The 53398-nt window shown below is 44.8% G+C and overlaps 1 protein-coding gene across 2 annotated transcripts; it reads left to right on the top strand.

The window, feature by feature from the left end:
• Positions 1-337: 337 nt before the first annotated feature.
• TMEM50B (transmembrane protein 50B) lies at positions 338-53113 on the top strand. 2 transcript variants are annotated; one of them, XR_012241794.1, is made up of 7 exons: positions 338-722; positions 20240-20373; positions 22767-22879; positions 32336-32403; positions 34915-35039; positions 36003-36095; positions 36646-36665. XR_012241794.1 is itself a non-coding variant. In XM_073617157.1 (7 exons), exons 2-7 carry the CDS (start codon positions 20275-20277, stop codon positions 38381-38383), a joined length of 477 nt encoding a protein of 158 aa, XP_073473258.1. In that variant the 5' UTR covers positions 346-722; positions 20240-20274; the 3' UTR covers positions 38384-53113. The 2 variants fall into 2 exon arrangements, 1 of the variants encoding a protein (XP_073473258.1); XM_073617157.1 differs by lacking the exon at positions 34915-35039 and adding an exon at positions 38338-53113 and having other exon boundaries at positions 346-722; positions 36646-36703.
• The last annotated feature ends 285 nt before the right edge of the window (positions 53114-53398 follow it).

The raw sequence follows: 53398 nt of genomic DNA, 5'->3' as shown, positions 1-53398 counted from the left end.
TGTAAACATTTTTTAAACAAAGAGATTTTTAAGGGTAAAAGTTTGTCGCCATTCCACGAGGGGGCGCAATTTTGAAGCGTGAAGTGTTGGGTATCAATTTAATCAGTGTAACACCATCTTTCACAATATAGAAAAAAATTGTGCTAACTTTACTTTTGTCTTATTTTTTTTAATTCAAAAAATGTATTTTTTTCCAAAGTGCACTTGTAAGACCGCTGCGCAAGTACGGTGTGACAGAAAGTATTTCAACGACCGCCATTTTATTCTCTAGGGTGTTAGAAAAAATATATATATATATATATAATGATTGGGGGTTCTTAGTAATTTAAGTAATTTAGGTAAAAAACCTGTAAACACCAAATCTCAAAACGAGGCTCTGTCCTTAAGTTGTTAAAGTTCATTTAAAAAAAAAAAAAAAAAAAGGTGGAGTGGAAGGTCACTTATTTCCTGCCAAAGGTGGAACGCCAGTCTTCACTTCCTCGAATTGTGTCTAATGTCTATTGAATGTTTGTTACATTAAAGTTCATTAAAAAAAAAAAAAAAGGTAGGGTGGAGGCCACATGTTTCCTGTCAAAAGTGGAGCTCCAAGTCTGCAGCCAAACCCCTTCTTGATACTGATTGGGCGGCGTGGAGCAGGCGATTGGAGGGAGAGGAACACGCCCCCGGACGCCGTGACGTATCGGATTGTATTGGAGAAATTTTGCCAGAGAGAACTGCAGAGGGTAAGTGAGGGACTCGTTCAGTGCTGGGCGTGGCTTGAGTGTTGCTGGGCACACGGATACCCCATGTCCTGTGTATTCCCTGCCAGGCCAGAGGGTCATGTGACCTGCAGGGGGACTAGAAGTGTCAGCATGCCTGGCTGGGTGCAGTGCAGAGTATGGGGTGGGAGGGCTCATAATGTGATTAATGTATTCCTCACTTCCTTCCATTCCAAACCATAACATTATATCTGTTCAGGGGAAGTAGCTGGGAATGGCACTGACTGTATGGCAGCTCTGTGTGTTATAATCAGGGGACTTCTCTACAATAAAATGCTGGTTTATCCTTTATAATTTCACTGCTGATCTCCTCCAGCTTCTTTCAGCCACTTTCTGCCCACATCATTGCTGTGGCTTGGCTTCCCGGTGTTCTGACATATAGTGTCCTCCTACCAGATAGTGTCCGCCCCGTACAGTACGGAGCAGCAGGAGATGCCGAAAATGTCCGAAGTTGATCAGCTGACCATCAGCTGTACACGGCGCTCGGGCACCTGTTAGCGATGGCTGTATAAGAGGGCCCCTCGCCACGCTTCGGGCACGGCCTTGCTGCGCTCGGCAACTATTTATTCTAACTCTATGTCCACTTGGATAGTAGGGAATGATCTTGGACATAGGGTAAGAATAAATGCGCAGGCGCCGTGTACAGCTGACGATCAGCTGTTGAACTTCGGAGACTTTCGGCGTCTCGTTTGTCCTTCGTACTGCGCCTGCGCAGTACAGGGCGGACACTTCTGGATAGGGGACTGTATTCGACAAGACACCGGCAGTGCCAACAATGGTCCCGAGTGCCGTGCAACATGTCAGTGCTTGTAGTCTCCGCCTGGAGGGTGTGGGGCAGTGTGACCACTCAGAAGTACAGTTGGGAGATGGTTGTCACCTCAGAACAGGAAGTGCCTGAAAAATAACTTTTATGGCAGGATCACTGATTTATTTATTTATTTTTTAACCACTTGCTGACTAGGCTTTTTTTTCTGGCACTTTTCGTCTACGAGTTTAAATCAGTATTTATTGCTCGAAAATGACTTCTAGCTCCCCCCAAACCCTATACTTTTTTTTTTTTTTTTTTTTTTTTTTTTTTTTTAGCAGAGACCCTAGGGAACAAAATGGCAATCGTTGCAATATTTTTAATCTCATGCAGTTTATGCGCAGTGGTTTTGCAAACACAATTTTTGGGGAAAAAAAATGCACTTTAATGAATTAAAAAAACAAAACAAAATATAATATTCACACCAGTTTTTTTGTATAATGTGAAAGATGATGTTACGCCGAGTAAATAGATAGCCAACATGTCACGCTTTAAAATTGCGCACGCTCGTGCAAAGGCGACAAACTGCGGTACTTAAAAATCCCCATAGACAACGCTTTAAATGCCTTAACAGGTTACCAGTTTAGAGTTATGGAGGAGGTCTAGTGCTGGAATTGCGGCTCTCGCTCTAACGTTTGAGGCGATACCTCACATGTGTGGTGCGAATACCGTTTACATATGCACATGCAGCGTGAAGACATACATAGAATGGCCGACAATAAATTCATATTCATTTAAATTATTTTCGGAATCGCGAAAATTCGGAACTTCGGATATTTACGAATTAACAAATTTGTCGAAGTTCGTTAAAAAATGAATTTGGAACTAAACGGATTGCACAGGTCTACTGATCACTGTAATAATGTCACAAGGTCCCAAAAAAGTGTCAAAAGTGTCCGGTCTGTTCGCCGCAATGTCGCAGTCCCACTAAAAATTCGAAGATCGCCATCACTAGTAAAAAAAAAAAAAAAAAAAAAAATATTTTAAAAATGCCATAAATCTATCTCCTAATTTGTAGACGCTATAACTTTTGCGCAAACCAATCAATATACATTTATTACGATTTTTTTATTTTATTTTATTTTTTTACCAAAAATCTGTACAATAGAAGAATACATATTGGCCTAAACTGGCCTAAGCCAATGAGGAGGGAGTTGCAGTAGTCGAGGAGGGAGATGACCAGGGAGTGGATTAGAAGCTTTGTGGTGTCATTGGTTAGGAAGGGGCGTATCTTGGAGATGTTGCTGATGTTGTTGATGTTTGGCCAAGACCAAAGAGCTGTCCAAGGATGTCAGGGACAAGATTGTAGACCTACACAAGGCTGGAATGGGCTACAAGACCATGAGAGGGTGACAACAGTTGGTGCGATTATTGGCAAATGGAAGAAACATAAAATAACTGTCAATCTCCCTCGGTCTGGGGCTCCATGCAAGATCTCACCTCGTGGAGTTTCAATGATCATGCGGACGGTGAGGAATCAGCCCAGAACTACACAGAAGAATCTTGTCAATGATCTCAAGGCAGCTGGGACCATAGTCACCAGGAAAACAATTGGTAACGCACTACACCATGAAGGACTGAAATCCTGCAGTGCCCGCAAGGTCCCCCTGCTCAAGAAAGCACATGTACAGGCCCGTCTGAAGTTTGCTAATGAACATCTGAATGATTCAGAGGAGAACTGGGTGAAAGTGTTGTGGTCAGATGAGACCGAATTCAAGCTCTTTGGCATCAACTCAACTTGCCGTGTTTGGAGGAGGAGGAATGCTGCCTATAACCCCAAGAACACCATCCCCACCATCAAACATGGAGGTGGAAACATTATGCTTTGGAGGTGTTTTTCTGCTAAGGGGACAGGAGAACTTCACCGCATCAAAGGGACGATGGATGGGGCCATCTACCGTCAAATCTTGGGTGAGAACCTCCTTCCCTCAGCCAGGGCATTGAAAATGGGTCGTGGATGGGTATTTCAGCATGACAATTACCCAAAACACACGGCCAAGGCAACAAAGGAGTGGCTCAAGAAGAAGCACATTAAGGTCCTGGAGTGTCCTAGCCAGTCCCCAGACCTTAATTACCGTATTTATCGGCGTATAACACGCACCGGCGTATAACACGCACCCCAATTTAGGAGGGAATTTTAAGGAAAAAAAAACTTTTAGGAGGGAAGTTGAAGGGAAAAAAACTTACATTTAAATGCCCATCATTGCAGCCTTCTCAGTGCAGCCTTGCCCCAGTGCAGCCATGTCAGTGCAGCCTTGTCAGTGCAGCCTTCCCCAGTGCAGCCTTCCCCAGTGCAGCCTTGTCAGTGCAGCCTTGTCAGTGCAGCCTTCCCCAGTGCAGCCTTCCCCAGTGCAGCCTTCCCCAGTGCAGCCTTGCCCCAGTGCAGCCTTCGATGAACGGTCCCTGCTCCCTGTGCTTCAAAATCGCCGACCGCGATTTGAAAATGGCGCCGCCGGCGCCGAAATACACAGAGCCGGTCCTCGGCTCTTTCCGGCGGCTCTCGTTTACTTTCGGCTCCACTCGTAGTCCCGAGCGGAGCTATCCGAGTAGGTTCGGATAGCTCCGCTCGGGACTACGAGTGGAGCCGAAAGTAAACGAGAGCCGCCGGAAAGAGCCGAGGACCGGCTCTGTGTATTTCGGCGCCGGCGGCGCCATTTTCAAATCGCGGTCGGCGATTTTGAAATTTTGACAGCTCAGGATCGCAGGGTATCGGCGTATAACACGCACCTGCGACTTTCCCCTGATTTTAAGGGGAAAAAAGTGCGTGTTATACGCCGATAAATACGGTATATAGAAAATATGTGGAGGGAGCTGAAGGTTCAAGTTACCAAACGTCAACCTCGAAACCTTAATGACTTGGAGAGGATCTGCAAAGAGGAGTGGGACAAAATCCCTCCTGAGATTTGTGCAAACCTGGTGGCCAACTACAAGAAACGTCTGACTTCTGTGATTGCCAACAAGGGTTTTGCCACCAAGTACTAAGTCATGTTTTGCGAAAGGGTCAAATACTTATTTCACTCATTAAAATGCAAATCAATTTTTAACTTTTTTTGAAATGCGTTTTTCTGGATATTTTTGTTCTGTCCCTCACTGTTAACATAAACCTACCATTAAAATTATAGACTGATCATTTCTTTGTCAGTGGGCAAACGTACAAAATCAGCAGGGGATCAAATACTTTTTTCCCCTCACTGTATATGTATATTATTAGGCGCTCTGAGCTCCTCCGGTGATGGCAGGTTTCCATGCGTTGTGGCCGGTCAGTCCCCTGTTGATGTCGACATCTTCTCTGCTGCTGCCCCTAGGCTTGGTGTTGTTCCTCTTGGGCCATTGGGTGACCACTGATGATGCAATTCCCATGCATGTGCTGAGATGTATACTGCACAGCGCATTGTGCACAGGCAACATACATGTAATAAAAACATGCTAGAGGAGAGAGGGAGAAAATGTTTTATTTTTTTTTTGTCAGGGGAGACTTTGCATGTCTCTTCTGCCAATCTACTCTACCTCCTAGCAATTTTATTTTTTCAGACTTTAGTTCTTCTTTATATGAAATTTTAGGAAATGGGGTAACAAATAGAGGAAATGCAGACAATCGTTATTTTCATATCCAGGTTGAGATTGTAACAATAGACTTTGTTTTACATATTCACCACTTAACGTTTGTCAAACATATAAAAACATCCTGGATTGAATTGGTTTAAACGAGCTTGGTTTTTTTTTTTTTTTTTTTTTTTTTTTTTTAAAGCTGGCAAAGTCCCCAATGTGGTGATTTTTTTTTTTTGGTGACAGGTTCTCTTTGACCACTTGAGTACCAGCCTGTATTACCCCTTCATTTCCAGGCCTATTGTCAGTTTTCAGTGTTGTGATTGCAGCACTGAACCCAAATGAGTTTTATATCATTTTTTTTTTAGACAGATAGAGCTTTCTTTTGGTGGTATTTAAAGAGGGAGTAAACGTCCTTTACTGACTGCTACCTATAGGTAAGCCTGTAATGAGGCTTACCTATAAGTCGTGTAAATATCTCCTAAACTTGCACGGTTTAGGACAGGGGTCTCAAACTCAAATTACCTGAGGGCCACATGACAGATTTTCATATCCCATGGGGGCCTCATGCAAACTTTCAAACGTCAAAAACAATAAACTATACACAGTTGTAATTGCTGCTTGCTACCAGTCACTGCTTACTGCCAGATGCTTGGCAGTGTTTGCTTTGTGTTAGATGAGCCAAGTTTGCTCTAAGTGACGGGTGGGCTGAGAGTGACGGGTGGGCTGAGAGTGACGGGTGGGCTGAGAGTGACGAGTGGGCTGAGAGAGAGAGGTAGGAGGGAGGGCTGAGAGAGGGGGGGTTAAGAGAGTGGGGTCTGAGAGATGGGTGGGCTGAGAGAGATGGGTGGGCTGAGAGAGATGGGTGGGCTGATAGAGACAGGTGGGCTGATAGAGACAGGTGGGCTGAGAGAATAGGGAGGGCTGAGAGAGAAGAGAGGGGGCTTAGAGAAAGGGGGGCTGAGAGAATAGGGTGGGCTGAGAGAGGGGGGCTGAGAGAAAAGGGAGGGCTAGGAGAGAAGGGGGGGGGGCTGAGAGAAGGGGAATGGCTGAGAGAGACGGGTGGGCGAGAAAGGAGGGGGGCTTAGAGAGAGGGGGATGGCTGAGAGAGAGAGGGGGGCTGAGAGTATAGGGATGGCTAAGAGAGAAGGGAGAGGGGCTAATCGAGGGGGGAGGACTGAGAGGGGGTGAGAGGGGAGGGGCCGAGAGAGAGGGGAGGGGGCTTAAAGAGAGGGGGCTGAGAAAGAAGGGAGGGGGCTTAGAGAGAGGGGGCTGAGAGAGGGGGAAGGGCTGAGAGAGAAGGGAGGGGGCTTGGAGAGAGGGGGCTGAGGGAGAAGTGAGGTGGGCTTGGAGAGAGGGGGCTGAGAGAGGGGGAGCTGAGAAAGAAGGGAGGGGGGCTGAGAGAGAAGGGAGGAGGGCTTAGAGAGAGGGGGGCTGAGAGAGAAGGGAGGGGGGCTAAGAGAGGGGGGAGGGGGGCTTAGAAAGAGGGAGGGGGGAGTTGGGGGGAGATGAGAGACCCCTAGCCCTGTTCCTGCAGTCCCACTTCTGTCCCAGTCTCTGTCTGCAGGTGTGTATGATGATGACAGACAGTACCTTCCATACTATGATGTCAGTCTCCTGCTTCGATCCGTCCAATTCCAGCGGCTCCGCAGCAGCCTGCGCCTCCTGTCCTCTGTGACAGCTCTGTGCCCCCAGTGAGGAGCGAGCCTGTCCTCCAGCTTCGGGCCTCACATCAGAGCGCGCAGAGGAACTTGAAGCATGGGGTACGCTGCGCCCGCTTGCCTCCTTGGGAAGGCGGGGTCAGGGAGCGAGGTCAAGAAGGAGGCGGTGCCACGGTGGAGCTCTTCTCCCGAGTCCCGGGCTCTCGGGCTTATCTGCCCTTGGCCGGCCCCTCGTTGTTCACTGCAATGTAGCGATGGATGCCCGGCCGCCCACACCTCCCCAACTTCACACATCAGAGAGCGCCCTGCTCGGCGTGCCACTTATAACCAGTCCGCGGGCCGGTACTTTGAGACCACTGGTTTAGGAGATATTTACATTATAAGCAGCCAGTGACATCACTGGAGCATGCGCTCTGAAGGAACAGCCATCCGCGCCATTCCTTCACAGTCCTGTGCCGTGAACAGCGGCTCCTGCGTGCATGCGCATGAGTGACGTCATCACATCGTTTCCGGCCAGTCACAGAGCCGGAGCCCGCGAACCCGGAAGCAAGGCGGGTGAAGATGGGAGCGCCTGCAGCCTTGACATCGTGGGGCTGGAACAGCTGCGATTTAAGCCAAGTTTCATATAATGTGCAGTATGCAATGCAATTTTTTTTTTCAATTTTTTTTATTCAGTTTTTCAGAATTACAGTAAAACATTATAATGTAATACAAAATAGTGCAAAATGGCTCTGACAATATAAACAGTGAACAATAAGTCAACAATGACGACATGTTGTAAGGGTAAGGAATTAGGGCATTAATCCATGATGATCTACCAATGGGTATTAGGAACTGTGACAGAGTGGTCAACTATAAAAAAAACTGGTATTGAGAAACATATACATTTTATAGTCCTCAAATAGGCCAAACAGCCCATGGGCCTTACATCAGGCCAACTTTGTACATTTGGCAGAGGGGTTAAACATAATTTGCAGTGCAGTAAATGGCTGGGATACCTAGATGAAGAGGAGATGGAGAAACATCCATTCTCTGATCTCCACTGTGACTAATACATCCGGAAACAACAAGGATTTTGGCACTTCCAGTTTCAGAGCTAACATTCCCTGGCTTCTATAACCAGGGAAGGGGCTAATCAATTTTAATTTGTGCTTAGGAGCATTGAAGGAGACATTTGGAGTCTAATAAAGAGGACCTGTCACCTGCCCAATACTATCATTTAGGGGGCTTGTTTAAGTGATCATATTAAAAAATAAATAAATAACACATGTTATACTAACCTGCTCTGTGTAACAATTTTGCACAGAGCAGCCCCAATCCTCCCCTCCCTGTGCTGAGTGCCCCCATAGCAAGCCGTTTGCTATGGGGCACGCATGCAGGCTCTCTCGCGGGCCGCTGTCTGTGTGTTCAATGGCTCTCTCTGCTCACTGGCTGAAAACTGAGATATCACTGTGAATGTCATAGCGAGAGCAATAATTAGGGCCATAATAAATGGTTATCTCTACAATAATAACCTTTTGTACATATTTTCATATTTTTATTGTCTTAAATTATTATTATTATCATTTTTATTATTGTTATTATTATTCAGGATTAATATAGCGCCAACAGTTTGCGCAGCACTTTACAACATGAGGGCAGACAATACAGTTACAATATACAGTAGAACCTCAGATTACAAGCATACTCTGTTCCAGGAGTATGCTCGTAATCCAAAGTACTCGTATATGAAAGCGAGTTTTCCCATTGAAGTCAATGGAAACTAAAATAATTTGTTCCACATTGACTTCAATGGGATGCAATACCGCATGCGGCCAGAGGCAGGGGGCGCCGGAGAGCCTCGGAAACGGCCGAAAAGGCCCGAGCACACTTCGGCTGACCTCGAAAAGACTCCGTTCACGAGCCTTTCCGAGGTTTGCCGAGGTCAGCCGAACTGTCCTCGGGCCTTTCTGTGCATTTCCGATCGGCGCTGTTCGGCTCCGGCTCCCCCTCACCTCAGGCCAAAAGCGGTACTGCACACCGCTCTTGGCCTGAATCGCGCTTGTTTTGCGAGACAACACTCGCAAACCGAGTTAGGATTTTTAGAAATACAGCGCTCGCAAACCGAGGTTCCACTGTAATTCAATACAGGAGGAATCAGAGGGCCCTGCTCATTAGAGCTTACAATCTAAAAGAAATATAAAGATTATTATAAAAAAAGTCGCACTGGAAATCGTGCGACTTTGGAGTCGCACAAGTAGCATTGGAGCCTTAGTTTGCTAAAACTATATGTATCACAAATAATTACCTTTTTTAATAAAATAAACCTTTTTTTTTTTTTTTTGCAACAATCCTTTGTTGCATCTCATTGCTGCTGATCTCCTGCAGCTTCCTAGCTGCCACTTCCTGGCTACATGCATTCTGGCGATGGCGTTTCTCAGGGCAACTTTCCTGATGCCATGTGACAGGGTGACAACGCAGGAGCACAACTAGGAGTCGGAGACAGAGCAATGTCTCAATAAGATAGCAAGTGCTGAACAGGGACTCTCGTGGCGTTAGTTAAATGAAAGTGGAAGTATTGAAAATGACATTTGAAATTACTTCAGCATGTTGTAGATTTTATGAGATTTTAGTGATTTTATTTTCATATGCTTTAAAGTTACACTTCAGTCAAACTTGAAAATGAGACGGTCTTAAAATGTCAGGAAGGATCCCCCCAGTACTGATCACACAGGTACAGTAACTAAATCCTTGTCACCCAATCACAGTGGAATGTGTCAGATGTTGATTGTCCAAGAACACAATGGAAAGGGGAAAGTCTGTGAACCCACTGTTCTAGTTGCATGATCCAGTCAGATTTTTTTGTTGACTTGATATTTCTGTCATTTGAGATGTCACTAGTCGTGCAGCCAGAATCCAGAGACCAGCTCACATGTGGGTAGGCAGGACTGTGGCTGTGTACCTCACTATGCCCTGTGGCTCCAACTGATACATCACAACAGGAACGGAGGGGAGGGAAGAGAAACAGGCCACTGGAGAAGTCAGTATGATAATTCAAGGAACTGGCTTTACAAGGAACCGGCTTTACAAGGAACCGGCTTTAGCATTTTTAATCATTCCACATACACCAAACGTAAAAAACATCCAGGATTGAAGTGGTTAAAACACTTCATTTTTTTTTTACAGCTGGCGATCTGCTTTTACGTAAAGTAGTCTGTGGGGCTCTACAGCCACCTGATTGCTTTTATGGTAGTATGAAGGGTTGCCCCCTTCCCCTAGGCCTAGGGGGAGCCGGGGACTGCAGTAAATGACTGGGATACCTAGATGAAGAGGAGATGGAGAAACATCCATTCTCTGATCTCCACTGTGACTAATACATCTGGAAACAACAATGATTTCTTTCTCGAACATCACGGGACACAGAGCCACAGTAATTACTGATGGGTTATATAGGTATAACTGGTGATTGGACACTGGCACACCCTATCAGGAAGTTCAACCCCCTATATAATCCCTCCCCCTTGCAGGGATACCTCAGTTTTTACGCCAGTGTCTTAGGTGATGGACGTGTAAAGATGTCCTGTGCTGAGCTCCAAAGGGAATATCCTAAGATCCTATACTGGGGCAAGCCAGGCAAACCGGATCCATTCAAAGTGTCTTTTCATGGCCGAATTGAATGGTAACCGGGCCTCGTGTCCGAAGAAACGAGGTTTTACCCGTAATGCTTCTCTTTTTAGAGAGCTGGACCCCGCAGATCAGAAAATGGCTTTAAACTTCCTAATTTCTGGCGAGGTGCTTTACGGTCCCAGAACTGTTGGATCCCCCTACTGATGGGGGCCCCAGTCTCTGACGGTTTTTTCAAACGGAGCCCACCGTGAGAGGTGAAGATTGGGTCTGTGTAAACAGCACCCTGCGGCTGGATAAGGTAAGAGGAGATTCCACAGAATTTTTGAGTTCTAGTGGCTTTTCTCCTTTAAGGTAAATGCATGCTATGCCTATTGTGACCACCGGGGGCTGCCAAGAGCACAAACCTACACATGCTGACTGTCTGTCTCAGGTGTTTTCATTGTTGATTATGTCCCAGCGTCTCAAGCAGGCTGCAAACAGGTAAGATGGAAAGGGGGATTTCTCATGTTTGAATGTTCCCCCCCAGGCTAGAGAGGGGCCACAGGGGTCTAGAAAGTGGTTATACCACCGGGGCTCTGCGGCCTAATGGCCACCATCTCTGAAGATAGCCGTTCAGGCAGATCTTGTTACCAGCCTCCCTCCCCCCCCCCCCCCCCCGATCCCCGAGTCGGCAGCGCGGGAAGCGCTCGTTTTTTCAAAACTCGAGGGGGGGGGGGGGGGCGGTAGAGGAGGGGGCGGGACGTCAGCACAGGTGCTTAGACTCCCACTCAGGCCAGCTGCAGGCTATTAAAGGCACTCTGTACAGGTGCACACAGCCTTCTGAGAGACACAGAGCTGACGGTCGCATGTAAGGTGGGACACAGGCATTCTCCTAGGCAGCATTTACTGAAGTAACACCAGACTGAGCATGGGGTAGCAAGGCTTTTAGCCAGACTACATCGCTCAGCGGGCTGTGTTCATTTGTATACCTCACACCTTGTTGCTTTGCACTATGGGTAGAAGAGGTTCAAGCACCCCAGGAACCAGAGACACTAGGGGATCTCGTTCAGGTTCTGAGGGCCCCCTGTCGGCAGCATCCTCCCCCCCTAAAGATGGGCCAGGGAGAGCCATCGGGGTCAGGGGCTACACCTGCTTCTGGCACTTCAGCCCCTGTATATATTACACAAGAGGTTTTTTCCTCAACCATTAATGGTCTAGAGGAAAGATTAATGGCCGTGATTACGTCTTCACTCAGTGGAAGAAAACGCACTAGGCTTTCCTCTGTTCCCCAAGACCCTCAGACAGAGGAGCTCTGGGATAAAGGAGATGAATCCCTTTCAGAGGTTCAGGATGGGACGGATGATTCCTCTTTGGAGGATTCAGGTGGAGAGGGACCCTCTGCGACTTCCCAAGAGGAGAAAGTCTTAGTGCAGATCCTCACTGGATTGGTCCGCTCCACATTTAAGTTGCCCATACCTGAAACTGCTAAAGAATCCTCTTCTGCTTTGGGGTCACTGAAACCTTTCCAAGCAGCACATGCTTTTCCTGTTCATACTTTACTTGAAAAGCTTATTTATTCTGAGTGGGATCACCCAGACAAACGTTTTTTTCCGCCGAGAAAGTTTTCAACACTTTATCCGATGGAAGAAAAGTTTATTAAAATGTGGGGAATACCGGCTATTGATGCCGCCATTTCCTCCATAAATAATAGCCTGACTTGTCCTGTAGACAATGCTCAGATGCTCAGGGATCCTGTAGATAAAAGGATGGAATCCCTATTGAAGGATGTTTTCTCCTTAGCAGGATCAGTGGCCCAACCTGCAGTAGCAGCGATTGGAGTCTGTCAATACTTAAGAGACCATGTTAAGCAGGTCATCAAAGTATTACCTGAACAGCAGGCCCAGGGGTTTGCTAACCTTCCAGCGGCCTTATGCTTTGTGGTTGACGCCATTAGAGATTCTATCCTGCAAACCTCCCGTCTTTCACTGGGGTTGGTGCATATACGTTCGGGGTGCGCATCTTCACTGGCCTCACGATTCGATTCGATTACGATTATCAGGTCCACGATTAACGATGCATCACGATTACTGCGCGCGGTTTTCATCCAAAAAATTTAAGTAGTCAGAAGAACTCCATTTTTTAAATTTTATCTGTTCTTAAAAAAAAGACAACACTCCTTGCATGTAGCAAAGTGTAAACAGTGCAGACAACTTAAAGAGGAGCTCCAGACTGCCCCCAAATGACTACAGGAGATGATCAGAGACTGCAGACATGCTACAGGAGATGATCAGAGACTGCGGACATGCTACAGGAGATGATCAGAGACTGCGGACATGCTACAGGAGATGGTCAGAGACTGCGGACATGCTACAGGAGATGATCAGAGACTGCGGACATGCTACAGGAGATGATCAGAGACTGCGGACATGCTACAGGAGATGATCAGAGACTGTGGACATGCTACAGGAGATGATCAGAGACTGCGGACATGCTACAGGAGATGATCAGAGACTGCGGACATGCTACAGGAGATGGTCAGAGACTGCGGACATGCTACAGGAGATGATCAGAGACTGCGGACATGCTACAGGAGATGATCAGAGACTGCGGACATGCTACAGGAGATGATCAGAGACTGCGGACATGCTACAGGAGATGGTCAGAGACTGCGGACATGCTACAGGAGATGGTCAGAGACTGCGGACATGCTACAGGAGATGATCAGAGACTGCGGACATGCTACAGGAGATGATCAGAGACTGCGGACATGCTACAGGAGATGGTCACAGACTGGGGACATGGCACAGGAGATGGTCACAGACTGGGGACATGGCACAGGAGATGGTCACAGACTGGGGACATGGCACAGGAGTTGGTCACAGACTGGGGACATGGCACAGGAGATGGTCACAGACTGGGGACATGGCACAGGAGTTGGTCACAGACTGGGGACATGGCACAGGAGTTGGTCACAGACTGGGGACATGGCACAGGAGATGGTCACAGACTGGGGACATGGCACAGGAGTTGGTCACAGACTGGGGACATGGCACAGGAGTTGGTCACAGACTGGGGACATGGCACAGGAGATGGTCACAGACTGGGGACAATAATGCAGAGTTGTGGTGTGATGAAGGCACATAGAAGACAATTGTATGATATGGACTTGTGTCACAGCGCCCCCCCTCCCCCTCTGTACTTACATGCTGCTCCGCCGGTGCTGGTGGCAACCTGTAATGAGCAGGGCGATCTGCCTGCTCACCATCTCCCCCCGATCTCCACTCCAGCCGCCGGTGTTCCGCCGGTTGTCACATCTTTCCTGAGCAGGGAATTCTCCCAGGAGAGCGCTCCGTACGTAAAGCTTTTACTAGTGTGTGTATTTTCCGCTCATGTGACTCTCGGCCGCGCCTCCCTCCTCTCACGTCTCTCCTGATGTCAGGGGACTCAGAGGAGGGAGGCGCGGCCGAGAGTCACATGAGCGGAAAATACACACACTAGTAACAGCTTTACGTACGGAGCGCTCTCCCGGGAGGGGGCGGGGCCAGACATCGATTTTTCGGGTCGCATGCATCGATGCCGCATCGGGGACACCCGAATCGCGATGCATCGATGCTGCGATTAATTTCAGCAGCCCTAATATACGTAGAATCCTATGGTTGAAAAATTGGTCAGCCGAAGCACCATGTAAGAAGCTACTGGCTGGGTTTCCATTTCGTGGTGCAAGGTTGTTTGGAGAGGACTTGGATAACTATATCAAGAGAATCTCTTGTGGGAAAAGCACTCTCTTACCTGTCAAGAAGAAGAGTAAGCGTCCCTCTTTCAAACGGACTCTTTCCCCAGCGCCGGGGGCTTCAGCCTCCAGGCAGTCTCGACGGCCGCTTCCATCGGGGTCCAGAGACAAGAGTCAACCCCAGGGACAAAAGAAGTCCTGGGGAAAGAAGCCTACTAGGCAAAACACTAAGACCTCTGCATGAGGGGGCGCCCCCGCTCACTCGAGTGGGGGGAAGACTGCGACAGTTCTCAGAGCTCTGGCAGGAGGACTTCCAGGACAGATGGGTAATCTCCACGGTAACCTTAGGGTACAAGCTGGAGTTTCAGGAATTCCCCTCTCCTCGGTTCCTCAGATCAAATGTTCCCAGAGACCCAGAGAAGAAGCAGTCGCTCCTTCTAGCGTTAGAGCGACTTTTGTCGCAGGAGGTCATTATGATAGTTCCCGCAAAGGACCAGGGATTGGGCTTCTATTCCAACCTTTTTACGGTCCAAAAGCCAAATGGGGATGTCAGGCCCATTCTGGACTTAAGGGATCTGAACCGATTCCTAAGGATTCAATCCTTCCGCATGGAATCAATTCGAACAGTAGTTCCCACCCTGCAGGGAGGAGAATTTCTGGCATCAATAGACATCAGAGATGCATATCTGCATGTGCCCATTTTTCCTGCTCATCAGAAGTTTCTGCGCTTCGAGGTAGGAGGGCGCCATTTCCAGTTTGTGGCTCTGCCTTTCGGGATAGCCACTACACCTCGAGTGTTCACAAAGATCTTGGCTCCTCCTCTGGCCAGATTAAGGGCTCAGGGTATAGCTGTCATAGCATACCTAGACGACCTGCTCTTGATAGACCGGTCGGTAGCCTCTTTGAAGGGAAACTTGAGGACCACGGTCAGGTATCTAAAACACCTGGGTTGGATCCTCAACTTAGAAAAGTCTTTCCTAAAACCAGTAAGAAGACTGGAGTATTTAGGTCTGATTATAGATACAAGCCAGGAGAAAATATTTCTACCCCAGGCAAAGATCACTGCTTTGAGAGAGCTGATTCTGACAGTAAGGACCAAGAAGGGTCCCTCAGTCCGCCTTTGTATGAGGCTACTAGGGAAGGTGGTGTCTTCATTCGAAGCAGTTCCCTATGCTCAGTTTCACTCAAGAATGCTGCAACACAGTATTCTGTCGACCTGGAACAAGAAGGTTCAGGCATTAGACTTTCCGATGCACCTGTCGCATGCGGTGCGTCAGAGCCTCAATTGGTGGCTCATACCCGAAAACCTGCAGAAGGGGAAATCCTTTCTACCGGTTACCTGGACGGTGGTAACAACAGATGCCAGTCTGTCAGGTTGGGGAGCAGTTCTGGAACAGGCTGCGGTCCAAGGGGTATGGTCCAAGACAGAGAGGACCTTACCCATCAACATTCTGGAGATCCGGGCGATACATCTAGCTCTAAAAGCCTGGACTATCAGGCTACAGGGTTGTCCGGTCAGGATCCAGTCCGACAATGCCACAGCAGTGGCTTATGTCAATCATCAGGGAGGCACCCGGAGCCGAGCTGCTCAAAAAGAGGTGAACCAGATCTTAGTCTGGGCAGAGATGCATGTGCCATACATATCGGCAGTTTTCATCCCGGGAATAGAGAATTGGCAGGCGGACTATCTAAGTCGCCAGCAGTTACTACCAGGGGAATGGTCTCTGCATCCCGACGTCTTTTGGGCCATATGCCAAAGATGGGGGGTTCCAGATGTAGATCTCTTTGCATCCCGATTCAACAAAAAGATAGACAGATTTGTGGCAAGGACAAAAGATCCTCTTGCATGCAGGACGGATGCGTTGGTGATTCCGTGGCATCGGTTCTCACTGATTTACGCATTCCCGCCTATTCTGCTACTACCACGACTCCTTCGCAGGATCAGGCAGGAAAGGAAGTCGGTACTTCTGGTGGCCCCCGCTTGGCCCAGAAGGACTTGGTATGCAGAAATAGTAAGGATGACGGTGGGTTCCCCGTGGATCCTACCGGTACGCCCAGACCTGTTATCTCAAGGTCCAGTGTTCCATCCTGCCTTACAAACGCTAAAATTGACGGTTTGGCTATTGAGACCCACGTTCTGAAGAGTCGTGGGCTCTCAGGTCCTGTCATATCTACCTTGATTAATGCAAGGAAGCCAGCTTCCAGGATGATTTATCATAGAGTCTGGAAGGCTTATATAACCTGGTGTGAATCCAGAGGTTGGCATCCCAGGAAATATGTCATAGGTAGATGGGATTAGAGATGAAGCTGGCCTTGAGTACCATCAAGGGCCAGGTCTCTGCTTTATCAGTATTATTTCAGCGGCCACTTGCTTCGCATTCTTTGGTCCGAAACTTTATGCAGGGGGTGATGCGTCTTAATCCTCCGGTTAAAGCGCCCCTAAACCCTTGGGACTTGAATTTGGTCCTGGCTGTGTTACAGAAACAGCCTTTTGAACCAATAAGTCAGATTCCTTTGGTCTTGCTGACAAGGAAATTAATTTTTCTGGTGGCCATCTCTTCTGCTAGAAGAGTATCAGAATTAGCAGCTCTTTCCTGTAAGGAGCCTTATTTGATTATACACAAAGATAGAGTGGTACTACGCCCTCATCCTAGTTGTTTACCGAAGGTGGTTTCTGATTTTCATTTAAACCAAGACATTGTTCTACCTTCCTTTTTTCCAGATCCCTGTTCTCCGGAAGAGAGATCTCTACATTCGTTGGATGTAGTAAGAGCAGTTAAGGCCTATCTAGGGGCAACTACTCAGATCCGCAAGACGGATGTTTTGTTTGTGCTGCCAGAGGGTCCCAATAGAGGACAGGCAGCGTCAAAAGCTACCATTTCTAAATGGATTCGACAGTTGATCATTCAAGCTTACGGTTTGAAACAGAAGATTCCTCCGTTTCCGATCAGGGCACATTCCACAAGGGCTATTGGTGCTTCTTGGGCAGTGCATCACCGGGCCTCTATGGCTCAAATCTGCAAGGCCGCAACCTGGTCTTCAATACATACATTCACCAGATTCTATCAGGTGGATGTGAGAAGGCATGAGGATATCGCCTTTGGGCGTAGTGTGCTGCAGGCAGCGGTACAGGGTCCTCAGGTCTGATTGCACCCTACTTGGTCGTGGTTCCCCCCCCTCAGGTAGCATTGCTCTGGGACATCCCATCAGTAATTACTGTGGCTCTGTGTCCCGTGATGTTCGAGAAAGAAAATAGGATTTTTTAAAACAGCTTACCTGTAAAATCCTTTTCTTTCGAAGGACATCATAGGACACAGAGGTCCCGCCCCTCTTCTAATACACTATATTGCTTGGCTACAAAACTGAGGTATCCCTGCAAGGGGGAGGGATTATATAGGGGGTTGAACTTCCTGATAGGGTGTGCCAGTGTCCAATCACCAGTGATACCTATATAACCCATCAGTAATTACTGTGGCTCTGTGTCCCGTGATGTCCTTCGAAAGAAAAGGATTTTACAGGTAAGCTGTTTTTAAAAAATCCTATTTTTGGCACTTCCAGTTTCCGAGCTAACATTCCCTGGCAAACCAGCGAAGCAGCTAATTAATTTTAATCTGTGCTTAGGTGCATTGAAGGAGAGGAGACATTTGGAGTCTAATAAAGAGGACCTGTCACCTGCCCAATACTATCATTTGGGGGGCTTGTTTAAGTGATCATAAAGGGAAAGGTTTAAAAAGTAAATAAATAACAAGACATGTTATACTAACCTGCGCTGTGTAACTATTTTGCACAGAGCAGCCCCAATCCTCCTCTTCTCTTGTCCACCGCCAGCGATCCTGCTCCATCCCCCCCCCCCCCCCCCCCCCGGGCTGAGTGCTCCCATAGCAAGCTGTTTGCTATGGGGGCACTCATCACTCATGCAGGCTCTCTCACGAGCCGCTGTCTGTGTGTTCAATTGCTCTCTCTGCTCACTGGCTGAAAACTGAGATATCAGTGTGAATGTCATAATGAGAGCAATAATTAGGGCCATAATAAATGGTTATCTCTACAATAATAACCTGTAGGCGATTTTAAAGCATCACCTATGAAAAATGTTAGGTATCGTAGTTTGTCAACCCTTCACAGGCACACACAAATCTTAATATGTTTAGTATCTATTTACTCAATGCAACCTCAATCTTTTTTTCTTTCCTTTAACGGGAAAATACAGTATTTATTGAGATTTAATACAGACAAAGAAAAGAATTGTACAATTGACCAGGGTACATAAGCTGAGAAACATATGTCCTCTATATATTCAGAAAAAAAATGAAGACATATCAATATATGCATGCTACAGTGGAGGTATACAGAATAGCAAAATAACCAGTGTAGTAGCAACTGATACAGGCAAGGTGTGTCGGAAGTAGGGCAGGGGAGGAGAGATATGAAGAAGGGGGGGGGGCATCTTTTATATTTTACAAAAAAAATGGTATTGTATTGGGTTTGTGCGCACTAAAATTTACAGTAATTTGTGTTTGTTTCATAAACGGCTACACAAATATCGTATGAAATAAAAAAAAAAAAAAATTGCAATAACCACCATTTTATTCTCCAGGGCCTCTGCTTTCAGAAAATGTTAATGTTTGGGAGTTTTGAGTAATTTTCTAGCAAAAAATGCTGATTTCAAATGTGTGTGAAAAAATAAAAAAATGTTAACCATGATTGCATTGCACAGCTTAGTTAGCACTCTGCCACCTTAGCTTAGAAAATGGGAATAATGTTTATTAGGAAAACTCATCAAACTTCTACCTCTTGGCACGCTAGATGTGGGTTAATGGTATGAACTGTACCTTCTTATGTATGTACACCACGGGTCTCCAAACTTTCTAAATAAAGAGCCAGTTTACTGTCCCTCAGACTTTGAAGGGGCCAGACTGTGGCCAGTGGGAGTAGAAAATGCCCAAGTGGCAGTGGTAAAAAAAAAATGCCCCATCACTAGTGTCAGTGGGAGGAATGGTGCCCCATCAATGGTATCGGTAGAAGGAGTTTTGCCCCATCCTTGGTGTCAGTGGGTGGAATAGTTCCCCATCATTGGTATTAGTAGGAGGATTAGTGCCCCATTATTGGTATCAGTGGGAATAATATTGCCCCATCATTGGTGTCAGTGGGAGGAATAGTGCCCCATCATTGGTGTCAGTGGGAGGAATAGTGCCCCATCATTGGTGTCAGTGGGAGGAATAGTGCCCCATCATTGGTATCAGTAGGAGTAATAGTGCCCCATCATTGGTGTCAGTGGGAGCAATAGTGCCCAATGGTTGGTGTCAGTAGGAGGAATAGTGCCCCATCATTGGTGTCAGTAGGAGGAATAGTGCCCCATCATTGGTGTCAGTAGGAGGAATAGTGCCCCATCATTGGTGTCAGTAGGAGGAATAGTTCCCCATCATTGGTGTCAGTAGGAGGAATAGTGCCCCATCATTGGTGTCAGTAGGAGGGATAGTGCCCCATCATTGGTGTCAGTAGGAGAAATAGTGCCCCATCATTGGTGTCAGTAGGAGAAATAGTGCCCCATCATTGGTGTCGGTAGGAGGAATAGTGCCCCATCATTGGTGTCAGTAGGAGGAATAGTGCCCCATCATTGGTGTCAGTAGGAGAAATAGTGCCCCATCATTTGTATTAGTGGGAGGAATAGTGCCCCATCATTGGTGTCAGTGGGAGGAATAGTGCCCCATCATTGGTGTTAGTAGGAGGAATAGTGCCCCATCATTGGTGTCAGTAGGAGGAATAGTGCCCCATTATTGGTGTTAGTAGGAGGAATAGTGCCCCATCATTGGTGTCAGTGGGAGGAATAGTGCCCCATAATTGGTATCAGTAGGAGGAATAGTGCCCCATAATTGGTGTCAGTAGGAGGAATAGTGCCCCATCATTGGTGTCAGTGGGAGGAATAGTGCCCCATAATTGGTGTCAGTAGGAGGAATAGTGCCCAAGGGCCAGATAAAGGCAAGCAAAGGCAGTTTGGAGGCCACTGATGTACATCAATGGAAAACTCTGGTGTTCAGATAACACTTTACTCTATCAGATGATCAGTTCTAGTACTCATCTGTTCCTTGTGGTGGCTGTATTGTTCTGCTTTATTCTGGTGTATCCCTCTTGGCTGACGATTGTTTTACTTACACAGTTGAAGAAAGAGCCACTGATAAGTCTCTGGTGAAAATGGCTGGCTTCCTGGATAATTTCCGATGGCCGCAGTGCGAATGCATCGACTGGGGGGAGAAGAGGAACACCATAGCCTCTGTTGTAGCCGGGGTTTTAGTAAGTAATACTCTTATGCACTCTGAGCAGTTACTGTACATAAGGGGGTGCTCTCCGTTCTTGTACTTCACTTGGGAAAGGAGAGGGCCCAACCAAGGCTCCAGGGATGCCATCCTGATACTGGAATCCCTTCCTAGAGGGTAAAAGACTTGGACCAAGTATGCAGGGCTAACATTTAAGAGGTTTTGCTTTTATTTCGCTTTCTTCTGACCGTCTGGGGACAAAGTGCAGCATGCTTGTCTTTCTATGGGGTCTCCAAGTTGAGCTAGTGTGGTCATCAGAGCGCCCCTCTACTCCCACCACTGTCCAACAATGCAGTTAGTAAGAAGACAAATAACCAAACAGTCTTGATTGACAGAGCTCGTCTCCGGCTCCATGCACTTCCTCAAGACAAGTGGGTGTTAATGTAGGTTAGCTTAGAGCAGTGCTCACCAAACTGCGGCCCGCGGGCCGGATCTGTGCCTTTGCGTCCCTTTATCCGGCCCTTGGGACACTATTTCTCCCACTGATACTAATGATGAGGCACTATTCCTCCCACTGACACCAAATCTGTAGTAATCATCCTCCCACTGACACCAAAGATGAGGAACTATTCCTCCCACTGACTCCATCGATGGGGCGTTATTCTTTTCACTGTTCTCATTTTCCACTCCCACTGGCCACAGTCCGGCCCCCCTAAAGTTTAAAGGGCATTAAACTGGCCCTTTCTTTGGAAAGTTTGGAGACCCCTGGCTTAGAGGGATTGGAGGGTGGATTTAGCAATAAATGTCCTAAAGGCACAGGTTAACCCCTTCCCGCCTGCTCCAGCGTTCTTGTAAACAGTTCAGGGCAGAAAGGACTGGCGATCATGTGACCGCTCTCCTAGTAGTCCCATGATCAGGAACTGGTCCCGCAGTCTGTAGCCTGGACCAAGAGCGGTCTGCGACAACTCTATCTTTGCACTTAGAGTGAGTAAGCTCTCAGCACATATGCATTGCTGGGCGGTCGATGTTGATGTGCAGCATCTGGGCGTTTAAAGCCCACCATTTTGCCACCGCACATATCCGGGGGTCGGTCGTAAAAGGGGTTAAAGGTATCCAAACCTAAAATCCACTATTTAATATTTGCTTCCTTTTGTTAAATATACCATTGAAATCATTTTGTTATATCTGTTGTGCAAAAACAATTATTATTATACGGGATTTATATAGCACCAACAGTTTGCACAGCGCTTTACAATATAAAGGGAATCGGTACAGTTACAATACAATTCAATATAGAAAAGGTTAGGAGGGCCCTGCTCATGGAGCTTACAATCTACAAAGGAGGTAGTACAAAAGGAAAATAGCTGTTGGGGGTGAGCAGATGGAGGTGATCGAAGTACAGTTTTTAGGTGGAGACGATGTTTCGTCAGATTAGGCGACCCGTCAGATTTTGTAACGGAAGTGATGTTCTGTTGCCGTCATCTTGCTACACCCTGTACTCATCCACAGTAAGGATACAGTGAGAAGGCGACAAGTGGACATCTTGTTACACCCACTGGAGTCTTGCATTGCACACTTATTTTTAACAGTAAACTCAGCTTATATAGTGAAATTCAGTATTTTGAAATCCGTCTGTTTTGATGATTGTTCTGTCAGATTAGCAAACCTGTTAGATCAGCAGGCTTGCTGCTGCTTTTAAAATTCAACATCTAAACAGTCAGACGAATTCTTACATACTGTATTTCACTATATAAGCTCAGTTTACTGTTAAAAATAAGTGTGAAATGCCAGACTCCGGTGGGTGTAGAAAGATGTCCGCTTGCCACCTTCTTGCTGTATCCTTACTGTGGACAAGTGTGGGGTGTAGCAAGATGGCCGTAACTTCTGTTACAAAATCTGACAGGTTGCCTAATCTGACGAAACAACGGGATAGGCTTCCCTGTATGAGTGTTTTTTCAGGGATCGCCTAAAGGCAGACCGGGTTAGAGATTACCACAAAGATCGGTATAGGTTCTGGAGAAGTCCTGGAGGAGGGCATATGTTTGCTTTAAATTGCAATGCTTGGTGCCACATCTGCAAAAAAGTCCTAACACAGACTGGCCGCACATTGATGTCAGCATTTTTATAAAACATTGTTCTGGATGTGCATACTGGAAGTACTGCCTGGGACTGCTCGAAATGCATCAGAGGCAGGCGGTACAAGATGGTTCTTTCAGTGTGCACGTCAGAACAATAAAGTTTTATGAAAATGCTGAAATCACCAGTGTGCGGTCTGTCTTTGAGATTGGGCCTTCCATGGGGAGTGTGGATGAGCTCCATCCATACTGCATCTGCTCTGCTTGAACACCCGGCATGCTATGTAAGCTTGCCAGCAGTGAAAAGTCTTAATAATACATGCCTTGGATGTTAAAAAAGTACATTTTCTTTCAGTTTTTTTCAGGTTGGTGGATTATGATAGATGCAGCGGTGGTGTACCCTACACAGGATGTCCTGAATCACGCTTTTCACACCTGTGGTGTATTCTCTACAGTGGCATTTTTTATGTAAGTTGATTTTCTGCAGAATGCTGTTCGCCATATTGGCATATTGGCCTGTATTTCATATGGTAAAGTCTCGGGAACCCATAACAGCCAGTCAACAGTTATTCTTTCTGACTGTACTGGACAGATGAACGCTGGAATCCCAGCATGGAGCCATGCAAGGTCAAATGCACCCTGTGATGTTCCACAGTCTGCTCGTATGAAGTAATGTTCCTAGGGATGAGCTCAGGTGTGTTCGGGTCCTAGTCTAAACCCATCTGAGCGATCCTGCCAGGAAGGTATCACTGTAGGTCTCATGCATACAGGGAGTCTGTTTAAAGTGTTACTAAACCCAAGAGCCTGCATTCACTATATATGGTGTCCCACAGTACAAAGAATATGAAAATACAATTTTTTTAGTAAATATAAACTGCTAAATACTTTTTCTCATCAGCAGTATATAGCAATCTTGTGACTTCTATCATTGTCTGGTTAAAGCTTGTAGGAGGAGTTTTCATTCTCCGCTGATTGTCCTATGAGGCTGCATGACCCCTGACCCTCTGTCTGGACAGTGCTGATTGGCACTGTGCTAGAGCTGGGCGATTTTCTCCCAAAAAAAAAATCTGCGATTATTTATTTATTTTTTTTTAAAAACTCGATTCATGATTCGAATAGTTTTTTTTTTTTTTTTTTTTTTTTTTTTGATGGACACCACGCTGGTCCTGAGGAGCTGCGGGCAGGATTTTTCAAGCGGGGCCGCGGCCTCAGCCTAGTCCGCGGCGTCCGGCCTCGCGAAATAGGCTGCAGCCGCGGCTTCACCTAAAAACTCCTGCCCGCAGCTCCTCAGAACCGGTGCAGTGTCAGCGCCTGTCCTGGTGAAAAAAAAAAAAATCTAAAAAATCGATTTGCTGAAAATTTGATTTTTTTCCCTAGCCCTACCCTGTGCTGATAACATGCACCCTCCAAAAAAAAAAAAACAACCTCTCTAGCAATACACACGAAACGGAGCATGTGCAGAGTGTCTCCAATGCTCTGTGTTTTCAGGAGATGGATTGGGGACTGTGGAAGAAGGGGCGGATCAGAGAAGACAGGATCTAATAGCCTTTTTACACAATGTGGAGGATTAACCCCTTAGGTTCCACAGTGAGTAACATGTATGCTTTACTGCATATACAGACTGATTTTACTGTTGTGGGCTTAGTAACACTTTAAGCCTCTCTGAAAAACAGAGCTTTTGGCAGAAAAATGCTGTTAACTGTTAGTAAAAGCTGCGTATTGCACACACTTACCTGTCCAGGGAGCCCACAATGTCCTCACCCAACACCAACCTGTCCCTCGGCTCCTTGCGGCTTCACTCCTGGTTCCCTACTGCCCATGTGCGAGTCACGCTGCGCGTTCTGAGTGGTCCTTGCTGTCTTCTGGGACCTGTTTGTCTCCCAGAAGACAGCGGGGGGGACTGAGGAGGGGGCCGGACATGGAGTAGATCACCGCGGATACTTTTGCAATCTTTCGCCGGATGTGGGAGCAAATATAGACAGATATCACCCCCGAAAGGTGCCAAATGTGACACTGGAGGGGGGGAGGAATCCGGACAGTGGAAGTTCCATTTCTGGGTGGAACTCTGCTTTAATGAAACAGTATACAACTAAGGGACTATCACAGGATCTCATCAAGAGAGATCAACTATGCCCATCATTTCCGCCAAACTCCTCCATTCATAAAAGCCGTACTACAACTTCTATAAATGGAAAGCAATCTATGAATGGAGGAGAGGCAAAATAATTGATAGGCCTGATCCCCCTAACCCATAGATCCTGTTTCAAGTTCATAGATTAGGAAAGGAGTTCAGGTTTTGAAGCATTTTGACAAGATGATTTTACAGAGGCAGGGGGCCTGACAGTATAAGTCACGTATGTGCCATTGCTTCAGTGACTCTGGCGATACTGGTGGCTCCTGTGCGCATGCGCGGGAGTGACGTCATCGCGGCTTTGGCCAATCACAGCACCGGATCTGCAATATCCTGAAGTAACCCCCGGGAGTGATGTCGCCGCCCGGTGCTGTGTACGGGCACCGCAGCGAGGGCTTCGATCTCAGGTGATTACTACATAATGAGCTAGTATGCTATGCACACTAGCTCTTTATGCCTTTGTCTTTCAGGTGTTAGGTTTTTTTTTTCTTCAAAGTGGGTTTACAACCGCTTTAAAGTTTAATGTAAACCCAATCAATAAAGTCTCATATAAGCTGTTAATTTTAATAATCACGCCCGATATTTTTTTTTATGCTTTTATTTATGAAGAAATTAAATAAACACATAAAAAGTTACAGAAGATAACAACGTTTTAGGTATGGTATAGCTACAATTACCCAATCATGAGATCAACAATGCGAAGGATAAGTGACTATTAGCAACTCTGCTGCATTCCAAGAATTGTTTGCAGAACAGACCAATTTGTCAATAGAAAGATATCACAGCTACATTATTAAAGTCCACAGAGTCACATGTTTTGTACAGGAAATTCAAGGTCACTGGGAAACAAAATCATTCCCGCAGGAGCTGTGGTGGTGTGTGGGCTTTTGTATATAGATAACACAGATTAAAATACTATATATTAAACATCAAATAATAAGTTTTAACCTCTTGCCAACCATGTAAGCATAGATGCAGCCACAAGAAAGGTGGGTTTTAATGGTCAGCCGCTGCACATATGCTTTCAGGAGGTTGTGTTCTGAAAGCGTATTCACCTTCTGCTCCCAGCACACTAACCAAGCTGGCGCTGACCGCTCACAATCAAGGCTTCTGATCAGAAGCCAGCGGTACGGCCTCCCATTTATGTGACTGCTGTGAAAGCCGCTCACATAATACTGAAGCAACACTACCTCCTGAGCATTAAAGTCCTGTTAAAGGGCCATAAATCTTAAGAGGTTAGAGAATTCCTGCAAGTGCCGTTTGAAGCTAAGCTGTCTGCATAACATAGTTGGAAATAGCCGCTCCAGGTGAGTTGAAAAGAAACACCTTGCAAGAATGGTTCAAGGGTGCCAGCACAACCCGTCTGTAGATGCACATCAAAGAATAGTTCCGGAACCGCTGCACTTCTCGAAATCCTTTATTGTATATCATAAAAACATCAGGGACACCATGGGGATATCACAGATGGAATATGTTTCATGCTAGTAGCAGCGCAAAAAGCACTGAAAACGCTGCTACGAGCATGAAACATGTTCTATGGGTGATATCCCCATGGTGTCCGTGATGTTTTCATGATATTCAGGAACTTTTCTTTGATGTGACTGCATAACACAGCCATGGCACAGGTTCAGAAAAACATTAGCCTTCTCTGGAAAGAAAAAAAAAAAAAAAAGTCCTCATGGCTCCAGAAGCAATACATTTACAAAAGCAAATTATAATATATATATATATGTGTATGTATATACAGTGGGGCAAAAAAGTATTTAGTCAGCCACCAATTGTGCAAGTTCTCCCACTTAAAAAGATGAGAGAGGCCTGTAATTGTCATCATAGGTATACCTCAACTATGAGAGACAAATTGTGGAAACAAATCCAGACAATCACATTGTCTGATTTTTGAAATAATTTATTTGCAAATTATGGTAGAAAATAAGTAACAAGCAAGATTTCTGGCTCTCACAGACCTGTATGTATATCTTCTTCTTTAAGAGGCTCCTCTGTCCTCCACTCATTACCTGTATTAATGGCACCTGTTTGAACTTGTTATCAGTATAAAAGACACCTGTCCACAACCTCAAACAGTCACACTCCAAACTCCACTATGGTGAAGACCAAAGAGCTGTCGAAGGACACCAGAAACAAAATTGTAGACCTGCACCAGGCTGGGAAGACTGAATCTGCAATAGGCAAGCAGCTTGGTGTGAAGAAATCAACTGTGGGAGCAATAATTAGAAAATGGAAGACATACAAGACCATTGATAATCTCCCTCGATCTGGGGCTCCACGCAAGATCTCACCCCGTGGGGTCAAAATGATCACAAGAATGGTGAGCAAAAATCCCAGAACCACACGGGGGGACCTAGTGAATGACCCGTAGAGAGCTGGGACCAAAGTAACAAAGGCTACCATCAGTAACACACTACGCCACCAGGGACTCAGATCCTGCAGTGCCAGATGTGTCCCCCTGCTTAAGCCAGTACATGTCCGGGCCCGTCTGAGGTTTGCTAGAGAGCATTTAGATGATGCAGAAGAGGATTGGGAGAATGTCATATGGTCAGATGAAACCAAAGTAGAACTGTTTGGTAGAAACACAACTTGTCGTGTTTGGAGGAGAGATAATGCTGAGTTGCAACCAAAGAACACCATACCTACTGTGAAGCATGGGGGTGGCAACATGATGCTTTGGGGCTGTTTCTCTGCAAAGGGAACAGGACGACTGATCCATGTACATGAAAGAATGAATGGGGCCATGTATCGTGAGATTTTGAGTGCAAACCTCCTCCCATCAGCAAGGGCATTGAAGATGAAACGTGGCTGGGTCTTTCAGCATGACAATGATCCCAAACACACCGCCCGGGCAATGAAGGAGTGGCTTCTTAAGAAGCATTTCAAGGTCCTGGAGTGGCCTAGTCAGTCTCCAGACCTTAACCCCATAGAAAACCTTTGGAGGGAGTTGAAAGTCCGTGTTGCCCAGAGACAGCCCCAAAACATCACTGCTCTAGAGGAGATCTGCATGGAGGAATGGGCCAACATACCAGCAACAGTGTGTGACAACCTTGTGAAGACTTACAGAAAACGTTTGACCTCTGTCATTGCCAACAAAGGATATATAACAAAGTATTGAGATGAACTTTTGATATTGACCAAATACTTATTTTCCACCATAATTTGCAAATAAATTCTTTCAAAAATCAGACAATGTGATTGTCTGGATTTGTTTCCACATTTTGTCTCTCATAGTTGAGGTATACCTATGATGACAATTACAGGCCTCTCTCATCTTTTTAAGTGGGAGAATTTGCACAATTGGTGGCTGACTAAATACCACTGTATGTATGTATGTAAATATATATATATATATATATATATATATATATATATATATATATATACTTACAAAATATTGAGCTGAAAAAAGGTGGCAATAATGGCTGATAAATTCATATAAATTAATGATATTAATTAAAATGTCGAACTTTGTACACAAAATAATTTTTTATATAAAATATAAATATATATACTTACATACATACAGTGCGGACGGAAAGTATTCAGACCCCCTTAAATTTTTCACTCTTTGTTATATTGCAGCCATTTGCTAAAATCATTTAAGTTAATTTTTTTCCTCATTAATGTACACACAGCACCTCATATTGACAGAAAAACACAGAATTGTGGATATTTTTGCAGATTTATTAAAAAAAGAAAAACTGAAATATCACATGGTCCTAAGTATTCAGACCCTTTGCTCAGTATTTAGTAGAAGCACCTTTTGATCTAATACAGCCATGAGTCTTTTTGGGAAAGATGCAACACGTTTTTCACACCTGGATTTGGGGATCCTCTGCCATTCCTACTTGCACAGCCTCTCCAGTTCTGTCAGGTTGGATGGTAAACGTTGATGGACAGCCATTTTTAGGTCTCTCCAGAGATGCTCAATTGGGTTTAAGTCAGGGCTCTGGCTGGGCCATTCAAGAACAGTCACAGAGTTGTTGTGAAGCCACTCCTTAGTTATTTTAGCTGTGTGCTTAGGGTCATTGTCTTGTTGGAAGGTAAACCTTCGGCCCAGTCTGAGGTCCTGAGCACTCTGAAGCAGTTTTCAGCTGCTCATTCCATTGGTTTCCCCTCTCAGCCCTGGAGATTGCAGGACGGAGAGGGAAGGGCAATGAAATGAGCAGTTTAAAAAGTAGGCATTTTTTACAAAAAAAGGAGAAGTGCATGGTAATGTACTGAGGATACCATAATATTTATTTTTATACCATTAATATTTTTATATATATATATATATATATATATATATATTAAGACCTAAGTGTGGCCACAGCTCCTCAGTGTCTAAATCAAAAACGGCAAAAAAAAGCTCTGTTCCCATGAATCAGTAAAAGCTCTCCTTGAGTCTAGGTTCACACTGGTGCGGTGCGGGAAACCGCATGTGATTTGGACAGGAATCACAACCACATTCCTGTTCAAATCATATGCGATTTTTTCAGTGTGATTTGAGCCCATTCATTTTGTATGGCTCAAATTGCCCCCGCACAACAAGGGTGCTGTGTTCATCCATAGATACACGCAGGACCAGTAAGCCACACCCCCTACTCCCCCCTCGCAGGAGTCTATGGCTTCTGTAATGTAAGGCCAGGAAGTGAGAGAAGCAGTGCTGCAGATGGGACACGGCTGGACTCAGGTAAGTATTTTTTGTACCCTTACATATACCCAGTGAAGTGACTGGCCTCAGATGATTCACAGAGATGAAACAAATCCTCCTACATAAATTGTACCTGTTTATCTGCAGTCTTCTCTACATCTGTTCATAGTGCTTAATTTTAATGCTTGTCTGAGAGTTCAGATAAAAGGGGGCGGAGAGCTGAAGTCGCACTCTGCTGAGCTCATTGGGGGGAAGAGTCACACCCCCCCTCCACACCGCACACAGGAACAGAGCTGAGGCTGTCAATCAGCTGGAGGTCCCTCCCCTGTCACCTTTTTTCTCTTGGTGTCAGGAAAACTTGTCAGAAGTGATTCATGCTGATAGCAGAAGAATAAGCAGCAGACAGAAATTACACTTAGTCAGTGTTGCCAATTGTCAGTATTTTTACTGGCAGCCAGTAAAAAACGGGCACTTTTTTCCTGCCAGTAAATGACTGTGACAGGAAAAGGTTGCCAGTAAAAAAAAATGGCTGTGATGCTCTGCTCGGAACTACTGCGCAGTTCTGGTCTGAAGCCGGCTGAAACCATCCGTGTGCCTGCTATAGTGTGTTAGTGCGGCGCTGATGGTGAGAGGGTATGGTGGAGGTGGTGCCTGAGTGTGTTGTGTGATGTCATAGTGTAAGGGAGCCAAGCGGAGCGTCTGGAGCCTCGTGTCTGCGGGGCAGGAGCAAGGCATGCTGGGAGCGGGACTGTCAGTTCTGTTTGGACTGAAGGGATCACCTGGCGCTGCACACTGCTGTCAGTGTCACTGTGAGAGTCCATTTCATGTGTGTGTGCTTTCCCATTCTAATTTCTTGCCCCCTGAGTCCTGTCCCTGAGCTACTTACTTTATGGGAAATAAAATAAGAAATATGTTTTTTGCCTTAATATCTACTTTAAATCACATTGCTAATTACATATTGTACTCGTTTGTAGCCTAAATACTGAAACTTGCACTTAAAACTGTAATTTTGTAACTTTTGGAAATGCCAGTAAAAACTTGGCTGTGCCAGTACGTGTTGGGGGTCATGTCATTAAATTTCAGTCTGGTAGGTTGGCAACACTGCACATGGTGCTCTTAATTGAGACAAGTACACACTATAGAGGGATATGTTTTGTTTATATTTCATGTCTGAGGTTTATAACCACTTTAATGCAGAGAATGAATTAAAGTGATTGTAAATGTATTTATTTTTTATTTAAGCACTTGCCGCCCGCCCACCGTCAAGTGACGGCGGGGCGGTGTGGCTCTCCCCCTGGGATGCCGTCATATGATGGCATCCCAGAATGACCGTGGGGGGCGCGCAGCTCAGCGATCGTTGCCGCGCCGTGTTGCTAGGACACGGTGCGACCCCTATCTCTGTAAAGAGCCACGGCTCTTTAACCATGTGATCGGCTGTGTCCAATCACAGCTGATCACATGTAAACACGTGACACTGACAGAGTGTGAGGAGAGCCGATCAGTGGCATCTCCTCACAGAGGACATCTAGGTATGTAATTCGGGCACTGACATCAGTGCCCTGATTACAATAAAGCCCACACAGTGCCAGTAGTGAGTGCCCACCAGTGCCAGCAAACAGTGCCCATTAGTGATGCCAGTCAGTGCTGGCTATCACTGCTGCCCATCAATGCCACCCATCAATTCCTATCTGTGCCCACCAGTGCCGCCTATCTGTGCCCACCAGTGCCACTTATCAGTGCCCATAAGTGCGGCATATTCGTGTCTCCTTATCAGTGCCACCTAATCAATGCCCATAAGTGCCGCCTCATCAGTGCCCATCAGTGCAGCCTCTTAGTGCCGCCTCATCGACGCCCATCGGTGAAGGAGAAAAATTACTTATTTACAAAATTTACTGACAAACTAAGAAAAACTGTTTTGTTTTTTTTTCAAACTTTTCTTTTTTTTTTTTTTTTTTTTTTTTTATGAAAATATAAAAAACCCAGCTGTGAAAATACCACCAAAAGAAAGTTCTATTTGTGTGAAGAAAATGATAAAAAAAATTTCACATGGTTACAGTGTTTGCCATGTTATTTTTCTTTCCATCTATCTTTGCACATTCATGTCCATGGGGACACCGTTGTACCGCTCTCGCTCCGGAAGTGATGTCACTTGTCATCAGGTGTCTTCCGGTGTTTCCAGGAAGTGGATTCTCCCTGGCACCGCGCTGGTTACCTGGGGTCTGGTAGGATGCCTGTGTGACATCGGGTGTTCACTGATCGGCGCACTGCAGCGGGGATTATCCTGCTGGCGTCTGTTGGGGTTTTCCCCCCGATCCTGGCATTTCTGAAGCTTCCGGTCGGATGATTCCAGTGTGCGGGTTTTGGACACCTCTGATTGCCCATTTTCGACACACAATTTTTAATTCCACCATTCCCTATAAAAGCGCTTGCCCATGGTGTACAAGACTAGCCTAGCTCTAAGGGGGGGGGGGCTCCCCAAAAACGCGTAAGCTTTACCCCGTGTTCTGTGCATGTCCATGCATTGTGTTCATGGCCTTTTCTCAGTTGCATTTTGTGAGTACCCACTTTTATGCAAAAATGTCTTATTTATAAATTATCTCTGGTAATGCACTAGGTGTGCGCGCCTTCCATTTCTGTTTTTCTTGTAAAACATGTTATACTTGCATGGTCTGTGCTGTAGTTTTGCACAGAGCGACCCCCGCATCTCCTCTTCTGGGGTCTCCTGCCGGTGCTGTCCACACCTTCTATTCTGCGACATTGAAATCTAATGAAAGTAAGGGGTAGGCAAGGAAAGTAAGGCTGGGGAGAAAAGGATGACGTCGGTCATTCTCCAGCCAAGAAATGAGGTGGGTTCTATCTGACTTTCTGCTGCTTTTAATACACACTGCGGGAAGCTGACAGTGTGCAGTGAAATCAAAGTAAGCTATTTCAGTACAGGAGAGGAGCCTGTACAACTGTGTAAGCCAGATATTTTTTTTTCAGATCTCATCCTTCATTTGAACATCTCCCTTTTATTTTTGTTCAGTTCTGATTACCGCAGATGTTACTGCCTTTGATTCATAGAAGAAATATGTTGATGAGGAAACAGCCATGTATGCTTATTTGTCCATAATATGAATATCATGTTTGACATTGTCTGTCCCCGCAGGATCAACGCAGTGTCTAATGCACAGGTACGAGGAGACAGCTACAGTGATGGCTGCTTGGGAAGGGCCGGTCAGTATTTTTTTATATGTTTTGCTTATATATTGAAGTGTATCTAAACCAAAAAATGTAATATATTCCACTTTGCCAGTCCTTAGAGGTGGTGGCTGCTTTTGTTTTCTTTTTTTCAAGCTCTTTCCCCTCCTCTATTTTCACCTGGCGATCTTGCCAGTAACACACTCCCTATCCTAGGATCATAATGCTTTTTGCTGTACTGTATCTGGAGAAGAGAAACAGGGCAGGACTACTGGGAACTCCCATGTCCTCTTGTACATAACGTGGATGGGTGGGGTTCTGCAGTCCTCAGAACAATATAAGGCCCCCATTCATATCTGGTGCTTTGGGATCTTAGGCAGAATTGCTGCAATTCTGCCCGCGATCCCAAATCGCACTGCAATAGGGGCAAAATGCACTACACATGTTCGAGTGCCGTTCATTTTTAATGACACCTAAATGCAGCGCATTTTTGCTGCGATTGTCGCCCGATAAATTATCGGCAGACCACATTGTGTGAAGCAACAAGCTTTGCGCAATGCGGTTTGCCACAGTTGGCATGGCAAAACCGCACTACGTTTAGGTGGCATTGAAAATGCATGGAATCTGAACACACGTGGTTCTTTTTGCCACTTTTAAAGTACAATTTGGGTTCGCGGGCAGAATCGCAGCCATCCTACCTGAGATCCCAAAATGCCAGCTGTGAAGGTGGCATAATCGAGAGCAGTGCAGCAGATGGTAGAAAACAGGAAGTTATCATCTAACAAGATGGCAGGATCAACAGGTTTGTTTGCACTTATCAAACTTATATATATCTTTCATGGTATATCGAATAAACCAAAAGTGAACATATAAGGGAAGTGCATTGCCATGGATGCTATCTGGGGGCTTCACCTTCCTTGCTACTGGTCCTGGGGGCTGCAAAAACCCTCCCCACCCCCAATATTCATTTTCCCCACGGTTGAAATGCCCAGAACTACAGCTACAGCATTAATAGGAAAAAAATGGGATTGGAATTCATAACTATTGTTGGATTTGCCTGGGTAGCTAATTTTCATATTGAGGACTCGGGTTCATGCCAGCAAAAGTTTTTTTCTTTTTTGTTGGCTGCATCTAGACCCTAGAGAATACAGTGGCGGTCGTTGCAACTTGTTAACTCGCACGGTATTTGCGCAGCAATTTTTCTAACACTTTTTTTTAGGGGAAAAAAACAGTTTCATGCTTTAAAAAAAAAAAACCAAAACATTAAAATTACCCCAATTTTTTTGCATAATGTGAAAGATGAAGTTACGCTGAGTAAATAGATACCTAACATGTCACGCTTCAAAATTGCACACGCTCGTGGAATGGCGCCAAATTTCGGTACTTAAAAATCCCCATAGGCGACGCTTTAACATTTTTTACTGGTTACATGTTTTGAGTTACAGAGGAGGTCTAGTGCTAGAATTATTGCTCTTGCTCTGCTGATCGTGCGATACCTCACATGTGTGGTTTGAACACCTTTTTCATATGTGGGCTGGACCTATGTATGCATTCGCTTCTGCGTGCGAGCACACAGGGACAGGGGGGCTTTAAATTTTTTTTTTTTTTTTTTTTTAATTCTACTTTTCTTTTTTGTAGTTTGACACTTTTTAAAAAAATTTTTTAATTTTGATCGCTTTTATTCCTATTACAAAGAATGTAAACATCCCTTGTAATAGGAATATGGCATGACAGGTCCTCTTTACAGTGAGTCTTATTGACCCCAGATCTCCGCTCTAGGCTGGGAAGCCTGAAATAAAAAAAATATAAATAAATTATCTCGGCTTCCCTGCCGAGGCGGCGCCATTTGTTTGAATTCAGAGGCCGGGCGTGACGTCATAACATTACGCCTGGCCTCCAAACGATCATAGAGACTCCAGTGATCATCTGGTCCGCCGGAAATCTCTATGGTGGACATCCGGGGCCGGCGGATCCGTTCTCTGACTCACTGATGAAAGCGGTGGCTCGGTAGAAGCACCGCAGGGCGTCGGGTGGGGCGTCCCCTCTCGCCGCCCATAAGAACGATCAAGCGGTGGAACAGTCGCTATGATCATTCTTATGGTGTAGGAAATCGCCGCCTGAAAAAGCCGATATCTGATGCCTGTAGCTGCACCCATCATTCAGATATACTCGCTCAAAGTCCAGGACGTCATATGACGTACCTTGGGCGGGAAGAGGTTAAAATATGTAGCTGTTTAGGAAAGCGTGAAGTCTGAGCTCCTTCTCTGCATATTTCTGGTCAGCAACTCAAAAATTTGGATTAGCATGACGGCTAGGATTTTCTGGATGAGATGTCAGTAATGGCAGCCTACCCATCTTGGTGCTTTTCATTTATGTAGATGTCTCTTTGTGCCAGGTACGCTATGTATCAGTTAAAGTGTATGTAAATCCTCACCTTGTAAATCAACCCATTCAGTTTAAAATAGAAATGAAAGGCAAAACATTTGTGTTTAGATATAAAAAAAAAAAACATTATAAATACCTTGATCACATAATCTCTGTTCTCAGCTGCTTACGGAAAGGGGACGCTAGGCAGCCTGTGCTCCCAGCACAGCCAGAAAACTGACCACACTGGGATGGATGTGCATGGTCACTTTGAAATAGGAAAGCAGAGGGACTGGCAGGATCACCAGGTATTTCACACAAGGGAAGCAATAGAGAACAGGATACTTTTTTTTAATATAATCTTTATTTAGGACAAAATAATATGCCATCACGAACATATCCATGGATGCAAAGGGGTAGAAACATATACAGGTGGACATGTACAAAATGCAAGAGTACAGGATATAAGACAACTTGGCTATGAAACAATCCCGTTAAAGTGGAGGTCCACCCTGAAAAAAAAATTGCACAAAAAAATACAAAAAAATACCTAAAAAAATGGCGGAAAAGGAAAAAAAATTTTTTTTTTTACTTACGTGAAATGGCTGTTGCTAGGCAGTCTTCCTAATCTGCCTCTTCCTACACCGCGGTGATCTTCAATCTTCTGGGAATGGGGCGCGGTGTGTTATGGGAACTGTGTGTGTCCCACAACACATCGCATCCCATTCACAGAGCGCCGCTTGCGCGTGCGCAGTAGGAAATTTGCAGTGAAGCTGCAAAGCTCCACTGCCTGTTTCCCTTACTTAGGATGGCGGTGCTGGGACCAGAGAGCCGAGGGATGGGTTGTCCTTGGGCGGCCGACATTGGGGGCACCCAGGACAGGTAAGTGTGCTTATTTAAAGTCAGCAGCTACAGTGTTTGTAGCTGCTGACTTTTAATTTTTTTTTTCAGGGACGGAATCCCGCTTTAAGGAAATAAAGGCAGCCCAATGGGCAAACTTATTGACCAATGCGAATAGGGGCTTGGTCAGGTATACCCAAAAGCAAACCTAGACAGGCAGGTATAACTAAAATGCTAGGTTGACTACAGGATGGCCCTGCTGGCCCGCACCGGAGGAAGGGGCGCCCCGAAGGCCTCCGTCAAACCTCCTCCAGAATAGGATACTTTTTAACACAAGTACATGATACAACGTGCACATATCAGGAATAGGAAATGTTGGGGTACAAACGTATTCTTAAAATGTGTGTAATGCTGTGATCTCTGTCTCACAGGAGCTCGGATTTGGCTATTCATCGGCTTCATGATGATGTTTGGGTCACTTATTGCCTCCATGTGGATCCTTTTTGGTGCCTATGTTACACAAAGTGAGTTCCCCTTTCCCATTGTTGGGTAAAGCAACCAGTAAGGCTGCAGCTGTCATCTGTGTTTTGTTTTTGTTTTTTGTTTTTTTTTTACTAAGTGCAAATATATAAAGACATAAAAGACAGCAAACTATATCTGTGAGCCAGTCCCACCAATTGTGTTTCCTTGTCCACTTGTTTTTCCAATCATATTTCTTTCATTGTACTTATGTACTTCTCTTTAGTAATCCGTTGTCTGCAGAATTACAGGATAGATTAATATTTCAACCATGTTCTGTGAATCATCTGTGAATCTCGGGTCAGGATTACTTTCACCTGAGAGAAGGAATTTTATAATCAATGTATGCATCTGGGTGAGGTTGAGTTTATCGTGGACTTTGCACTGATAGTCAACTGTATCCATAGAGAATATTTACAATTGGCTTATACTCCTATAGAGATATATAGCATGTACTCTGTTTTCTGTATATGGTCATTAATCCACATTTATGAGCTGTTCCATTTTTCCCTATGAATGGTTAACATACGTTTTATTCTCTGACTTATTCTCTAGATGTTAATGTCTACCCCGGGCTGGCTGTGTTTTTCCAGAACGCTTTAATATTTTTTAGGTATGTTAAAGTTAACCCCTCCACACTTGTTTCCGCATCAGTAGGCATCTTTGGACTACATTACAAAAATCATCAACGTTTCTTGCCATATAGTTGCAAGTTTTCATAGATTCCACTTCTTTGTTCAACTCCATGCTTAAGACAACCACCATATTGATTCCTGCGTTATCGGTGGGCCTGCTTTATTCTTGAAGCCAGCCCACCAATGACGTTCAGTCAGCAGACGCGTTTCACACTCCAGTGCTTAATCCTTCAGCAAGTGTGAAATGCATCTGCTGACCCACCTTGGGTTGAGTGAGTGTCTTTCTTTCCTATATTTGTACAATAAAAGGAGCTGTTTTTATTTTCTGGAAGTGCCGCTATCTTTTTATTTTCTACCTGCATATGGGGTTTGTGGACCCAGGCAGGCACCCAGGATTTTTTGGCAGCTGAAGATCTCACAGGAATGCCTTTGGAGAGGTGCTCACCCCATTTGCCTTTCCCAGGATTTGCTGGTTATCGGCAATCCTCCCCTCACGCGTCAGCTTGTAAGGAGAGGAGAGACGAAAACCAGCAAATAAACACAGGGGACATGTACACTGACAATCAGTGTCCTAATTATATTGCAGCCCCAACAGTGCCCACCAGTGCTGCCAATCAGTGCAGCCTAATCAGCGCACATCAGTAAAGGAGAAAAATTACTTATTTACAACATTTTATAACAGAAGCTAAGAAAACATTTTTGGTCTTTGTTGGTTTAGCAAAAAATAAAAAACCCAGTGGCGATTGAATACCACCAAAAGAAAGCTCTCTCTGTCATTAAATCTGGGTACGGCGTTGGAGGACCACGCAATTGTCATTCAAAGTGTGACAGCGCTGAAAGCTGAAAATTGCCCTGAGCAGGAAGGGGGTGAAAGTGCCCAGTAGGCAAGTGGTTAAGAGATGCATTCTATTGTGTTTTTCTCATGGAATAGGGTGAAAGTATTCCTAATGTGGTTCTAAAGACACGCTGGCAGGTAGATAGGCTTTTCTACTGGCTGTGGCTGCTTTCCTAAGAAAACAAACTGTAATGCCCCGTACACATGGTCGGACTTTGTTCGGACATTCCGACAACAAAATCCTAGGATTCTTTCCAACGGATGTTGGCTCAAACTTGTCTTGCATACACACGGTCACACAAAGTTGTCGGAAAATCCGATCGTTTTAAACGCGGTGACGTAAAACATGTACGTCGGGACTATAAACAGGGCAGTGGCCAATAGCTTTCATCTCTTTATTTATTCTGAGCATGCGTGGCACTTTGTCCGTCGGATTTGTGTACACACGATCGGAATTTCCGACAACGGATTTTGTTGTCGGAAAATCTTATCTCCTGCTCTCCAACTTTGTGTGTCGGAAAATCCGATGGAAAATGTCCGATGGAGCCTACACACGGTCGGAATTTCCGACAACACGCTCCGATCGGACATTTTCCATCGGAAAATCCGACCGTGTGTACGGGGCATAAGACATTGAACACCCTTTTTAAAGAACCTGGAATGTATTTAGCTGGGCTTCAATGTTGATGTGCCACTAAAAGCACCCATCTGACATCACCCCTATCTGGTCTTTTAGTGAACATTTATTGACCACTTTTTTTTTACTTTCTCCCGCAGCACTCTTATCTACAAGTTTGGAAGAACAGAAGAATTATGGTCCTGAAACATAGAATTTCATCTGTTTTTCCTGGTTTGACTGTTTTGTTTTTTTTTTTGCTGGTTAATGTTTATACATATCCGTTTATTTAAAACATTATAGCCTCAGTTTTAGCACAATCTCCAGCGAGGCAGAGAGTCATTTTACAACATGTTAGAATTGCCTGCTGTATCTCTGATAAGCTGGATCCTGTAATTTATTTTTTTATGAAGACCTGTGTTTAGAGGATGAAATGTCCTGCAGTGAATGATGTGGTTATTCATTTTCCAGCAGAGGGGTCATTTAAAGGATCAATGCATCCAAAGGCAATAATTTAATTTAGTTCTAGGTAGACTGGGTCATGTCCTGACTTTGTATATGGCCAGCTTCACATCTGTGTGGTGCGTTTTAGTTGCATTTTCCATGCGCTACCATTGAAGTCTTTATAACTTGCGTTTTGATGACAGCTCATCATGATCGCAGCAAGCAGAGTTTTTTTAGCTACTTCAGCCCTTTGGGTGGTTCAGCGCAAGCTGATGGCTGTAGCAGCCACAGCATCTTGTGTTTGTTTTCTTTAGCTGGCTCCTGGCTGTAAAGTCAAAGTGATCTCTTTCACAGTTGGGTTGGTGGGGGTGATTTTTATTAAAAACCAAAAAAAAAAATTAAAGTACAGCCAAAGCTCGTTTGGCTGTACTTCTCCTGTGGATCATAGGAGTTCACTCTGCACTCCTGTAACCTGTTTTCAGCAGACAGCAGGCTGAAGCCCACAGCCGGCTGACGTCACAGACTCGGTCCAGGTTCCAGTAAGATTGTGACCATGTGGTCTGGTTTCTGCCCACGTGCCTGGACTGGTATCCAGCTCAGCCTCACAGCCCAGCACTCCAGTGAGCACGGATGGGGTGGGGTGGGGGGGGGGGCAAAGCAGAGAGCTATTGACTGACAGTCACCAGCTCTCTGCTCAGGGAGCTCTGAGAACTGAGCGTTTGGGACTGTTTGATTGTCTTCAAGCCGGCGACGGACAGATGCAGCATGATTCACGTTGGGAGTGAGAGCAATAATTCTAGCACCAAAGCTCATAGTTAACTCCTAATTGATGAGTAGTAAAGCTTTTAAAACGTCTCCAATGGAGATTTTCAGGTACCATAGCTTTTCGCATGTTTGGTATCTATTTACCATATTTATCGACATATAACACGTGCCGGCGTATAACACGCACCCCAATTTAAGAGGGAAGTTTCAGGGAAAAAAAAATTTTTTTTTTTTTTAAATCAACCACTTTTAAGCAAAATATTGGTCAGTGAGAATCAATGCAGCCTGATTAGTGCCCATCTACAGCCTCAATGCAGCCTAATCTGTGCCCTTCTGCAGCTTCAGTGCAGCCTGATCTGTGCCCATCTGCAGCCTGATCTGTGCCCATCTGCAGCCTGATCTGTGCCCATCTGCAGCCTGATCTGTGCCCATCTGCAGCCTGATCTGTGCCCATCTGCAGCTTGATCTGTGCCCATCCGCAGCCTGATCTGTGCCCATCCGCAGCCTGATCTGTGCCCATCCGCAGCCTGATCTGTGCCCATCCGCAGCCTGATCTGTGCCCATCCGCAGCCTGATCTGTGGCCATCCGCAGCCTGTTCTGTGGCCATCCGCAGCCTGTTCTGTGGCCATCCGCAGCCTGTTCTGTGGCCATCTGCAGCCTGTTCTGTGGCCATCTGCAGCCTGTTCTGTGGCCATCTGCAGCCTGTTCTGTGGCCATCTGCAGCCTGTTCTGTGGCCATCTGCAGCCTGTTCTGTGGCCATCTGCAGCCTGTTCTGTGGCCATCTGCAGCCTGTTCTGTGGCCATCTGCAGCCTGTTCTGTGCCCATCTGCAGCCTGTTCTGTGCCCATCTGCAGCCTGTTCTGTGCCCATCTGCAGCCTGTTCTGTGCCCATCTGCAGCCTGTTCTGTGCCCATCCGCAGCCTGTTCTGTGCCCATCCGCAGCCTGATCTGCGCCCATCTCCCCCATCAGTGCAGCTCACCATCTCTCATAGGAAATCACTGAGCATTTATCTCCTGTTTACTCGGCTCTCAGTTGGCAGTCACATACACAGTCCCGCCTCCGCCATCGGCATTGGACCAGCTCCTGTGATAGACAGAAGACTGGTCCAATGCCGGTGGCGGGACTGTGTGTGTGACATGCGAGCTGAGTGAGAGCCGAGCGGAGAGCTGAGTGGAGAGGAGATGACGGCTCGGTGATTTTCAGCGGCACTCGCCCCCCTCCTTTCCCTCTGAGGTATGCTGTCAGTGTATAACACGCACCCGCGATTTTCCCATTTTCAGGGGGAAAAATGTGTGTTATACGCCGATAAATACAGTACTTTACGCAACCCTATCTTTTATATCTTACCAAAAAATTGGGTATTAGGGTGTTGATTGACTACAAGTGGAGAGTGCAAAATCTGGTGCAGCTGTGCAAGCCAATCGGCTTCTACCTTCAGTTTGTTCAGTTCGACCTCTTGCACACAATACTCCTGTTTGAGCATCTATTTTTCCAGCCGTTTTTTTTTTTTTTTTATGTATTTGCGCGTATTTTCACGCATATGCGTTCACGCAATTTCACGTATTTATGCGTGCAAACTTATGTTTGCATTCACAATATGTTAATTTGCGCGCATGAGGCGTAAATTACTGAGCAAAAAATGCAAATTTTTATATTTTATCTTTACTAAAGAATACACGGCGCTTGTTTACGTGCCTGTGTGCATAGGTACATTACAATTAATGGGCTGTATTTTAGCTTGGAAAAAAAATAAGCTGTACTGAGCTTTTTCAAGCTATAGTATGCAAGAGGCCTTAAGCTTTGACAAAAAAACCTGGAAGCTGATTGGTTTTTATGCAGAGCTGCTCCAGATTTTGCACTCTCCAGTTTTAGTAAATCAACCTCTGTGTGTGTTTGCAATAAAATACTTTTTATTATATTTTTCCTGTAAATATATGTTTGATAAACAGTTACACAAATACCATGCAAAATTAAAAGTTGCAATTATTATTATTTTATTCTACATGGCCTCTGCTTTAAAAAAAAAAAAAGAAAAAATTCTACCTATCTATCTATCTATCTATCTATCTATCTATCTATCTATCTATCTATCTATCTATCTATCTATCTATCTATATAGATATAATTTGTTTTTGTAAATGTATTGCTTCAGGAGCCATGAGGACTTACTTTTTCAGAAAGGGCTAATGTTTTTCTGAACCTGTGCCATGGCTGTGTTATGATATAATATATTGCTATGGGGGGGGGGGGGTTAAAGTGATACTAAACACACACTGTTTAATTTACAGTGTCCCTTCTTTTACTGAATGTGGATGATGGTACTGTATTTTTTTTATTAAAAACTACCTCTTTCCTAATTGATATACAGCTGTCACATGACTCAGCTCTTTCCCAGCCTGTCTGCAGGGAAACGGTGGTAGGAGGAGCTTCTTGTCCTCTGCTGCTGGTCACATGTGCAAAATTAAAAGAAAAACAGCCTTTGGGATACAGAGTAAAAATAAATAAAATCACTAAGCTGTTTTAAATTGTCATACAAATATATATTTGAAATTAAATCTTTATTATTTTTTGGCAATAACATGATGTTGGCAGATTTTTTTCCAGTCACAGGGTGTGCAATGCCCCTACAGCCTGTGTATTAGAATAATAGGGAGGTGAAGCCTCCATTAATCAACATGTAATATCCCACCCCCATGGTGTAAAGCTGTTTTGAGGACACGGAGGAGGAGGGAGGGGGAGTGTCATTTACCACTGTGTGTATGCCCACATGTGTGACTCTAGTCACATGGGCTGCTCAGATGTGATAGTGAGGAAATGCTCGGGTTATAAAATACACTGAAAATGCAGCATGTGCAATAACAGCCAGCATTGCTTTGCAAAATCCCCAACTGCAGTGGGGACATGGACAGAAGGGGGAGATAGAGACCAGCAGGATCAACCAGGTTTTTTTCCAGAATACAGAAAACGAATCCCATAGTGACTGAGTGAGTATGAACAGCATGTAATACACCATTTATTGATCGTTTTTAATTTTGTGGGTTTAATAATAGCAATATGGGCAAAAATGCAGATTTTTACATGTGTGCAAAAAATGGAAACATTTCTCTAGAGCAGAAGTGGTTAAATGCACTGCAGTTAAAATGCACCTAAAGCACACAAGTGTGAACCAGGCCTAAATCGAAGTTATTGCAACAGTGATCTCCCTCATGCAATTCTTAGCAGTAAAGCTGACCATACACAGCTCGGATTTGGCGGAAATCCAAAGTTCAAGCGGATTTGGCGGAAGCCAAAGTTCAAGCCAAAGGTGGCCCTGTTGGCCCCACCCAGCTCAACAAACTTTGATCGAAAAATGTCAGCCGCACAGGGGTAAATTGTTGGCCCAACATTGACTCCAGTCAATCGGATGCAGTCACTGTTCAGGTATTCAGACAGCCACAAGTGTTGTTGCCCTCTGAATACAGTAATCAGCAGTGGAGATTTCTTCATCTACACTATTTAGCATAGATGGGGAGAATAGACTGATTTCTCTTGCTTAGTTTGTGCCACTGAGCAAGAGAAATCCTAATGTAGCCTAAAGCCGGTCATACATGGATCAAAATTCAACTGGTTCATCAGGGAGCGACCGACTTTCAATCCATGTATGGGCATGCTATGTTTACCCAAGTCGATCCATTGATCAACTTGGGTACAACCAGTCTGTCGGATTTTTTCTGCATGCCATTATTGCCAGTGGCTATAGCCTCTAGCAGTAATCATTGTATTCTGCTGCCCGGGAAGGCTCCACACGCCCCCCCCTCCCGCTGGAAGAATACAGTAGTGCTGTGTGGTGGAAGGGAAAAAAAATGGCATCATCTATGGGCTGCCAGGTACCCACGGGAGGAATGTCGGGAAACAACAGCCGGTTAAAGAAAAAACGTCCGACATTCGGCCCCTGTGTGTGTCAGTCTGTCAGACGGAAGCTGGCCGTTTGGCCGGTTTCTGTTGGTCGAGCATGCTGTCCCCCTGTCAGAACACAACGGCTCAGTGGGGGGGGGGGGGGGGTCGCTGGACTAACCTCACAAACTAATAGTGTGTACCCAGCCCCTCATAATGGCCACAACTGTTGTGCAGCCCCTGGAGCTCAATGCAGAGGTTCACCAACAACATTCACTGAGAGATGTGTAAGGATAGCATAATGGACAGCCGACCACCCTCCCTTGGTAATCCACAGCGACCCCATCAGAATTCTGGAGACCCCAATGGCGCACACACAACAGGCAGCTTTCATGTGCAAAGTGAGACTGAACTCTTTATTAAGATGATATCTTTTATATGTTACAACACAAGAAAGGAAGGGTAAACTCGCTCCTAAGTTTCTAATGCTGCGTACACACGATTGGAAATTCGGTCAGCAAAAGACCAATGAGAGCTTTTGGTTGGAAAATGCGACCGTGTGTATGCTCCATCGGATTTTTTTCGGTCGGAAAAAGTTCCTATCCGAAAATGCGATCATCTGTACGAATTCCGACGCCCAAAATTCCTACGCATGCTCGGAAACAATTCGACGCATGCTCGGAAGCACTGAACTTCATTTTCTCGGGTCGTCGTCGTGTTGTATGTCACCGCGTTCTTGACGGTCGAAAGTTCAGAGAGCTTTTGTGTGACCGTGTGTATGCAAGGCAAGCTTGAGCGGAATTCCGTCGGAGAAACCATCCAAATTTTTTCCGACGGAAAATCCGCTCGTGTGTACGCAGCATAAGGGTTAACCAGGCTTCTACAGAGAGATTTTATTTCATCATTAGTTTTAGGCAGCTGAAAGGAATTTACAAAGATAGCTTACCTGCATAGACTACTTAGAATTGGTCTAAAGTCATACAATGAGAGTTTTAATTAAAAGTTGGCTCAAGCAAAAAGGTCTAAAACTCTAAGGAGAAAGAAGTGTAAGATAAGGCACATACATTCTTTAAAAACAAGCTTATAGAATGGAGGGGGGATTACAAAATGGAGTTGCAGTTGATCATATAGCTCTATTACAATCCCCTCTTAAGTCATAAAAAAATGACTTGCTTTACTACAAGATGTAAGCACCTTCTTCTTTTTTTTTTTTTTTTTTTTATAGATGCAAGACCCAAAATTTAGACAAAAACTTTAATCTTAACCGCCCATTTGATCAGACAGACATGGCCCATATGGCTATATTTAAAAGAGTAGAAGAAAAATACAAGAAACAGTCAGGTGATTTAATTCTCCGGCATTTACTTAACACTTAAATATCACTTTTGGGTGGCTTGACCTTTTGACAAATTTAGGTTGTATGCAGACTAGTGACCAGAACACTTTTTCCAGGACCACCAGTCTGTGTTTCTCTTGGAACTGGCATGTCTTCTCTGTCCACTTATGCCGCGTACACACGAGCTGACTTTCCGGCAGACTTGGTCCGGCCGACCGGACTCCGTCGGACAATTCGATCGTGTGTGGGCTCCAGCTTACTTTTTTTCCCCAAAAGTCAGACGGACCTAGAAATAAAACATGTTTCAAATCTTTCCGACGGACTCGGGTCCGGACGAAAAATCCGCTCGTCTGTATGCTAGTCCGACGGACTAAAACCGACGCTAGGGCAGCTACTGGCTCCTGGCTATCAACTACCTTATTTTAGTCCGGTCGTACGTCATCACGTACGAATCAGTCGGACTTTGGTGTGATTGTGTGTAAGCAAGTCCGTTCGTTAGGAAAGTCCTCCGAAAGTCCGTCGGATAGACCGTTGGACCAGTCCGGTCGAAAAGTCCGCTTGTGTGTACGTGGCATAAGACTACATTCACATGGCTGTGACATGGCCATAAAAATGTTACTGATCATTGTAAATGGCACCTTTCTCTGTTACATTCATCGACTGCAGAAGGGATACAGATTCCACATCCTGCTGACTGGCTGGTAAAAGAGCAGCAGCATACTGATGAGGTGATCTCTCTGTTTTCTCCTCCTGTTAGCACATCTGCATGCAGCACACTTGATTGGCTCGTAGCCTTGTCCCAGTCTTAGTGTTGCTGTATAGGAGGTTGCAAGAGACCGATCTCAAGTCAAGGTCCGGTACTTCCATTTGTTGAATTAAAAAAGATCAATTTAATGATAACTCATGGATACTTAACTGCTTTAATGTGTGTCTAATAACTGCCTGGGGTTCTGTTTTAAAGGATCCACACAAAGCTGAAATCCAGTTTGGCTGGATGCTGCTGGTATAATTCATCCATTGGCTTCCGATACTCTCAAATCTCAGACTAAAGTCCCTGTTTCCACCTCTGCATCATGGAGAATTACATCTGCTATAGAATAATGGAGTCAGGAACCTGGACGTAGAGATCTTGTAGCCTCGTAGCCCCAAATTTAAAAGGCGTATGCCCCTCTGCTGTAGATTTGTTTTAACCACAAAATGACTGCAGTATGACATTTATATAGAACTGTATTTTTCATTCACGCATTTACTGCCAAGTTTTCATCTGCTGTATTCCTTTTTAATGTACTTTTATCCATAGCATTACAATTGATTGGTGTACTGATGTGTGCTGAGACATTATTGCTGTAAGTGTATCTCTCCTATGCGTGTACTAGACACATTCGGGCTCATTTACTAAGACTGGAGAGTGTAAAATCTGGTGCAGCTCTGCATAGAAACCAATCCGCTTCCAGATTTTATTGTCAAAGCTTAATTGAACAAGCTAAAGTTAGGAGCTGATTGGCAACAGATTCTGAGTGCTCCAGTTTTAGTAAATGAACTCTATTGGGCCTATTTATAAAGGACCAATCTATTAAATCCTATCTTAACTCAAAAACCAAAATGGAATATGTTGCAGCTTACCAGTCCTTATGCGGTGGCTGCATTAGTTTTAATATTCCAGGTTTCCCACCTTTATTTTCACTTGATGATCCTGCCAATAACACTCTTCCCGTCGTAGGCTGACAGTGCTGACCCACTGTACCTATGGAGAAGCAGCATTACCACTTTAGCACAAGGAGTATGTTAGGACTACAGAATACCTCCTTATCTCCTCATTGTCATACCACAGGCAGAGGTGTTCTGTAGTCCAGAGAGAGACCTGAGAGCAATGCTAAGCAATCTAGCATGACAACACAAATTCACTATATTGTATCAGGGTAACAGATACAAAATAGGACCATGGAACCCCGTCACCTTACATACTCTTCAGACATACCTGAGAACAGTGTCAGTGCAGGGAGAGAGCACAAAAGTTATCGGCTCACAAGGTTTCTGGCAGGATCAACAGGTAGTTTTTTAACTTATTGAACACAAATAATAAAACACTTTCAACGGTATATTTAAAGTGGAAGTCCATGCTAAAACTAAAATCCCTGCATCTATAGACACCCACATTCTAAACCCTAACCTATCTAGCCCTATAAAGATAAAATCGCTATACATACCTTTTCTGAAGGTGATCCGACCCGATCTCCAGCGGCAGAAGCTCTGCAGAGGACACTGTGAAATGAATGGGGAGTGACGTCACCCATAGACTTACTTATGGGGCTTTTGTTGTCGGACGTGTCCTCTGCACCTGCCTACACAGAGAAGCCGCGGCTGACAGCTCAGCGTGGGATCGGGTCGGATCGCCTGCAGAAAAGGTACGTATACTGATTTCTTCTTTACAGGGCTAGATAGGTTAGTGTTAGATCGTGGATGTCTGTAGATGCAGGGATTTTAGTTTTAGCATGGACTTCCACTTTAAAGTATATCCAAATCCAATTAAAAAAAAAAAATGTATTCAGTAGGGGGAGGGTTAACACCACTGGCAGTTTTTTGTTTGCCACCCGTGTTTCTGAGATTTCACTTCACTTCCTGTCCTTTAGACTTAGAGGGGGTTTTACTAAAATCTGGTGCAGCTTTTATTCCAAGAGCTTAATTGAACAAGTTGAAGTTAGAAGCTGATTGGCTACCATGCACAGCTGCACCAGATTTTGAGTGCTCCAGTTTTAGTAAATCAACTCCGAAGTGAGAGGGTGAAAGTGAAAGAATATCTTTCGAAGGTGAGGGATATTCTCCCTTAGGCTCGGTTCACACCTACAGGTGCAACCAAGCGTGGGCGCGTTCCTGCGCGTGATGTGTAGAGCAGCTCTTTCATTTCAGTGGGCTGCCTCACAAGTGGGAGATCCGGAAAAGGATCCCCACACTCTTTTTTTCCCCAAAAATGCATTGCACTGAATCACATGGTACTACACCACTTGGCAGTTTGGCATGCTTGAAAATGTATCGCAGATGCATGGGGGTGCCATTACCAATGACAACGCATTTCTCTGTGTGTCAGGAAAGCGATTTTGCAAGCGTTTCCAACATGCAAAGGTCTGAAATGTCCCTACTGTAAGATTTCTGCTCTATTCCTGTCCTGGTGGCAGCTCAACATTTTGGATTCCCTCTCACTGTTCTATCTACTGACATTGGTGATCAGGAAAATTAGAGAGGGTAAATCTCCTAAAAGGGACACAGACGGCAATAAAAGCCTGACATTTGATCTAACCTTTCCCCACTCCATCCAAATGTACAAAAATGTTTTGCCTTTAGTCATGCTTTAAGGCAGTGGACTCCAAACTGCGGCCGGGGGCCGGATGTGGCCTTTTGCTTGCCTTTAGCTGGCCCTTGGGGCACTATTTCGCCAACTGACACAAAGGAACAGCATCATTCCCCCTACTGACACCATCAATGGGACAGTATTCTTCCATTGATGCCAACAATAGGGCACTATTTCTTCCATTAAATCCAATGATGGAGCACTGACGTTCGGGGATTTTCTGCTCTCAATGGCCACAGTCCGGCCCACCTAAAGCCTAAAGGCTAGTAAACTGGCCCTTTGCTTAAAAAGTTTGGAGACCCCTGCTTTAAAGTGATCGTTCACCTTTTCAGAAAAAAATAAAAGGTGCATTAACACCCTACACTCCCCACCCCCCTGGTCTGTGCTGCACTTACCTCTTTGGATGACATAGTTTTACTATCCACGTTCCTCTTTTTACCCTAGGGCAGCTGGAATTAATCAAAGTTGTTCTAATTGGTTAGCATGGTCACATAGCGGTGCCGACCAATGAGAACCATTCTGGTCTGTCCCAGTGTCTACCTAGGGAAGGTAGCAAATTTTTCAAATCCCAGGACCGTTGCACCAGGCTACATGGAAGGTGAACTGTATCATCCATGGAGGTAAGTGCAGCGGGGACCTTGGCAAGGGTGTTGGTTCACCTTTTTGTTTTTTTTCTGAAAAGTTGAACTGTCACTTTAACAGACCAGAAGGGAAGCAAATAAGTTACAGTTTCCATACATGTTAGTAGCGGAAATTTAAAAAGAATGTCAAGTTGTCGTTGGGAGTTTTACATCTTGTACACATTGGGGGAGACTTACTAAAACTGGTGCATGCAGAATCTGGTGCAGCTCTGCACAGAAACCAATCGGCTTCCAGCTTTTATTGTTAAAGCTTAAATGAACAAAGTGAAGTTAGAAGCTGATTGGCTACCGTGCACAGCTGCACCAGATTCTGAGTGCTCTGGTTTTAGTAAATCTCCACCTTTGTGGACACTGTTTATTCATAAACTGTCATAAATTAAAAGAAAGCCATGCAAGATTTTCAGTGAAATAAAAGACGATTATTGAATTGGTCTTTATAAATAAGCCCCAATGTCTATCTCAGCCACACTGACGTCGCCTGAACTGTGAACACAAAGTACAAATGTTACAATAGCTGCACTAGCTCTCCGTAGGAACGAATATAACATACCCCTACGTAGCTGGCACGAGCATGCAAATCTCTGTAGAAAATTGCCTCGTGTCATTAATCCTTGATTCACCAACACACTGAACATTGTAATGGGCTTTTATTGTGGCTAAACACCACTTATTATGCATGCACTTCAAAAAGTTTAATGCCCTGAATTGCAGCACAAGATTTTGTATGAGTAATGGATTACTTTTTTTAAATAATGCATGATGCTTAAATGGGTATGAAGAAGAGGGAACAGTAAAGTGCACCTATCTCTTATATTAATTTAAAATATCCACATTTCATAGTTCATAACGGCAGATCGTCCATGGGTGACAGTATCTCATTGTGCAGCATTTATCAAAAATAAATGTGACCTGACCCTTTAAATAGTAAAGTGTATTTTCAGTATTTACACTTTTTATTTCATATATACATTTATCTAAAAACTTTTTTTTTTTTTTTTTTGACGTGCCATCTGTTGTATATTTTGGTAATTGTAGTTTGTATAGAGAAGTGTAAATGCTCCCTCTAGAGGTCATCTGTATATCAGGGAATGTGGTCAGCATCACTTGCTTCATGACTGTTTGGGTAGCCATAGTTAGCTCAGATAAGCTCAGGTAGTCGATAGTTTGCAATCAGGTCTGACCTGACCAATAGACTTGCACTGAAAGAGAGTAGTGAAGCACTATTAAACAGGACCAGGGCCTGCACATGTAATGAGCAAACATGGCCACCCCCATGTACACGTATGTATTAACAAAACTATATAGAGAAACGAGGTTTTTAACATTTAATAGTCATTGATCACATTTACATTAAGCTAAATATAACTGGGAAATGCCATAGTTTCCTTTTAAGGGGCCCATAGAAATGGGATGATATATACTGGATTTAGCCAATGATCGTTTTGTCTATGCAGATAACCATGCTTTGTGGAATTGACAGTTGGCTGGGCTGTACTGTTTGGCCTCTGCGGTGGAGATGCTTAGCTGGTGCCCCTGCTCCATAGACACTTTAGCGCCATTGTTCTATAACTGTATGCAAACCAGCAAGTCTTATTTTTTTACCTGCCCTCGCTCCTGTAAGATAATCCCTGTGCAGCCTGCTGGGAGTTGTACAGCCCATTCACACTATGCGGTTGCAGTAATAATGCAAGCTCTACTACAGTGCTCAGCAACACATGTTAAATGACTTGGTACGATTCAACGCCATTCATTTTGTTTTACAAAGAGATTTGAGTTTTCAAGAAAGCAGTGTACAGAGAACAAAGCACAATAAAAGCGTGCAAATAGTACATCAAAATTAAGCATATAACGTAAAGTACCCGGCAAAGTGTACTAGTAGAAGCAGATATCAATTACCACCAAATGGTGGCCAATCAATTCATAACAGGAGAGCCAAACACGGTGTATACGCCGATAAGGATTGCACATTGCTGTAGATAAGGAGCACCCCAGTTTGTAAAAAGAATGTAAAAAAAGGGTGGAAAAGGCCAAATGACCCCTTTGGGGGCATTCAAACAGGAAGAGATAAGAGGGAAGAGAAGAAATGAAAAGTGTGAGGAGGGCAGAAATGGAAGAGAAGAAAATAGAGCTTGACTGGGAGTAAAGGGAAAGGAGAGAGAGAAAAGGGTCCATGAGGATTCTCTAGTGGTCCAATCCAACTGCAGCATTTTTAGGCTATAGCGCAGTGGTTCTCAACCCTGTCCTTAAGTACTCCCAATAGGCCATGTTTGCAGGTATTCCTTTATCTTGTCCAGGTGCTTTAAATCAGAGTCAATGGCTTGGTATTTTGGACAGGTATTTTACCTAAGAGAAATTCCCAAAACTTGTCCTGTTTGAGGGGTGGGGTACTTGAGGACAGGGTTGAGAACCACTGCAATAGAGTACCGTCATACAGAGAGTAAGGTTTGGTCACTGTTCACCTGGGCATTATATGAGATCCAGGGGTCCCAAACTCTTAGCAACTTACCCTGTTTCCCCGAAAATAAGACCTAGTGTGATTGTCGGTGATGGCTGCAATATAAGCCTTACCCCCCAAATAAGCCCTAGTTAAAGTTCTTGTGGGTCTTATTTTCAGGGTAGGGCTTATTTTCAAGGAAACAGGGTAGGGCTTATTTGGGGGGTAGGGCTTATATTGCAGCCATCACTGACAATCACGCTAGGTCTTATTTTCGGGGAAACAGGGTAGCATGGGTATCATCCAAGATGTAGGTGAGCTTCTCATGCACCATAATGCCCCATAGCCTATGTTCCAATGCAGCTTCTGATAGATGTGTGTGGCAGTTCAGTGCTCATTAGTGCGTTGATTTGCAAAGCATGGCCCTCGGAAGGTGCGTTGCGGTGCCATTCAGAATAAAAGTACTGTAATGCACCAACACACTCAATGTGCATTGTGATAAGGTGTGCAGTAACGTGTGTGTAGTGTGAACAGGCCCTGTGTGTGTCCTGTCCTAGCTCTGTTTCTTCTGTGCATGTGCAGAAAAATTGCCATTCATAGCTATGGAAAGACCATCCACCCTTAGGATGAGCAATAGACTTTCTTTCCAACATAATAGAGATTCTTGGCTAAAGAAGAAGAGCCCGACAGCTGTGTGGCTCTCAGCAGGCCACAACCCAAAACTTTCCATGGGCCACAGATAGGCAATTTGGACTTGGGTGGGGGAACATATAAAGAAATAACTACAAAAATAGTACATCTGTCCCATAAAAAGCTTGCTGAAGCAATACAAACATGGATTTTATTGGTAAAATATTTAAACGTAATTTTGAAAGAATTTTATTTTCCCAGTCATGGTAGCATAAAGGACCACCAATGTCTCTTGACAGCTTTAGATCCCAACTACTCTTGACCAGTTAGATCAGATTATACAAGTAAGGTGCATGGCAGATTGCTCTGCTATTCGCCTCCAAACACTGGGATTTTAGAATACTGTTCCCTCACTGTATTGCAGTAAATTTGTTTATCTAAAAGGCAGTAAGAGTTACTTCAGTACCTCATTGTGCCACACCATAATATTTAGGTCCAAATACAAGTCAATCTGTTTGCAAAGTCAACGCGTTTCAGAAGCTTTGCCTCCCTTCATAAGGGCTTGTAAAATGCGAAGCAATAAAACAATGTATGCAAGGTTCCTCCAGAGGTTGGTAGGGGTTCCTTGAGCAATGAGAAATGTCTCCCTCTCAGATAAGTTCCCACTGACACCATTGATCTTTTTAGCTATTTGTAAGGTGGGAATTCTTCCCAATGACCACACATGTAAGGAGCATCCTTTCTACTGACCACTACACTAATGTATCATAAGTTGTAGATGCAGTCATTTTTAGCAGGGGTTCCCTGCAACTGAAAAGGGTGTTGAAAAGGTTGAGAAAGGCTGCCATACTCCATTTCATTGTTTGACGATTTCTAAGCCCCGATGAAGGTACAGCCCCTGCAATGTGTTGGCTTTGCACAAATAATTTTCCATTGGAATATGCATATATTTGGACTTGAATATTATGTTGTGGTGTTTGGTTCTAAACTACTGATTTTGCAGTAATAGCTTTGCTGAGGTGCCGGACTGGTTTGTCTGAGGCTTCTCTCAGCTGCATATGATTTTAATGGAATATATTTGAAGATAAACTGATTGTGAGTCAAGGCACTGTATCCATTACAGGCACTTTAGGTGTGCATCAAATGTTTTAGCAACTGAGACTACCTTATTTAATCAGCTGTATATTATAAGTGTGTATATCATTGGCTGAAGCTGGGCTCTTTGTTGTAGCATACAAGGCCTCTGAGCAGTCTGTTTATGACAGAGTCCAGGGGATCATGGGATATGAAGCCCGCAGCAGATTCCTGTGGTCTTGAAAGCTCTTGAACAAATAGTTTGTGCTGTTGATAATGGCTGTATATTAAAATAATATGAATGTAAATTAACCACTATGTTACACTAATGTGTTTTCAACTTGCTGCCTGTAACTTAACCTTTAATAAAGCCAACTCTACCTTATTAGAAGACTCTTCAGCTTCCATTGACTGTTTTCTGATACAGCACATAAACACTAATAATAGGTTTATTCAAAATGTAGTGCAAAGAAAAGTAACCAATAGCAGCCAATCAGAATTCCTGTTACTGAGATCCAACCAGTACAAGATGGAGTATCTATGGCTGCTCAGGGTAGTCCATTTTGTATCCACACACTAGCAGACGGAATCTCTTTGCTGAACAAGAAGGTATAAAAAAAAAATCACCTATACAGTCTGTGTCTTATTTTTCTATTCAATAATGAAGTATGCTTTT

Source organism: Aquarana catesbeiana, linkage group LG02 (assembly GCF_042186555.1).
Source record: "Aquarana catesbeiana isolate 2022-GZ linkage group LG02, ASM4218655v1, whole genome shotgun sequence".
NCBI classification, from domain to species: domain Eukaryota; kingdom Metazoa; phylum Chordata; class Amphibia; order Anura; family Ranidae; genus Aquarana; species Aquarana catesbeiana.
Note: the sequence above shows the minus strand (reverse complement) of the source record. Positions and strands in the feature narration are given on the sequence as shown.

Excerpts from the sequence above, each read along its gene's own strand:
- TMEM50B (XM_073617157.1), top strand. The coding sequence starts at position 20,275 with ATGGCTGGCTTCCTGGATAATTTCCGATGGCCGCAGTGCGAATGCATC. Across the intron at positions 20,374-22,766 it reads CTGTTGTAGCCGGGGTTTTA|TTTTTTTCAGGTTGGTGGAT; the intron begins GTAAGTAATACT and ends ATTTTCTTTCAG. Across the intron at positions 36,704-38,337 it reads AACGCTTTAATATTTTTTAG|CACTCTTATCTACAAGTTTG; the intron begins GTATGTTAAAGT and ends TTTCTCCCGCAG.